Source organism: Saccostrea cucullata, unplaced genomic scaffold (assembly GCF_032062105.1).
Source record: "Saccostrea cucullata isolate Sc308-1 unplaced genomic scaffold, CSIRO_AGI_Scuc_v1 ctg366, whole genome shotgun sequence".
NCBI lineage: Eukaryota > Metazoa > Mollusca > Bivalvia > Ostreida > Ostreidae > Saccostrea > Saccostrea cuccullata.
Window position 1 is genome coordinate 259,770 of NW_026931480.1, and position 72,089 is coordinate 331,858.

The following is a 72,089-nucleotide window of genomic DNA, read 5'->3' on the forward strand; positions in this document are numbered from 1 at the left end:
ACACAGTGCCTTAAAACTATAAGAAATAAACAACTGATTTTTTATCATTACATATGTATTGCAATTAAATCTAATTATTCATGAAAGCGTTCACATGTTCTTAAATGCGTTTACAACATTTCAAAAATACAACGGTTGTTTTCAGCATTTTGTACTTTATTTCTGATTCAATTTCTGGAAAGCATAAACTCTAAGTTTGTAAAATTTGAAAGGAAAATCAACGGAAGCTCAATAGGAATATAAAGCAGGCCTGAATGATGTCTTTATTTGCATGCATTGAATTACATTATAATGTGTAAATTCATTGACAAGTAACTTTTCTGAAGAAGAATGTACATCAAAGTTTTTCCTCAATGAATTTTATGTCTGAAATTGATTGATTATTGTCACATTTGCTAAAGCCTGAAAAGACTTGCATTAATCCCGTCACCATAAAAAAGTACTGCCCTGCATTTCTGCAATTATACAGCAAAAGCTGAATCTGTAACTCACATGGTTAAAGTTTTTATGCAGTTTGATTGAAAAAATTTAAGAAAAACTTAGCCGTACCATTTGGTTTACAGTAAAGTTTTAGGGAAATGCACATGTATGCCGCATAACTTTGACATGTGATATCAGTTAGGACAGCATAGGCCAGACATATAGTTACTAGTACTTAAAAATGATTCTGTAACTCAAAGTAAAAGGAACTCCGTCTCTTAAGAAGTTTGAAAATATAGATGATTAACGAATGCTGTCTTCAAGTAAGGCAAAGTCATTTAACTTATAATCTGTGAACATCCAAAGGTACAACAAATATGCAATTTTGATTGCATTTACTTTGGGAATGACTTTATCAAAATACTACAAACTAGTCGTTCATCCAGAAAATGTAATTCAAATCCAGTATCTTAATCAACTTTGAGAGTGTTCATCACTTGATGCATCATCCTTGTAAATTTGGTTCATATATATATAGGCCTTACAGTTTCCTGGTAATGGACCTGCAACAAAAACTTTAACCTGGTCACCCATCTGGAAAGTGTAGATCATATTCAGTATCTGAAGCAAAGCCTTACACTGTAGATGTATCATACATGCAAATTTGGTCAACATAGGGCTTAACATTACATAAGAATGAACCTGTTCCAAAAACTTACCTGATCTCTTGTCTGGAAAATGTAGTTCATATCCAGCGTCTGAAGCAACCATGGTAATGTACATCCTTTGATGTAACATTCATGCAAGTTTATTCAACATACTAGTAGGTCTTATAGTTACTTTAGAATGAATCTGTTGTAAAACTTGACTCGTCCTGCATCAGAAAAATGAAGATCAGATCCAGCATCCGAAGCAAACCTGGTAGTGTGCATCCTTCACAATTTTGGTTAGCATAGGTCTTATAATATATGTAATTATTTTAGAATGAACGTGCACAAAAAAACTTGAGACTGTTCAATCAACAAAAAAAAAATGTAGGTGAGATCCAACATCCGGTTGCACACTACCAGGTTTGCTCCGAATGCTGGATTGGACTTACATTTTCCAGATGAGTAACCAGGTTAAGGTTTTCGGACTAGGTTCATTCTTAAGTATGTATTTGCCGTACCTTGACCAAACGTGCATATATGATAATCTAGGAATGCACACTGCCAGGCTGGATCCGACCTACATTTTCTAGATGAGTGACCAGTTTAAGGTTGTTGGAGCATGTTCATTCTAAATTAACTATTTGCCGTACTTTGACCAAACTTGCATGGCCGATACATCTAAAGATTTACACTGTTTGACTTGTTTTGGATGCTGAAATGTAGATTTTAATTTATTTTTCCAGATGAGTGAACAGGTTAAAGTTTTTGGCGCGGGTCCATGACCAAGAAACTAAAGGGCCTTCAAATGTGTGAAAACACAGATAAGCAACGAATGTGTTGTCTTAAAGTAAGACAAAGTCCCACATTTAACTAATGATGTAGAAGTGTACATCCCTAGGTGCAACAGATATACAATTTTGATCTAATTGTGCTTGTATTCACTTTGGGAATGGGGTTATCCAAATACTACAAACTCGTCACTCATCCAGAAAATGTTATTCAAATCCAGTATTTGAATCAATTTGGGAGTGTTCATCCCTTGATGCATCATCCGTGCTAGTTTGGTTCAGATAGCCCTTACAGTGTCTTGCACATTGTACACAATGACTTGTGCAACAAAAAAACTTGAACCTTGTCACTCAATGTATTTTTCACACTATGACCAGTATACACACAAAATATTAAACAAAGCCTTTAAATAATGAAATATTATAGCAATGTAGGTTTGGTCATATAAAGAAACATAGGGCATATAGTTAATTTAAAAATGTCATATTTAACCTGCAAAAAACCAAAAACTTATGGCCTCAGATTACATTTGATGCCCTCATATGGAAAATGTGGTTCAAATCCAGCATCCATATAGTAATGGTTTTTGTATATGTAACTTTATTCTTTCAATAATTTGTTTAGCTTTAACACAATAATATTTTCAAAATGATGTAAAAATACATTTATAGATTATTATTGAAAGAAATCAAAATTTTTGACAAAAATGAAAATTAAAAAAAAAATTACCTGGTCATTGACTTTTGTATATATCTTTAAATAATAAAATATTAAATACTTAAATTGATTTCGATTTAAAACTTGCTTATTTTATCCATTTAGAACAATTTTTTATTTAACATAACCTTTATAAAATTTCCTTTCTGTTATCTGAAACCTGAGTCAACGTCATCCTTAACATTCATACAATTTTAGTAAATATGGGTATTATATTTAATTTAGAATGGACCCGTTCAAAAACTTACCTGGTCCTACAGTTTGGTCAGCATGGAACTTATAAGTTTGTGATTATTTTAGAATGAAGGTGCACCAAAAACTAAAGCCTGTTTTATCATTTTAAAAAAATGTACTCGAGATGCAGCATCCAAAGCAAATATGGTAGTGTGCAACCTTTGATGCATCATCCATGCAAGTTTGGTCAACATACAATGAAGCTATGAAATTTGACATTCACCTGCTCCAGAATCTTTTGTTCCAAAAAACATTTACATTGTCATTACTTTTTGAATTGAAGCATCGTAAACATTGAATGATAGAATAAAAGACTTTAGAGGCATCTTTTATGTGCAGCTGTGGTTTATGAAGGGCAAAGAAGCTGAACCAAAAACTTTTATCCTGGACGCCGACGGTGTCACATAAGCTCCCCCAACTTCGCTGAGGTGAGCTTCTGTGATATACCCTTTGCGTCGGTGTCCCAGGTTACAGTTTTTGGAGCAGTTTCTTTCAAAGTACTTCTTTACCCCATACTAATCAAAGGTGCATGCAAGATGCTTCTAGTGTACTAGTCAATGTTTTAGATGCTGCAATTTCAGCTAAGAAATAAGAAGGTTAATGTTTTGGAGCAGGTTGAAGTTTCTGGATCATGTCTAATTTCAACGTAGATATGACCAATGTTGACCAAACTTATAAGGATAATACATCTAAGGATGCATACTATCAGCTTGCTTCGAATGCTGGATATCGGGCCTACACTTGCCAGATGAGTATCCAGATTAAGGTTTTCGTAGTAGGTTCATTCTAAAGTAAGTATGTGCCGTACCTTGACCAAACTTGCATAGATGATAATCTAGTAATGCACACTACCAGGATGGATCCGACCTACATTTTCTAGATGAGTGACCAGGTTAAAATTTTTGAGCAGGTTCATTCTAAAGTAGCCTTTTGCCATACCTTAAACTTGAATGGATGATACATCTAAAGATGTACACTGTTTGACTTGTTCTGGATACTAAACTGTATATTTACCAGATGAGGACCAGGGTTCAAGTTTCCATTCCCCCAAAAATCTATAGAGCCTATCTGATTCAGACTTGCGTTTATATGCATGAAATGATGAACATTCTCAAACTTATTTCAGATACTAGATTTGAATGACATTTTCTAGATGAGTGATTTATTTGATTTTTTTTTTGAGACGCTCACTCCCAAGTACTACAACTGCTGCAAGCCCCATTAAATTTAATTCCATATCTGTTGCATCTTGGGATGTACACTACTTAATCATTAGATTAATGTCGTAGTTTGTCTTCAAGACAACATTCGTTGAGATAAGCTCTGTAATCTTTAATAACTTGTTTTATATTAATGAAATCACACAAACGTACATACACACGTAAATACATAATTTTAAAATAATGAAATCACACAAACGTACATACACACGTATATACATAATTTAAAAATAATCTTATTGATATTTTACCTTCTTTTCCATCCCCTTTCCTTGGGAATTATTGATTCAATTAAGTAAAAAAATTGCAATGGCATACAATTTGAAAAAAAAAACGTCATCAAGACTGCACAAAAAAGGAGGTAAATATAAACATGTACAATGTATAATGGGAACAATAAATCGTCTCTTCTTGATATCCACTTTCTTTGTTTCATCAGGAAATTAAGAACCTTTTGTAATAGATTTAAAGGGTAAACCCTACAAATTATGTTTCATCAATTTATGAAAAAAAAATTTATCTAGTAAAGTGGTCATTTTTTTTAAATTTGTATTTAAAAATCAAAAGAAATTTCAAAAATTTAATTTGACCAAAAATCAATTTTGTTTTGTCGAAATCTTTACTTAGACTTGAAGCTTTCAAAATTTAACAAGATTGAAGTTAGTTTGGAAAATTATATTTATCATTTATATTTTTAAATCATTAGTCAATTATTACAAATTTAGGAAACAAAAAAAATTAAACTTCAGATTGTTTAAAATTTTCATTAATATTGTTCATCTGTAATTTTGAGAAGTAGAGGAGAAGATATTTTCATTATTTTTTCGCTGTACCACTAAAAACATTGTCCACGATAGATTTCAAACTCAGTTTACTATATCTGTTTAAAGTTGTAAATTTATATTAAGAGGAAGAGAAAATATGATCTTTATCTTTTAAATTCTAACATCTTAATACATAGGATGTATAACCAAATATACTTTGAAGATTTCATTTTTTCAGAAATCAGACAAAAACCCCTCCTTAAAGGCATTCAATTCTAAAATATTCGTTTTGATATAAAGAGTAGACAAATAAAAATACTACCAATCAGATGAAAGATACCTATGGCTAATTGTACAATCATATCTCAGACAGGACTAATGTACAATACCGCCTACGAAATACAAGTTAACTGCAAACAAAACTTGTCTGCTTTTTTTCAAAATTGATGTCTTTGCAATTTACTATGTAGCCCACACGCGGTTCACCTCACCAGACATGTCAATTCGCTATCTAAGTGACACACATAGCCATGAAATAAAAAGACGAGTAACAAACAGTTTAATTATATATACAAATTTATTTGAAGAATTTCTAGTAACCTGGGCAGCGATCCGTGCACAGGTCAGTCACACATATCGTCCGACATCTGCATAAATTCCTGTCTTTGACCACAGCTGACGTTGGTTGTGTGGCAGCCTGACATTGTTATAGATGTTTGTGGTTACAAAATCAGTTTTCACAATGATCTCAGAATCTAACACAATCTCAAATCATTATGAAAACCAGTTTTGTGTTTAGGTGATTTTCTTGCTGTCTTTCATACTGTAATGATACAAAGTATTGTTAGTTATCAGTGCATTGACAAAATAAAAAAAAAAATATGTTTGTTTGTTGACAAATGGCAAAATTCTTGATAAAATATGTCAACCAAGTTTACATTTACCTTAAATATAAAGACTAATCATTAGTGTAACAACAGTTTCCCCCTACAAAAGTTTGTTTTCTGCCGCTGGCAGCCATTTTGGATGATGTTGGGTGTCCACTGTAAATATAACACCTGTTATTTTCAGTCCGGGGATGTTACACCATTCATGAGCAAAAAAAAAAAAAAAAAAAAAAATTTCAGTGCTTGATTTTTTGAAAAAAACAAAATATTTTTTTTTAAGCCAGAGCCTTGATTTCAGGACGATGACTTTGTTGATGAAAAAATAATCTGATGACAAACTCTTAACATTTAGACTGGAATAATTCGAATGTAGATTTTGAAAAAAAAAAAATCAATAACCTGAATCAACAAACAGAAACTTGGATCTATTTAACAGATAAATATATCAATACAGTCAATGGCACTTGACAAATATTTGCACAGTACCTAAGATCTAACGTAATGGGCATCACATGCAGATAAAGTTTCATGGGCAGACATAAGTCTTGGAAAACCTCAATATCGATATCTAAGTTTGATATTTAAAAAAATTGCAGTTCATCGGAATGTTCATAAAAGAAGTTGGGAAACTATGTTGAAATTTCGATCAAATCGGATTTTTCATGACATAAATTGTGGGAAAATGTTACAAAACATTTCTCCAAGCTAGCGTTTGATAAGCAAAATAAACCATCTGTCTGGTACAAACAAACCAGTACGAAATCTATACAACCAATCACATATATACGTCTGACAAAAACATCTTTACCAGATATACCAACTGCTAGAATGGAGTTTAAAGATTTTTTTTCAAATTTCATTTTAATTCATTTTTAGGCCAAAAACTTTTTCTTCACATAAAAGTGAATCACACATACGTAGGATTGGGATAACAAATGCATCACGACACAAAATTATCTTTAAAAGTCAAGAGATTTAGCAGATTTTGTGTGAAATATTGAGGACTTTGAGCATGCTATCACGTCACGTCATAGGGACTGATGCCACGAAATGGCATTCCGCATCCCATGTCTCCCAGGAGCCAGCAGCCAAATCATGATAAATCTCCTCCTCTAATAAGTTCTGACAATGTCTGTTCTCCTGTCTTCACTTGTGGCTTTTTGAGATTAAATATTTTGTATGTAAAACATTACACCGTATCAAGGGCAGGTTAACTCGATACAAACTTAGATAGAAGTTAACGACTGATAGTTAACGACGGTTACCAACTATCCTACATTTACGTGGCTTTCCCTGACAGTACTATACGCGTTGCCATGAACTTCAAGCTATTTTCTCCACTTTTTTGTTCTTATTACCGACAAGACAATGTATTTTTCACTTTCTCATTGCAGAGGACAGCCGGTGCAATATTGACATTGTAATGAATGTCTACTCTACCATTTTAACGCTACTCACGACAGGTAACGAGCCTCTGACGTCACCCTCACACGTGTGGTCACCGAACACCTGGGCGTTTAGGGTCTTAAATCCCCCCAAAACATTTAATGTTCTTATTTCTTATTTAACCTTACCAGTGATAACTCATTCAAGTTACCCATACAATATATTTTCCCGTCTCGTTTATCTCTAGTGAGGGCTCTTACTGGCTGGGTGAAATGGATGGTCTAAGTTTGCTAATCCCATTAAAATTAAAAAGCGTAGCGTCGGGAGTCTATCATTACCTCTGGTGAACTGCAGCGAGGGGTCCATCAAGAGTAAGATGAGTACCCGGTATTATATCCTGGTCATCGTTTTTCAACAATGCCAGCTCCATTTAATTGATATCTTTTGTTGTCTTCCCAAATCTAATCCTCCCTAATCTATTGTACCCAAATTTTCCCTTTTGGTAACACTATACAAGTTTCATATGTTTACATGAAATTGATTCCCTCCCGAGATCTTTTGGGTAGATTTGGGTTAGCAAGGGGAGGTCAGGTGTTATTACACTTTTTTGATATTAATTTTGAACGGCATTTACTTTTCCCTTTGAAGAGAAAGAGTTAATGTATAGAATTTTTCCGTTACAGTTGCGTTGTACAGGAGCTGAATGGCTGCTCGTTTGGTTATTTAATTGGACTCTGTCACAAAATTGTCTAAAAATTCAATTTTAAATGTTTTGTGTCAGGTGTTTAATGATTGAAAAACTGGAGTTAAAAAATCGTTTAAAATCAGGTAATAAAAACACTAAAAGTCATCAATAGGATGGATTGTTATTAGAAAATGTTACAGAAATGAAGTTAATAACATTTCCCCACATAAAACAGGTGTCTTAACAAATCTCATTACAGTCAGTCAATCAATGACAACCCAATTAACATAATAATGAAGATGCACGTAAAACAAATTAAAAATTTCTAAAATGCATTTTGCATATTGAGAATTTGGTCTGCATACAAATATTAATCTTGCCCAATAATTGACATACATACCTAGAAACCAAGGTTACATTTGAGAGAAATTTATTGAACATTGAGGTGTTAAGTAACCTGATGGGTGAATAACTGAAATCTTTTTGCTTTTGTCAATTTGACAATAAAACCCTCCCAAAGAAAACATCTCTATTGCTAGGTATTAGGTCTCTGGCCCCTGATAGCTAGCCATTTGGAATCAGTATCGTCCTCAGTGCTGCTAATCTGTTACTAGAGCCCCCTCATCTGGATCTCAACGTGTTAATCACAGATCACCTGATACCCAGCAACCAATAGACATTCCTGTTACATGATACAGCACTTAACCAATTAGATTCTTCAACTTATCTCTTTCTCTATCATTATCTGGCCCTCAAAAACGCTATCATCTTCTATCTGATGTAACTTAAGAGATGGGTAATCTTTAATACTTTCTAATCTTTTTTTTTTTTGGATACATATAATAGGTAAGCACTTTTTAAAATCTGGACAGAAAAAAAATCCTACTTTTCTAGAGGGTCATGATTTCAATTGAAAAACAAAAAGTACAGCACATAAAATATCCCTCTTTATATTTTGTGAATTCATAATTTAATAGTACATGAAGTTGCATAGTAGAAGTACAGTGAACAAAAAGTCCGCTTTACCTATTTTATATGAATCTTATAATAGACTACCAGTCACGTGACAGGTGTAGTTCTTTGATGTCAATACACTACTGAATGGAAAAACAAAAAGATGACAGTTGAACAGTGATAATTCATTAGAGATGAAGCAATTTCACATGATGATGGTGCTCCTCCCAAATCATGTGATAGGAAAAAACTGACTTAACTCAGGCAAATTAAATATACTATAGAGAAAAAAAAATGGGTAAAATACAAAGCCTTTGCCTAAACTTGTTGGTAGATGCCTGCTATTTGATTCCGGCTTCATGTTATGTTTTACGACTGTCTATGGTTAGTAAAGCATTCATGGAAACAAATGTATGACTGAATGGTACCATCTGATACAGCTCTCGATTCCTTTAACAGGGTGAGCAGGGAGCAGTAAATCATAAGAGGGGAATATGACATGCATTGTGCTAATTTGACCTCCCTTCTTTTTAAAATGAAAAATGAAATGCTATACATCAAGAGCTGACTCAATTTTATAGACTGTGTTTCCATGTCCCCATTCTTGCAAACAAATTAATCAAAGTCTAAATTGTAGAAATTGTACTGAATTATACACACTAGGTTCAGAGGAATTTATATTGACACATGCTTTTTTCTTCTTTTTTCTGATAGCAGTACTTTGAATTTTTTGGTTTGTAAAACCTAAAATCTTCTTGAAAATATCATTTAATTTTGCAATAAAAAAGTTCTTTGCAGTAGACGTTAAATTTTATATAAATTTGAAACATTAATTTGCCACATTAGGTAAAATTTGCAGACAAACCAAACCAGTATATAATTTTTTCGCCACATTTTAGATCTAATTTACATGAATTAAAACATTTTATGATTTTTTAATCGTTCTTATAATTACACTTTAATGTGAAAAGAAATGACATTGTGGGGTCCTAAAATTGTTTATCTCAATTAAGTGAGAGATATTGGATTATGAGGGTCTCAATTGTAGGGGGCGGGAAATGGGCGGGTCCCCTATAGTGGGCCCTAGTACAGTCCTTCAGACTGACCATAAAGTTCCCAACCCCCATTGAGAACAACAAAACTGAATCAATAATATTTTAATTTGGATGAAAGTCAGCTTCACACTTCAGAACTCCTTATTCAACCCCATCAAAAAATTAATGTTGTGATGTTCATAAAAAAATCTTTTGGACCTGCCAAGGAACATTGTGAATAACAAATGAAAATGCTTCCAACTTGCTGAACCCAATTAGGTAGAACCCCTAGGTGGAAGGGTCTCATTGAGATTGCTAGTTCAACCTCCACTCCAAAAAAAGCCCCTTAATCAGGATACAATGCCTTCACAAGTCAATGGTCCATATGGAAAATCTGTTTCACCAAACCTCTCCCCCCTTCAATGAGATTATGCCAATCATTTGATTATTGGTATTAGCTCAACTAGTTGGGTTAAGCAGCCGGAAAATTGATCTATTTTTATAAACACTTGATTCATTTAATATATATTATCCCCATCAATGAAGAAGACATTTTAAAACCTTAACATTGCATCAGTAGTTTACAATGGAAATGTCTCGCTACTTGTGGTGCAGATTTTTTTTATCATTGTGATACAACTCAGCTGATCTTGCGTGGAGATAATGTTGTTGTTTTTTTAATCTTTCCCTCCCTGTTTTAGAGTTCCCTATCTTTGAGAGAAAAGTCAGAGCAATTTACTGCCACTGCTATTAACTTCATCGAGAAATGTAGAGTGCTGCAAGTGAAAGAAGGAGACAAACACAAGAGTTTCTTTTCAGTTTCTACCTATTAACTGTCAAAGATATATTTTTCGATTTTTCTTGATAGCTCAAACACAATCTTCAAGCACACAGATATTCAAGTAACTGTTTCTAAACAAGTCTCAATTACTGTGATGCTGTCATCTTTAAGTGGTTTTATACCCTGGGTTTGGAATTTTGTACACCTTCTTCGAGATAATTACAAAGACACTTGTAATTAATAATTTCCTCCGTGCTGAACCAAACATATCTTAAATGAAACATCACTGCACTTGTGTTTTCTTTTGATTCTAGTATTGTCTGTTACTTTGAAGATAAATATATATGTGCCATTTTAACATTTCCTTAATTTTATGACAGAAACAAACTCACACAATTTCATATTTTCTCAGAAAATTAAAGAAATTTCTCATGCTTCCACAAATCATCTTAAGCAATCCTTGAGATTTAAAAAAAATCTTTAAGAAACTGCTTGAACAGATGGAGTTGAAAACTTAAGCTTTGACATTCCTAAATTGGACCTTTAAAGGGGGTGCACTTGAGCCCTCAATAGACATACTAGGGGGGTAAAGTGCAAACCCAGATAAATACTCTCAGTACTGTTTCCTAAACATCTGAAAGTGGGTGGAGTGTTTCAAAAAGTGGATGTGGCATTTTTTTAATCTTATGTTGTATAACTAGGACGCAATACTATCTAAAATTTAATTTTACTCCACTTTTCAAAATGCAATTTTCAAAAAAATTTAAAACAATAAATCACAGGGAACCTTTAAAATTGTGCATCAGCTAAAAAGTGTCTCATTATCCAATAATGAAGATGTCCTAAGCTGTCAAAGACATTGGCATTTTGTTAACATGTGATGAGTAGATAATTAATCAAGATTTTTGTCAGATGTACATGCATTTACCTTCGGGGCTACTATACCTGGGTGATGGTCAACTCATGTTATGACTAACAAACCTTCACAGCTTAATTTTCTCTGTCAATCATATCACATAACAGCTCTCAACCTGCAAAAAATAAAATTACATCAAGTTGTGAAATCAATCAATGAAAAAAAATCTTAATCAATGAAAATGGAGGAAAATTTTGGCAATATTTATTACAGTACAAGATGAACATAATAGTGTTCAATTTATGCAGTTTCATGAAATTTGGTATGTAGATGTGGTTTCAGATAATTAGAAATCAATCATTAATCGAGAACAATATATCAAATTAGCAGGTTCCATCTGATTTAGACACCATCCAATATTAGGATAATTTGTTAACTAGACCTGATCCCAGAAAATCCATCATCATTGATCTTGTTGATCATACGTTAAAAAATATTAGCTTAAAGTGAAACCAGATTAACATGTGATAAGCATGCTGGTTTGAAACTACCATTTGTTCAATACAAAAAAGTCACCAAGTCCTTGTATCAAATTCAATTCCTATAGCAATTCAATACATATCAGGTGCATTACTAGTTGTAACCAACTGAAAACTTTCAGTCATGAAAAAGAATCATCACCCACAAGGTCTACATGTCTTAAATTGACACATCAAAGATTCCTTTACCAATCTCTGAAGCCATTGATAAAAAATCTACTGCTGACTATGTCAGGAAATACTTAGGACAGTTTCATTGGATGCCAAATTAGTTCCGAGTAATTATTCTCCAATAAACCCACCAGATACAGGGCTAGTCTGGAATTAGTCCACAACACTATCCACAATGTGTCTCTCTCCTCTGTCCACCATAAATTCTACAGCTCTGCCATAAGATGAGGGCTTCTATACTTGTTAAGCTTTTCTAATTACAAAAGAGGGTCTGAAGTTTTAGTGTTCTTTTCCTGCTTTTGAGAAAATGTAAAGATCACAGAAAGAGGACAAGCTATTGTCATACAAAGGAGGATGCATACACTGTGAGAACAGGGTGTTAACAATATTGTATTTCATAATGGCAGACACTTGTACTTCATATACCATGTAAGATGTAGATGTTTTTCAACCTCTGTTGTTGCTCATTTTAACAACTTCCAAAATATCGATTTTGGTGTTAGTTTTCCTCAGACAGAAAATTACTAAAGTATTCAAATTGGAGAAGAGCGTGCAAATCCAACTGCATTAAAAGTCTTATCAAATGTAAACAGAGGATAAAAATTTCTAAATTTCAGTTGACTTGTGTAGAAACAAGTGCAGAATGGAATTTTTTGTATTCCAAATATTTTGTCTCCAGAAATTAAAAAAGTTACAAACTTGCACGGCACCAAACCTGACTGGGGCTTTTCAAGAAAATCCTGTTATGTAATATGTTTAGTTCACCAATAAGGAGGTGCACTTATAAAGTGTTGGGACCAAAGTGAACCCTTTTTACATGAAGTGTAAAAAAAAAATACACATTCTCGAAAAGAAACCTAGTCAGAAAAAGTAGCCAAGCTCCTCTTTAATAGATCCATAGATTTGTTAAAAAACTCATTATCTGTCAACCAAATATTATTAAATGAAACCACATATTGAAAAATGTTGACAAGCAATTGCCCTGCCTATAAGAAAAGCCCTCCTGATCATCCACCTGTGAAATTTTACTGTTTCTTTTTTCAAAAATTTAATGCTATCCATTTATCAAGTTGGACAAAATTCAAATGCTCAAAATTGTATTTCATCATGCAATGTTCGGATGAATGTGCTCAATGAAATTCATGGAATTTAATTTGTCAAAGGAAGAAAAATCACCATGAAATCATTTCATGTCTAATCTATAATTTTCTCTTTTCATTTTTACCAGGATTTATGGCATATGTGACCCAAAAGCTCAAGTTACATCAATCTCCAAAACCAATAATATCTTGACTTCTCCCTGCAGAATGTCTTTACTCCTTTAGTCTTTAATTTGTCTGTAAAATACCACAGAGAAAGATACTGGTCAAATGACATGACATCATGGAGGAAAATGAGCATATGCCACTGATGTAATCGCTTGCCAAAAGAACATTTATTGCATGAAGAATAAGGGAGATACATAAATGTTCCAGGCTTTGACAACTTTCAAACTGCTGCAGCTCTTCGTTCAGCAAGCGATTCCCAAAAAACAAATCCTTGTTTGTTCCAGAGAGACAAAAATTCCACTGCCTGTGAACCTGTTACTTTTCACAAGTTCCTCCCAATTTTAATTTCAAAATTCTTTTGAAAATGATATTAAAATCAGATGCTAAATAAATATTTGGATTATTTTTTCAGCTTGAATATACAAAACTTTTTTAACAAATCACGCCAACCAGAAGATAATTTTTTTTCTCTGTTGCATTTTGAACATTTGCAAGCAATTATTCTCCGATCAGTAATAGACACTTTTACACAACTCAATGGCTTTCAATGGGCATAAACCATTTTTTACAACTAAATTAATGATTGCAGGTCAAAGACTAAAGAGAGATCAAGACACAGCCTCTAAGATTTGATCGCGACAATATATTGGGGAGGTTACTGGGCTGACCTTGTGCACAATTCAGTACCAAAAGTAATCTGTGGTCCATTTCCAATTGTTGTCATTAGGGAAAAAACTTAAAGACACCCAAACTGCCACACACAGAGTTTATTGCCCCAAAAAACACACAAGATTTAAAGATAACAAGCTGCATATCTAGCAAGCCTACAGATATTGGTGCGGCATCTTTCAGTCATCATTTCAAACTATGCCTTGCAAAGATCTTCCCCAAAAATCTTCCCCAAGAGTAATTCTTATTTACACCTCTGACAAATAATAAAGACGTCATGTAATTTACACTGTGGGATAAATTGATGGGTAGGTAAATAAAGGAAGGAATGAAATAAAGTCATCTTCAAACTGCATAAATCCATCTCTTTTTAAATTGCAATAAATTTTCAAAATGAGGTGTGTGCACATCTTATTGCCTTTCTTGCAACATGAAACTTGTGTCCCCTTAGAAAAATAACACTGTGCACCTGAAATGATACAAATAATGGACGAAGTTGGTAGAGGCTTTATCTGATACCATCAGGTTTTTCAACTTATTTACTACATTCTTCATAAACTATATCATAATGCATATCAGAGAGATTAGATGCACATATATTTCCCTGTCAACCTTTACAGTAATTGTTTTCAGAATACAGGGGTAGAATTTCAGGGGTATATCCTGGGTCACCTCCAAAAAACTGTGGTTATGAAATGCCTTTTTAATTTTCTAGGTGTCTGGGTCAAACCGTGTCAAGGATTTCATAATTGGCTGGCAAGCTATCATTTAATTTACAGCCTAAATAGTGGCTTATTATGGCAGTCAAGTTGCAAGTATCCATAACCAGGAATATATTTCAACATTTTCTTTTTATCAACCATTTCCTGTTGAGGTATATTCTCTAAGATAGGTACAATGTATCTGCAAAATCTGTCGATCAAACACTGAAAGAAGAAGTCACTCTATATGCGATGTGTCTGTCCCAAGTTAACATCGTATTGTAAGAAAGCGACCATTTGTGAAGACGCTGGCTACTCAATATTGTCTGCATGCACCGTTTATGAATTTTTTAATTTATGATTTATTTGCCCACTGCACAGCATATTGCATGACGAGAGCCTGACAATGGGAATTATGATATGGTACTCCCAGACCGTCTAGTGAGCAGCTATCAAAGTGGAACCTCATCCCAGTCACAAGCACGCTCCAACAGAAAACATGCAATTAGTGGGTTTCATTTTTTTTAAAAAAATTTTTTTTTTAAACTTACTTTTGCATTTTTGAGGTGCATTTTAAAAAGTTTTGCTTTGCATCATGTAAATATACACATTTTTGCTTGCAATCTATTGCATAAAAATAAAAAAAAAAAACATCAAAGCTAGGAGCTATCCTATACTGTTTATGCAACCTGGTTTAATGAATTGATCAAATACTTTTCAAACCATTTGCTGTCTTTGACTGCATGGAAATAACACTGCATTTGCAAATCATTGCCCAAAGCTAATATTCCCAAATATGGCAAAGAGTGCATCAGAAAAGTTAAGCAGCACTTTTCTGCAATTTATCCATTCATTCATCTTTTTTATTCACGAAAGTCAGGATGAAGAAACTACAAGATCACCCTCCCCTGATATCTTATTCAGCTCTGGGTCGTGCAAAGTAAACGATATCATCAATGAAAGTTTTCATATCATGGGAAAATGGGGAGTGGTGAGACACAGAGAGAATTGGATGTTGGATATCAACTTTGAGTAGAATAGAACACACCTCCTATATACACCTTCTATCTTCACAGGTTATCTTTGATCATGTGAACTCGCTCGGTTACATTTCATATTTCCGCTCATTTTTTGCAGGATTTGCAATTGTGCATATTGTCACCGGGTATTACGGCCGTTTCTGAGGAAATATGATTTTTTAACCTCATTTAGATCTGTGATAAGAAACATGCAATTATGAAATTAGACTGTATGAATGAAATGTACTACATCATTCATAAATTTACAAGTATGCTTAGCAATAATCTTAAAAGATAAAAATATTTCTAATAAATCATGTAATCATGACAAGTTTGCTAATTTTGAGAAAATTATGGACATTAGACAGAAAATAAATAAATGTACCTGGTATTTAACCAAATAGATCAATGTTCTCCTAGTGAAAATAAATGTGTCAAAACCCAACTTATCTTCACTTGGAACATTTTGGATAATGAATTCATCTAACAAGGTCAGCACAGTCAAAATAAGTAGAATTAGGGCAAATATAAAAGTTTTCCATTTTTTGATAAAAATTTTAAGGTCAATCAAAAAATTTTCTTGACATGTTTGTTTTGATATATTATACATTCTGAACATTTATCACTTGATTGAGGGCAAAATCCTGTATAAAGATTTATTGCTATTTCTTTTAAAATTATGCATCTCTGTATCTAATTAGGGATCATGGAGTTGACTGAACTTTTGGGTTTCTTTTCTTTCTTGCAACTTGAAGAAATTGTCAAGAAGCAGATCCAGCAGAGTTTAACAATCTATTACAAATGCACATTGAAAATCTCTTATGATTTAATTTTTAGTTCATATGCCAAAATAATAAATGTGTGTTTTTCCCTTAATTTTCTTTAATCAGATGTTTGAATGAAAAACTGATAAATAAATCTTTATATTTATTTTTTTCTGAATACAAAAAAAATTGCAAGTTTTGTGGCACCTCATTTCAAAATGAAGTGCAAATATATTTTGCATGAAAAAAATTACTCCAGGCCCCATGACAGCAATATCATTAAAATGATTAAAATTGCCTAATAAATTCAATCTAGCTGCCAAGGTGACATTCTTTTTTTATCACATGAGTATGGATCATAAAAAAGCCCCTCTGGATTAAAGTTCAAAATAGAACAATAAGTAATTCATCAAGATTTGGGGATTAATTAAAATCTGGCCATACAAGAGAGAACTAAAATTTTTAATATGGCATATTTGTTCCACTGATATTTTTTTTTCATGAAAAAATGAAAATCATATATTAATAAAAAAAAATTGTCTGAGAAATATTCATTACCGTACAGAAAAAAAATTGTCTGACAGTCTCAAAAAAAAGAAGAAGAAAAAATAAAAAAAAAATACATCTGTGCTTTTCATGAGGTGTTCAATCAATCAAGTTTGCTAACTCTATTTGAATACACAGAATATAAAACGTACCAACTCTTTTATCCTATTCAAACAAAGTTCACACCGAGAAGGATCAGCAAGACATTCGACTCTAACATTAATGTCTGTTTCTATGAAGTGGACCCTAGATCTAAAGTAGGTTTTCATCCCAATAGTTTTAGACTTCATATCCCCAAAGTACGCAATCGCTTGATTACACAAGACACCATGGGAAAGTACCGTGTTATACTTATTAGTGAGTATGGCAACCGTAATTAATCACAAGAACAAATCTCCGAAAAACATAGTGTGTGCATGTATGCCAATTATCAAAAATCAAGCTTAAACAAATTAATCTTATCAGAATAATGATTTTGGATGAAAAAAAGAAATTCTAAAAGTAGAAGTGAACTTTGACAGGTTTTCCTGATTGCAAATCAGGATTAATGTGTCAAATTTTTTGGCCAGACATATAGAGTTGCATATATTGTGTTCCGCAAAACTCGATCATTGATTGAAAAGCACTTAAAATTTTAGCGAAAATCTTAAACAAAGATCTTGGTAAACTAATTGATAACAATCAATCAAGAGTGGGCTGGTACAATTTTTTTTTACTACTTGTTTTTATTTCAGTGAAATGCAAACTATGACTTCATCTTGCCTGATTCAGAACCAATCGCTGGGTAATCTTATATCTGATATTAATACATATTAACCACTTTGTCTTCATGAGTGGACAAGCTTCAGCAGGTTTTTCACTGGGAAAATGTTCAATCTGAAAGTATGATTTTTCCCACCAAGTTTCAACCCCTCAACTTGGAAAGCCCAAACTTGTGTTTTTAGTGTCTTTGCTATAGTAACTGGTCATGTCTGAACAACCATTATAGTTTTGTCCTCAACCAGCAACAAAAGATGGCAACTTCCAGTGGGGGGAACCCAATATGGGGAGACCTTTGGCTGGGGACAATATCTGAAGGAATGCGTGTGATTGTCATCAATGTTTATGTTCACCAATTTGTTGTAACTGAATTAGATGTAAATAATACATGCTCTGATAAGAGGTGACAAATCATTTAACCCCCACTCACAAACATTTGTAATACTTCCCCAATATTGAATTCAATGAATTGTTTCTGTTGACCCCAAAGCCAAGTGCTGTTGCTAAAAGCTGACCCAAACTTTGAAAAGGAAAGAAAATTGAAATAGATCTGCCACAAGATATAAGAAGTTGTTTAAATTCCGGAGGCCATTTACGTGCATGTCAGATGCCCACCACATATACATTAGCACTTCTAATCTGATAATAATTTCCAAAGCATTGTGTTGTAAAAGTTAACATCCATGGCAATCAACTTCAAATCTTTGGAAAAGTGAAATTTCAGAATCTGGGAAACTTTACTCCTTCAAATTCTCTTTTAGACCCATACAATATCCTTGCCTTCCTTGGCAGAATTTTTTATTTATAATGAAATTTGTCTCGTTGTTGTATGTTTGTGAAAGCGAAACAAACAAGTGCAGGACTCGTGTTCTCCTTTGCCCTTTTTGTAGTTTTCTTCAAAGAGAGTTTAGAAAGACACCAATGACCCCAAATTTAGTACGTGTTGAAAATGAAGACACCAGTGCAAGTTACCATGTGTAAAAATAAGACAGAACAAAAACACAACAAAAGTTATTTTGAATTCAGAGCATGGATGGCATTTATACAGGTCTAAAATAATCTTTTGTGAATTTACACACCAACTATTGTCTCCTCATCCCAAATTTATCAATGGTTGCAAGTGAAAACCGCAAATTGTACTTAATTATACAGTAACCAATACATTAACATATAGAACAACAACAAAATTTGAATATTTATGATAGTATTTGCAAGGACATTCAACCATATATTTATGAGGTGTAATGAACCACCTATAGACCTGTTAAGTTAGAATTGGTAGTGGTATATACCCTATTTGTAAGATCTGACAATGTACAAATCTTCATACATACACCAACTTTAAGCAAAATATATTTCATTCCATCAGGTTTCCCTTTTCATATGAAGTTTTTTGTTTGGATTATGGATTATATACTTGACACTTAAAAAACAGTGACAAGATGTTGATGGATGATTCAATTACTCACAAATTTGCATAAACAGTTCATTTTGATAATGATAAGCATAACTTATTTAAAAAATAAGCTTTATCACCAATAGGGTAAATCAAGAACAAGAATATTAATCCTTTCCCTTTTTGGCTTTAAACATTTTTTTCCTTCATTTTCAGAAAATCAAGTTAATCTATTGACAACCAAAGATTTGGTTATTTTCATTAGGTGGCTATATAATTTTATTTATGTGGTCTCATAAAAGTCTGATGTCCATCTTCCAGGGTAATTACTATGAGCACAGGTCATAGCAAGCCTAAAGTTGGCAAGTTATTATTTTAATGTCAGTATTTCATCATTCTGTACAACTTGGTGGCAAAAGATAGGTCTTGCGAGAAGTTGTTGCAATACTGTGAACTTTCTGTGCATGAAAAACTGACCGAAGAAGTAATATTAGTAAAAAGTGCATCATGTCTAAACTGCTCATCAGAGCACTCAATGACCCATTTAACTAGTCTGTTGCGGCAATGTAGAGCAAATTAATTTGTAGTACATGGACCCATACTGTTCCAGAAGACAACCTCTTACTGCTGTTGATCCAGCTGGCGGGTACAACAGCCTGCCTAGCTGAATGAAACTCCTGGATTATTCCTTTTAGAAGCAAACAATTAACTCTCCTTATCAGGCAGCCAAATCTTGGTCTGATCCCGTCTCTTCCCTATCTAGAGGAGGTCATTAAATAAACAATAAAGCAGGTTTTTTTTTGTGAAAATTTATTCATTCTGTCTAAACTTGGAGTAAATGCTTTAATTATATGGTCCCACCTCAATGGGCATACATCCTTGTAAAGCCCCCGCTTGATGTCGTAAACTGTTTACAAGATATACCAATTAATTAGTTTAAAATCTAAATAAGGAAGAGCTCCCGAGTTCAATAGCCTGGAGATTAATGCACAGTCCCGCTTCATTTACTATCCGTTTCTTTTTTCTGAGGAGCATGCAGTCATTAGGTGCATAACTATCTATCAAATCAGCTGGAAAAGCAAGTTCTCCCGACACTGTCATTACTTCACACAAAGTACCCAATAATTTGGTCATCCAACGGAGAGGCACAACATTTAGCAAGCAAACAAGCATGTCCGATTCCAATCGCTGGATCTTTCTTTTTTTCTTACTTTTACACCTCTCTTTAGAAAAATTGACTGATAAATGTTTGAGAAGAACTTCAAAAGGAAGGAGTTTGTCTATGATATCTTTGACGATCTCCCGAATTACATTTATTTAATACCTTTTGAAAAGGAAATCCGATAGATGAATCTGATATTGAAATGGCTACATCAAATGTCATTGCAATTACTGTATTTTTCCTTAAAATCCTTATCTGCAATTAAAATCAATAGCAAAAAATACGGATTCGTTTTGGAGAACCTTGAGAATCTCAGAGAAGTATTTTATTGCATTTAAATAAAAGAAAGTAGGTCAAAAACTTTTTTTCTCTGTGGGCAAGACTGCAAGTTTCCTGACACTGGGTAGATCCCTTGGTATAAACTAGATAGGAACAGATTAAATATATCTTTACAATTTACTCTGGCTATCATAATGGGGTATCACTTGAAAAGAGTGTTTAAAAAAAAACCTCTCTGTCAGCAATTACCTATCAGCAGTAGGTACGTGAATGTTTGACACAGGAATAAGATGTTTTCATCCCGGGAAGCATATCCAATACTGGAGATTAAGTGGAACATAGAGTTTGAATTGAGGAGATTTACATTTAAATCAATAATTGGTGGTATTTCCTGATTTGGCCTGCTACTGGCTTGTTTAGTTTAACAGGTACGCGAAATTGGCCCCGCCAACAGGTATTACATGGAGCAAAGGGTTAAACCGTCAGTTTTACAACTGACAATATTTTTGAAGCCAGAAGATTTTTGAGAGAAATCTTTTTGCAAATAATATCAATATATTTTCCCTGACACAAAAGAAACAATTTCCACTGGAGAATCACTTTCATCCCTTTTTTAAGTCAAAAATCAACAAGTGGCCAAAACAGAGATAGAGAAACAAGAGGCATGACAGAACTCATTGCCGATAAGCTGAATTATGTGTTACCTTTATTTTTCCCCCCTAATACACGCAAATGTCTATACAGGCAACCAAAATGAATTAAAAGGGTGGGGCACACTTAGGTTATATATTTTTTTCCTCTATTTGTAACTTCTTAAGCCAAGCCTTAAAAATCTATACCTCTTCATCAATTGAAATGAAATATAATGAAATATATACATGCAACCTATTCGAGAAATGAAATTAAAATTAGCTTAGCTAAAAGTATAATTGAAATTGTATCATACATTTCTTTTTTTTTTAATTATCTTACTCCTTGATAATTTGCTTTAAAAACATGCAGTGTTTACTTTTAAGAAGGTCAACATATCATTTAAACAGATGGAAATTTTGTACCTAGATCAACTTGAACTTGTCTAAGCTAAGAAATATCTAATATTTATGAGGGCCAACACTTTAACACATGTCACCTATTTGTGTGAATGAAAGAGACATGCCTGTTTAGCCTAAACATGGTAACCTTTCAATGTAACACTTAAGACAAAACATTCTTTGTAAAATCTTTTAATTCATGGCATAATAACTTTGGAAATACAAAAACGTATTTGTAAGGTCTGCTAGTATAATTATTCTAATATTCTAAATCATGCAAAAGCTGTGGTTTGACTTCCTTAATTTCAAAATTGGAAAAACTTGATGTTGATGTTTTGGCGACTAGCTTAGGCCCAAGATTTTTATATTTTTCACCTTTCTAGACTGTGCAACTCAGGTGCAAACTACAAAATTAGACTCAATTTACATCACAGGTTTTTCTCCGATTCTTTAAACCCCCACGAGCCGTGTTTGTCTGTACACAAATGTAATGTTTCGTCAAATTGGTTTGCCCAGAGTTAAAATATGCGATTTACATTTCTCTGTGCAAATAATACAAAATAAGGAATTACGACAAAATTTCCGTTTAACGTATAATTGGACTTCTAAATGAAAATCATGTAATCTATGCATACAAAGTAAATTCCCTGGATGACGGAGAACATCAGTTTTCACAAATAGATGTAAGCTATATGGATTGTAATCTGCGAGTTTTCATGCCTTTTTCCAGCTTGCGCGCTTTGATTGCTGCACGTGTGAATACCTCTTGACCTATGTTACGGGACTCCGTCTCCGGAATGACAAACACACTATAAAGGGGTGTAAATATCCCGCTTAAATGTAGTATTACTGGTGATTATGAGGCGGTGTTTTGCTTCTCATAAATCTTTCATGTCCAATATATCATCTGAAAGGAACCTCTTCTTTATTTAATGTTATCTCTTATGTGTGACCTACTTCATACCCAGTTTAAAGCCAATTACAAACCCTCTGAAAAAGAGTATTTTGAAGGTATTTTCATCAAAAATTATCTTTTTCTTTATTTTTTGATTGGGGAAGGGTGAAAGCATCGATACAAAAGCATGCCATATTTGCTGGGACTCTTCAGACAAAAGCATTATCAACACTTCACAAGTCCTGGGTAGAGTTCCTCTCGATGCAAATATTGATTCGAATATTACCTTTTATTTGACGATCTTGTTGAGAGATAATGATTATTAATAACCAAGTTTGTGCTAAATGTTACTTAAACAGACAGTCAACATACAATTTGCAGCTTTTATTCAATTGCACAAATTTGATACGACATGATGTCTCCAGCGGGAAGAAATGTGGTCCAATTGAAGCCGTAAGTGGCATTGAGTTAGACCCGTCTGAAGATCTTCCGCCACCAAAAGTCAGGACACCCAACAATGGAGTGGGGCCGCCCATATTAACTCATCTAAAATTACATTATGTACTTGTTTGTAACAAGTTGAATATTTGAGGGATGTCTTCGATCTTTTTGTCATAATTATTGTGGCAGACTTTTTTACTACCATTCTTTGATGAGTTATCAAAAGGTATGGAATAAAGGCTCAGAAAACTTGAGCACACTTCTGCAAATTCTCAATTATTTGAGTAAACTGCAATCCAAAAATCAGTCAATGCACAAGCTGATTTTTTACCCTAGTTCTATCCTCAGAAAAAAAGTTTGAACATTGCATACAAAAAAACAGAGCACATTTTCTGCTTTTCTGCATACTGCACTATACACTCTTACCCAATCCAGCAAATAGAAGTTCTATCCATGTGGCAGGGAAGAAACCACAGTCAAACAAGATTATTTACGAAAGTAATTACTTACCACTTTATGATGACAAGTCCACAACCTTGGTCTCTTTCTCAGGTGTATCTCTGGTTGATGGGTAAACTGTATATGAGGCATCTCTTCATCTGATCTTCTTTATATTTTCAGTACACATCAAAATACTCGAGCAGTGACTGAAAAAAATAAATATTTCAGGGATTATACAATCAGATGTATGGTGTGCAAGACTTGAACAAGCTAAGTCTAGGTGACATACTGATGTTACAATTTGTAGGTAAATAATGACAGATTGGGGAATGCTTCGTTAGTGTGTTCATATACCTGTAGACATAGTGGAGATGGTTTCTCACTTAGTCACAGTGTATCATCTCACTCAGAGCTGTACACTCTACAGTGTATATGATCAAGGAACACCAAGTTAATGGACAGGAACAATTTACTTCAATTACTTTCTTATTGCCCAGACTGTCTATTTTTATTCAGGATGACTATAGTGTTCTGGACACCTTGGAGAAGAAAGAGAGAGAGGGGGGAAGAACTCCTTTTCTTTTCACAGACAGGGAGAGCTTACATTGCATTGACACATGTACATCAGAAGTAAGAGATGATAGATTTCCCCTACATACACGACATTCTTCAGCATCATGAAAAGTCAAAATGGTGGCGGAATGTGTAAATCAAATGTGACCGATTGCTCGCTGAAACTTGCGTCACTTGATGGAGCATGTGTGATTTGATGTTCCCCATACTTTGACTACCTGTTAGAAAAGCCAAGGGAGGAACACATACAAAACGGTGCCGAGCAGAAAATTCTTATGAGATTGGCCACAGATAATACAAATGGAATCTCAAACCTTACGTCACCACCCTTTTCAAAGATAGTTTTTCATGATGTGATTTGAGTTTTATGCAAGTTCTTTCCATTCAATCACAGAAATGCAATTTTGATGAGAAAATTCGACTTTCACATCATTTGAAACACTATAAAAAATTTAACCTACAAAAAGCATTTGAGTCCAAATTTTTAATGAATAGATTAAAAACATCCCAAAATCTATAAGCTGTCTGTATGAAAATACAAATAATAAAATATTTACCTTTTTTCAATTTACTCTTTTTTTAAATTTTTTTTTTTTACTATTTTGTTTATGAACTGGAAACTTTCACCAAATAATCAAATCAAAGGAAACAATCCATCATGTTTCTAAACTTAATAACCTTAATTTATATCTATAGAATAATTATAACTACCAAAATGAATTGCAAATCTCCTCATATAAAAACAGCATTCTAAAATCATTTAATTACATTAAAGGTTATTTCAGTTCCTGACATAACAGTTGCTGAGTCGAGGGTCAACAGAAAACATGATCTGCAACCCATTAATCAGCATTTAAATGTGAAGTGAAACTTTCTTCAAATGATTTACAAAAATGATTCAATTCGTGGTTTTTTAGTTTCCTGTATTAAATATAACTTTTTTCATATATCAAAGCCCAAATCTGGAAAGATGATGAGGCTGTATCATTCAGTTGCTGGTCATGGTTTTGTTTTTCTTAGTTCTCTACCTGAACCCCTGAACAGGTGCAATGGAATGGGCCTGCTCCGACAAGCTTTAAACATACACCTTTTGAGCCACCATGTGTTTTGACCTCCAACCACAAGCATGACATGCACTCTTGAGAAATTATGATAAATCAATGTTGTTGGTTGTGGTCAAAATAAAAAAGAATGGAAAAATGACTTTTCTATACCTGAACTAACAAACAAATTTTAACAGTGCAAATGTCCTAAAGTTTCTGTAAACAAAAAATTCCATGACATATCTACGTTAGTTTGTTGTTGCTTTTTTTTTTTGGGCGGGGGGTGGGGGTGGGGGGGTGGGGGGTTGGTTTGATTTTTTTAAAAGTTAAACCAACTTTTATTCGCGACGACTTTATTTCGCAATTTACCAGGGATAAACTAGTTCGCGACGATTAATTTTCGCGATCATGCCTTTTTGCATCTGTTTTTAATAGACAAATATACAATATAAAATCTGAATACTTGCTGTGTCTATAGTTTTGATTCATATAATGAAAAAAAAAAAAATGAAAAGTACCTCCAAAATTATTTTACTTGCCAAAATGGTTAAATATTACATAACTAAATCTGTCAAATTGTTTAGGCCACTGCTGCTAAATTAATGAGGTAGAGCTCTACAATAATGTAATGTTAACCGAGAAAATATACAAAAACTCATTTCACAGCAAATTTAAGCTTCAAAGGACAAAGATATAGTTTTAACAAAAACATATAAATGCTTCAGTAAAGAATTCACACAGACTGAAGAGTGCAAGGCTGTGATCAAAGAGGACTGAAAATTCAGCCACGAATTCATTAAAGAGAAATTTTAAAGTCAAATTTGTTTATCTGACAACATGAATAATGCCATAATTAATAACTGTGGTTTAATATGCAAGACATTTAATAGGTAGAAATTAACGAGAGAGAATTATCCTCAAATTAAGGTTCAATCCTCTACCTCCGACTTTTACAACTTCCCAGAAGTTACATCTGTTTACGTCCAATCAGATTTCTCTCCACATCAGAACAAAGGTCAATGAATGAAATTAACGAACTATAAACACTAAGTAGCATATAATGAAATACTGGTTTCATGTTTTTTTCTCCAATTATTGGGTTATAACAAAGTGGCAAAAACAAATCAAATTAATCTATATGTACTTGAATTTTTTTTCTATCAAATCAAAACAACATAAACTAGGTCTACAAACTTGTTTCACTGAAAAAATACCACACATCATTCACCAAGTAATTCAATGGACAAAATCGAGAAAAAAAGTTTAACATGAATCATAAGACAGATTATTAGTTTTTCTCATGTAGTACCACTTATTTTGAGGGTATTTGAGAGCAAGCAATATACCCACTGAGATTTTTTATGAACCAGTTGAAAAAGACCCTGATGAGTAATGCACACCTTTTGATTTATGATGTTCTCCACAAAAGAGAACTCAGGTATGTGGGTATTCATTTCTTTTCAAGCTTTTGTTACATATCATTTTTGATAAGAGGCATCTTAGCCCAGCACAGCGAGATGTTATCAGATTTTTAACACATGTGACCAATAAATAAGCCTGACACTTCGATTATCATCCATTTATTTGCTTTCATACCTCAACCAAGTAATAACTATATTCTCGGGCCTTTAGCGACCAAATTTTAAAAAATTACCTGTTTCGACTGAACTGGCAGGAGCCCTGCCCATATTTAATTAAATTATTGGAAATAAAGTGACAAAAGGCTATCATAACTTATCAGTAAGACAGCTCACACACAGCAAAAGATGTGAATGGATGATTTTCTTTCGAGTTAAGGGCAAAGAGAGATAACTCCTGACAAATACTAAACTGTCAATTAAAAATCACATTATTTCTCAAATGATCAGTGATTTAGTAAGATTCAATCTAGAAATTGTAATAAGATAAAATACTTTCACTTTGTTCCAACATATATAACAAAATCATATTTTAGTTTCTGTAATACTCTTTGTATGGAGATTTTACTGGTTACAGTAGCCTAATGTAATGAAGGGTGCCACTTTGTGTTTGGGGGTCCTTGTTCAATTCCCAGTCCTTGTGCTGTGTTAAATGTTAGAAACATAAATTAATATAGGTAGTGAATTTTCCTTCACTAAATACCAAGCATTAGTAGTGAAAGTCATGGGTCCTTTGGATACCATAATGAAAACTAAGATCCTGTGTCATATGATAGGCATTTGCATGAATTTGAACTCTTACTCTTCAGTGTTCATGGGTACCAATTTTACATCTAAATAAGGCTGAAGCCCTTTACCACTGGAATATGGTCATGTCTTACAAGGTGAAAAATTCTCAAAAGGGACATATTTAACAGCAAACAAACAATGCATTGATCTCAACTTTCATGTGATGTCATTTTATTAAAAAAAATTATACCCAAACAAAAAAAGATATTTTGTTGAAATGATTTTTTAAAGGTATAAGAAGGATAATGTGTCTATAAAAGAACAATTTTAGATTTATTTTTCATTTATCTATATATTATGTCATTTATCCTTTAAAAGATTGTGCAAAGGGCAATAACTCTTACTTGTGATTCTTCAATCATGTATTGGGTAACAATTTTTAAAAAAAAAAACTTTCTACTATTAAAATAACGATATTTAAACCATTTTCAACACAGTTTTAGTAATAACTGTATACACTGTATCAGAAATGTGCAAATATAGTTTTATTTGTGCATGACTCATGTCATGTTGATTAATCAATCAAAGTGTATAAGTTTGGAACTATATTAAGTAAAAACTAACACATTATTTTATGGCAATTACAAAATAATAATTATATAAGCCAAAAAAAAAAAAAAAAAAAAAAAAGATCCTCAGTTTCTCTTTTCAGAATTATTAAAATGTATATGAGGAATACTTACATATTCCTGTTTCTTGTTAAAAATGATGCTTACATGTGTACATGAGAAATTTACTTTATATGAAACTGACACACATCATTTGGTACTAAACAAACTTTAAATAATAATGGTTAACCAAGATTACTCAAAACTTGTTTTACATGTAAAATTATTGATAACATATTGCTATAATAAGAAATTCATTGTGTAGCCATTAGAAACTTTTTTCATTCTGAATATGGCTGAAAAGGGGAATAACTCAATTTTCTTTTTATAGATATTTATAAGCAAAAATACTTGTTAATGACAACAGCTACTATATTTTTTTTCTTCATACATGTATTATTTTTGCTGACCTAATGATACTAGGATTTTAATTCCCTAAAGCAGAACAAAGCAACACAAATAAAAAAGATTACATATTCATTGCAATACACACATTCATTGGGAAGGGGTTGGTTCTAATTTATCCTCTTGCGAGTTTCAGAGCCAAAATTTTCTTCTCCGAAATTTGTTGACAAGTTAAATATAGGTTAATTTATATGCATGTCTGTAAGAAATAATACTGTATATAAAAGCTAGGAGACACGATTTTTTTTTTTTGGGGGGGGGGGGGGGGTATATAAATAACATGTCACCTAATTCCAATGCATTAAATATTGATTTCTTCTTATTATTTAGTGATTGTTTCTTTGGCTGGTTAGTTAGTTTTTAGTTTTTGAGTACAAAACAAAAGCAAATACAATCAAAAATTCTTGAATTTAAAGCTGCATTTTATAGGACACAGATGGAAATTAATACATGTACATCTAAGTTAAAATAAATAATAAAGAAATAATCATAATAAATGAGGTGGTCCTATAAATATTTCTAATTTGAAATAATTAAAATGAATCAACTGCATCAACATATATTACAGTGACATATCTTTTTAAAAAGTTTTATAGTATCACTGGATAGGGTAGAGTTGTCTTGAACTTTTAATAGAAATTTAATTTGAGTTATCTCTCCTTGCACAGCAAGATTGTTTCTTAAATTGCTTTCAAAGTTGCAATATTCCTACTGTATTTAAAAAAGTTCATATTTCAGCACATCAAGCAATTTCAGATTAATAAAATGGTTGAGTAACACACGGTTGTAGAATCCAATTCACCATCACTGTTACACTCTGTGCATGTCACACGTCATACGGTAATTAAACTTTAATCTAAATCTCTTAGCATTAACGACAAAAAGAAAGTAGTCCTGGGCTCTAATTCTACTTAACTTTGAAGTACTGAGTAAATGTCTAGTTGGAAAATTGTGAAGGTTTGCATACATTGCTCAAAATGTCTCAGGAATAAGAAAGCATAATGTTTTAAGTTTTGAAGCTGATGGAGTTGCTCAACTTCAATGAAACTGTGTCACAGACCTCATATTCTTCCACATCAGAATATAAGTCTCTTGAGATTCATAACTTTGAAATGGTTGTTTAAAAGATAATATTTACATTCAGTGTAATTTTCTTTATGAAATCCATTAGAAATCCACGACGTTCAAATTTCCATAACACACATGAAACCTTGTCACAGCACGGTAGAATACACAGTAGGAACTACATGCATATTCAATATTTAGGAATACAAAAATGTATATTGTTTTGACTCAATTTCATTTAAAAAAAAACTACCCTTTTAAAATTAATATAAAATACAGCAAATGTGCATTAAAAACTAATTTGTCATTTTATTTCCTCGCAATGTTTATTTGCGTTATTTAATTTTCCAACGTCACAAACGGCTTTCCAACGTCACGGACGGCTATTACGTTTATTAAGCACACCAAAACCGACGGGCGCTAAATTCACATTAAACATGAAGGAAATAGGACCGAAGACATCCCAAAATATGAATTCAATACTTAATTGAAAATGTCATAGAAAAGACCTAGATTGAAATTTTGTTGTTGCTGTTGTTGTTGAAGAAATCCCATATGATTCACAATTGAAAATGATTCAACCAAATTCCCAATGGATGACTTCAATGTGACTGATCTAACCAAAATCCCACATCTGTAATATTTTTTACTGATTCATCCAAAAATCCCATAAATGTATGCAAGACCAATTACTAAAATTCCAAATTTATAACTGATTACTGATTCAACTTATATCTTTCATACAAGACTTATTTTTCTGTTTCAATTTATGATTCAAATATAGAATTTGAATGTTCACGGCAAATTGCAACTAATTCCACACAGGATTTTCATATTCTTGATTTTTTTTTACTACAAGTTCAGTTGGAACTCCCACACGACTTCATGCCTTACTGGATCTAAATCCATTAGCATTCTGGTCCAATATGATTTTTCCATATTACTGTAAATAGCCCCATCCTGATTATTTCTATTCTGAGTACTTTCTTTCTCCCGGTTGACTCTCCCTAATCTTTTTTCTACTCAACTTGCAGAAAAATACCCTCCTTTTCCCCAACTGTATTATTGCAAAAATTAAATATGTTGTATATTTATAATTCTTTGTTGTGTTTTTAATCCCTCCAAATTCTGAAAGCAGATTCCCCCATTAAATTAAATGAATTCACCTTCACATCTTAACTTTCACTTGAATTACAATCTATAGAAAAGATTTGTTCCTTCTTCCTGATCATATGCATTGTATCAAAGTGTAGTTCAACACCAAATAAGTACAGTCAAACCTGTCCTACCCAACTCCTGTATTTACTGACCTCCTGTCATGTGTAAAGTCAATTTCCTACCAATTTTTTGAACATTTTACCTTCATTCAGTGACTCTGTGTGAAATGCTACCATCATTTTTTTCATTTAAAAAAGCATTTTAACACTCCTTGTTTAAAAAGCAATTTTCAGCATTGTTTTTGATAATGAATTGATAATTTTTTTTTATCCCTTCCCACTAATTTTCAGAAATATGTTTGCAAAAACATACACATTTATGGAATATCTCACAGTGGTATCATCATATGAGACTAATATTCATAGTAAATGTAGATTAAATTGATTTGTATTTTGATAAGAATGGCACAGTGGTTAGAACATTTGCTCTAGGGTCAGGGAGTAAAGAGTTGATCCATAACAGGTTCAAATCCAATGTTAAATGTGGAAATCTATTCTTCGGGTGAAACTATAAACTGAGGTCCCTTGTCATAGTAGGTGCTTGCATGAAGATATCACTCTGCGACACTATTCAAATGCTGCAAGTGCCATCTTAGATGTATAGTCAAACCTGTATTAAGCAACATAGGGGAAAATCTAATTGATAGTCACATGTTGTTTAACATTCCTTAGAGAATACCTATTTTACAATAATGTAAATGAATAGTTAGATCAGTTATATGCTTCTATGGCAGCTATTATCAAGGAATTTAATCTAAACACAAAAGGGATTCTTGAAGATATAAATCGTCTTTTTAAGCATGCACCAAATCTTAATTTCGTTTTAATGATTTATCTTGTTTGTATAGATTATGGAATATCATAACTACAGACATGATAGAATTCTATTGGAATTATATAATCTCTACTATCAGATACCCTAGAAAAGTCTTTTGATTCAATAAGCATTTCATCTTTTTTTTTTGGACATACCTTGAAAGAAGCTTTCAGATCTTTATTTTTCATGTATCCAAAGACCCTGAAATAAACAGAAATACCCTTTAATGGACAAAGACAAAACAGTTTGTGTAAAAACTTGACACATTATTATTGCGTATATGATTGAAATTTCTGGTCTTCTTTTGTAAAGGAAGGGCATCAAATGTACGACAAAGAAAACCAATTCTTTCCTATGTCTGCCATAAAAAAAACTTTGTATGGATTCAGACGAAGAGAAACAAGAGAAAAACTGCCTACTCAACAGTACTGAAGATGGATTATTTAATAAAACCACCCACTGATCAGACAATATGTGAAGGTTGGAGAGATCTAAATAATGTATTGATTTAACAGTTTGTAGTATAGTATTTTTAACTTTACTCGCTTTTCATTGATCTTTATAGCAGTAGAATATTGCTACTGCAATAGAAAAACCCGGAATCCATTTCCTCATTAACTCCGTCAGTTGACATATGGGATGGGAAGCCAATGCTGCTACTATATGCCAAAGATGCCACTTTTGGTTGCAACTCTATTAAACAGTATGAAAAGCAACATAACTGTCATGGCTGCTTTACAAGTCCATGTTCCTTCATGCTTTAGAAAATAAGGCTGTAAGGCTGTTACAGGGATCAGCCCACTCATCATTGGTCATCAATATGTATCATCTTCCGAGTTCCCTCTCACTCTGATGTAATTTAAATGCATTGTCAAATAAAATATTTATAAATTTTTACTGTGTAAACCAATTAAAAGGGCTGCCATACAAGGAACTAAAGGGCATTTACAGCTTCCCTGACAATCAAAAATTTACTTTTTAAGGGTTTTTTCCTCAATGTAGTAGTCAGTTGTTTACATTTACCATAGTGACAAGGATGTAGAATGGGGAGGTGGACAAAGACCTCAATACTTTGTTTGTCCAACTTCTTTGTCCAAAGTTCCTCAAAATGTGGTTAAAATAAATTATTGTTAATTCTTTAAATGGAATGTAAAAATCTTCCACAAGTTTACAAATGATGAAGAAGGATATATGAGCAACTCAAAAGCAACTCAACTGACCAACAGAGAATTAAGACAAGATCACAATTTCTCCAAATTTTAGATTTTGACATTGGGGCAATTGTTCACCTAGTGAACATTGAGACTTAACTGTGCAGAAGAAATGTGGGCAGAAGAAAATTACTCTCTTCATCCTTGCAGGCAAATCCAATATTAATGCATTGTTTGAACAATACAGTGTACACTATCAAAATTATGATTTCTTGAAAGACACAGAGGAATTTAGAAATTCAAGAATTTTATCACAGGATTTTGAAGCCATTAAAATGAGCTTCTTCTTTCAATTCATCCTATTCCACTCATTATCTAAAAGTTTTGATAATGCATGTATATAATAAATTTCTTATCTAAAATATCTGTCCACCATAACAGAGCTTGCTGGAATCAAAACAAAATGGAAATCTTCTGTTTGTTCAAATATTTTCTGAAAAATTTCTGTTAAAATATTTTCTAAAAATCTCTGATCAAACCAGCCTAGCAGATTTCCAATACACATCCAAGAAATTTTGGAAATGTTAATGTAGATTTTCACTTTTCGTAGAATTTTGGGTGGTCACAAGCCTGTGGAATATATCTTGCTGTCTGTCAAAATGGGTTTGCCTCTCTGTAGAGAGTTCATTTTAGTGAGGTTCAACATAATAAATCTGTCTGGAATCTTGTCTGTATTGAAAGAGTAGTTGTCTGCAAAGGTAATCCGAATGGTACTCTGTGCTTTAGCATCTGTCACTACAGTGTATATCATTTTCATAAATATCCCACATTGTTTTCGGATTGAAAATGTAAACATAGACCAAAGAGAGACATCCAAGGAGTTCTCAAGTGACCTTTGGGGAGATGAAGTTCTCATGACTATTTTTTTTAAAAGGTCTTCTCTGTTCAATGAGGCACTCACAAATAATTTGTCAAGATACACGCTAGTCAGTCTTGTGCGAAAGATGTGCTGACAGCACACAGCAAACCAAGGAAATATTTCGTGAGCAACCACCATGCAGGGGCAACAACTGCTAATGTGACTGACCTGTAAAGCTTTCATTAATTGTATCATTTTGGATGAACTTTCTCTGCAAATAAATCAGATAAAAGTGTAAAAATCTTTCTTAGTATATAAGTCTATGATCTGTAATAATGGTATTCTTTTTAACGTTTTTCAGGTATTTTTAATATGGACAATTACCATATCCAACAGTCATGCGGTTTTGGATTTTAAGGAATATAGTCCTGCATGGTTACATTTTTACATATAACATTGTTTTTTTAAATTAAAACGCCATACAAGAAAACTAATTCAAGATATTTAGTTCATATGTACTCTCTTTCATTGAACATTGTCAGGAAGACTAGAAATAGAGTCAGTTGGGAAATCAGGTCAAAATGCCACTCCTCCAATAGTTTGGAATTATATGAGCAATATCTACCAAAGCATTTAATCTCAATACATCAAAATAAATCATTATTTTTATAGTGTATTTTGATGGTAGGTTATTTCATGGTTTCCTTTAAGTAATCTATGATTTTTTTCAATGGCACTGCTCCTACAGTAATAAAACAAGAAACTGGAAAAAATTCATAATTCTGTTATTAAGTACATTCTAGATTTTAATGGTAACCAAAGATGAATGATTTATTTCAAAATGGACCCCCCATTCCCTGATAATTTCAATTACTGGTGAATAGTGTAAATAGTGTGGAAGATATTTTTAACATTAAAATGTCACTGTCAGTATACAGTAGAACTTGGATATAAAGAATTCACAGGGACCTCAAAGTTTGCTTCCTTATAACCGATTTTTCTCTATATCCATACAAGAAATATAGTGAAAAGTCTTCTTTAGAATTTACAAAAAAAAAATCTTTATTAATGACTGAGATTTTTTTTATAACTGAGTTCTTTATGACCTTGCTTTATTGTAAATCTTTGACACCTCTTTTTATATTTAATTGATACCATTTCATCTTTAAGTAAATAAAGGTGGCTAAATGTTACTTTTAGAGTAAAAAGATAATTCATAAAAAGAAAATCCTTCATACCAATGTGAACACCCCCCCCCCACCCACACACACACCCCTTCCTCTGACCTTGGCTTGAAACCAGTGAAGCTACAGTCTCATCAGAGACTTCAGATTATGCAAGACTGAGAGGGATGTACATTAATTTCCCCCAGTACAAGGTGAAAATTTGGTATCACCTATAAGAAAGTGAAAGCTACAGTGTATCTGATTGGAGAACTAGATCCCCAGACATTTGGCAAAGTGCCCAGATAGAGGTGTTTTCTGAGGTGGATCTCAATTAGTAAATAAAATTAAAAGACAGAAGGAATCTGTCATTCCTAATGCTTAGACATTCTGTAATCAAACCCCCCAAAATTTGCGGAAACACACAGCACTTACAACATTTCTGCCCTAGTTACAGATGCATACACATGAGAGCTCTTTGGCTTTCTTCGGTGAATTCTCTCATATTTGCATAACTTTCCTTCCCATTACTCTGTTGTAACAATGTCTAGCTTTTAAATATGTGGTTTATGAGTGCAGTGTTGCTTCAAATATCCAGAACCATAAAATACATCAATATTTCTTGTTTGCCAGACCTAACCTCTCCATCTAAACAATGCAACATCAGCAATAAATCTTTGGAGGCTTTTTTTGCCTCTGTAGGACATCTCCATACTGGCTTTTTATATTAACTAAATGCCTAAAAAAAACTACATTAACCCAGGACCTTTAATCCATAACTTATCTTTAGATAGTTAAAAAGTCTTACTTATATAAGTACCTGAAGAGATAAATATTAAACAAAAAATCATAATTATACAAAATCCACTCCAGGACAGGCAGATCATTAAATAATCTACAAAAATAATCTTATCAAGCATACTTTAGAATTCTGTGCTTTACCTTAGTTACAAAAATTGTAAATGTCAAGAAATACCTTTAGTGATCAAAAATTTCCCTTCAAGTTGCAAACCAGGAAAATATATACACATCAACCAGCAAAAAAAAAAATCTGTGCGTGCGTAAAAAATAGGATTTTCTTCCCCTGATAATACACAGCCAACCTACCTTTTTAGCGATTGTTTGTTATACAATTAATACATTCCTGACATTGTATTCCAGCTCACTCAGTAAAACTGTGTCAGTCTCTGACATTCCACAGATTCACCAAAGCAAGTTAAATCCTCAATCAAAAACGCACTACAGGTGAACGGCAAATATTTGCCTTTCTGTCAATTTAACGTTGTATAAAATAATCATAAAGACCCTGCCCACTTACCTTTCTCTCAAGACCTGTCAACTTTGGCCATGTACGTACAAAATTAGTGGAGGAAAACAAGAAATAGCTCTAAACTGGACTAGGCTTTCGTCCACTGGTTGAGAAACAGCCATTGAACAAAAATATTTTTCTAACCTACAGCTGGTATGTGGGAGATAAAAGCTTGACTGGTCCTACAAAGGATATACAGGTAATATATAAAAGGGACTCCAAATATTTTACCTGGTCTATATAAAAATTCCATTATATACAAGGCAATGACCTAGCAATATCTTGCGGCCTGAGAACAGTTTTGTACTTGGGACAGAAATTGGGCCCACCTATATATATACATGCATATATAATACTAAAACACCTAGAACACTCTTGACTGACAAGACTTTACATTATAGACAGCTACAAAGTCTCTTCATTCGTTTGTTCATTTCATAAGCAGGCAAATTATGAAATTTTCAGTGTCAATTTTGCTCAGAAATTTTACCACGAACAACCATTTCTTGCCTGTGGGGATATACATAAATTTCTGAGCCCAAATAAGTGAAACCAAATTTTTTCCACATGAAAAACAGGACTTCAAACATTACCAATCAATTCACTTGTCACTTTGGTCTGTTTGTACTCATGCATATAACAAGATTGCGTAGATTAATCAAACACCCACTCTTGCATCTTAACCAAAAAAAAAGTAATGACACATTACTAAAAACTACAGGATGAATCTCTCATTTCATTATTATCAAACTAATCATATAATTACACACCCCCTCCCCCATACAACAAATTGATTTTATCCTCCTTTAAACTGCATAATAAATAATGAATTTTACATGGGAGGTATTTTACTGTCCCACACTATGCTGATCGAGATATCCTCCTGTGACAATCCGATGACAATATGTTTCCATGCTCAATTACCTCTCATTGCTGGCCACTCTTCCATGACGAGATCAGTATAGTTCTCAGCTATCGACTTTTTTCTCTCCCCCAGAATTCATGAATGAGGCTGAAGGAATACACATTTACAAATGATCAAGTGTAATAGTAATTAAGTACAGCACAGGCATATTACACATCTGAAACATCGTGGAGCAAAAAAATGGATTATATAATCTTGTTGCCCCCATTTTTCTGTTGTGTAGCACACATTACTGTTCCTCTTTTTTTTCTTCTTTTGGTATCAGGAACACATATCACAGACAGTGCATTAATGAAAAACACTAATTCCTTCCATAGATTTTTGTTGGACTCCAGCATTACAAACACAAAATATCAACTCTACACGATCTGATCTGGCTCCTTGCCTATGGATCAATTATCCCTTCTCCTGACTACTGTAATAATATGTGTGGAAATTCCCTTTTTATACTTATAGAATACACAGACAAGCCCTAAGCATACTTGTTCTGGTTTTACTACTGCAAGGCATTGACAAAGGAAATTCCTAGTTACCAAGTTAATTGGTGATAAATGAAATATAAGTGAGCATAAAGCTTTTTGCTATGATATTGGGAACCCCCATGAAGTTTTTTTTTTTACTTTCCATTTCTTAAAACCATTAGGAAGAAAAAACGTGGCCTCTTTATCATTGAAGGCCTCTACAATGCAACAAAACAAGTACCAGTATCAGTTTTCTACATCCAATAACAAACTTCCATTTTAGATTTGTTACCAGAGAACCAGTCATTCCAAAACCCAAGATTAAATCAAAACTACTGGTGTTAAATTGAAATTTGGCTGCTAAGCCCCCAACCCCTCCCCCACAAAAAAAATCATAATGAGCTTATTCATTCATTTAATATATTCCAAACGTCTAAAAGCAGTTAAAAATTAAAAGATAATTTATACTTTTTTAATAGCCTTTCTTTACATGCAAATATTTACACTCTCTGAATTCATCAAAAGTACCTTTTCCTATAAAAATAAGTATTATGGCACAAAAAAGCAGGAGTGACTGGGCTTGATATCCCATAGAACATTAGCAAAGCCCCTTTTTAATAAATGATTTTTGTCCTGTCTGTCTGTCTAGCTGTTTGTCTGCAAAACATTGTCATTTGTCAAAAGTGTATTGCTTGTGACAAGACCTTTCTTTGGGTACCATTAAATTAGACCTTGACCTTGAAATCTGCCCCACTTTTAACAAAAAATACCAAACTTTAACTTTGGCCATAACTTTTAAATAGTTGGTGCTAGGGCTATCATACTTCACATATGTATTCACTGTGACAAGACCTTTCAAGTGGTATAAATATTTTTCACCTTGACCTTAGAGTTTGACCCAGTTTGTAAAAAAAAATATTTACTTTTGCCATAACTTTTGAACAGTTAGTACTAGGGCTTTCATATTTCCCATGAGTATTCCTTGTGAAAAGACTTTCCTCCTTATAAAACAATTTTGACCCTTTGACCTTGAAGTTTGACTTGCATTTGAGCAACTTCAACCATCGCCATAAGCTGACATACGAGGGGCATCAGTGTTTTCACAAACCATTGTTTTTTTCCCTGATCTTGCTTGCCCTCATTATGAAATAGTTGTGCATTTGTTTTTGCTTTTCAAAAAATCAAACATTCCTGGAGATTTTTATTCATTCACCCAGAACACAGACTTTAAAGTAAGAGGTTAGCTGTACAACACCACACTATCTGTCCAAAAGCTGTTCAAATGTGTGTTAAGCCTAAAAGCTGGAAAGCCTGCCATGCACATTTGGTAATGAGAAATTACATAATAATTCCTTCTGTTCGAGAGGCAGGAAAAAACCTCTCATAAAAACTATGCATTATGTAGCTAAATATGAAACATTAATTTCTATTGTATAATTTTCATTGCTACTCTACTAGCCTAAAATATAATTTAATGTGACACCTCCAACATAATTTAACAATGCGACATATCTCCAAAATTTTGCCCTAGTCTAAAACCTTGCTTAAAGCTTTTCTTTAATAATTAATGTCTTAATGGTAATTTTAACTTTTAAAATTGAAATAGAATCTGTTTTTCCTTGCTCTTCATTAAGGAAAGGGCTATCTCTTTGACCCCCATCACATACCGAAGGCCAAACATGGCTTACCTAACCTCAGATTGGGACTATGCCCTAACTCCGGAAAAAAAATTCCAGAAACTTTTTGTTATTAATTTTTATGTGTAAGCACTTCGTGTGGGGTTGAGATTTTGTTCACACTTTTGACAGTTATAGTCATTGTTTTCAGCAGTGCCAGATTTGTCTTCATCTGACAGAACCTTCAGACAGTGACGTCAGTCAGTGCGGGGCAAGCCTCAAAAAGTGCAAGTTGATGCACACTGGATGACTGGATGCTGGTGGCCTTTATCAACTAGGTGAATAATATCTTAAAATAAGTATGGAAAAACTGAACAATTCAGCTCCTACAAGGCAAATTGCTTCATTTTGTGTCTGTTTTTATACATGTATATGCTTATCTCAATGTTAATTTACCTCACTATGGTCAAGTTCAGATATATAATCATTCTTGATAAAAAATTCACTTCTTTTACAACCATAGGATATATTTTAAAAGATGTCTGAATATACAATGTCTATATACATGTATGTGAATAATTACACGACACGCAACCTCTCTGCCATGACATGTTCTTGGCAATCGAGCTCTCAGGGCATGATAGAGGAATATAAATTAACTTTAGAGACGGCCAGTCACAGACTATACCACTTCTTCTCATATTTCTTTTATAAATTTTGTTTATCCAACTCCCTACATTAAAAAGAAATTTCTCATATATTGGGACTTTACCCTTATTCTCTATGAACAATTTTTTTCTCTCCATCACTTTCACATTTAGTATCTATTTAATCCAGCCTTCATAGACTACGAGACATAATGTTACATATTTTTAACCTGAAGATTAAAATTCTACTTACAAGCTAGGTGAAAATCTTTTCCCTTACTTTTTTTGAGGAAAACAATAAATTATGTTCACACAGGTAACATTAAACTTTGTTTACAAAGGTAAAGATCACATAAAACAAGGATACTATCTAATCTGATAAAGACATCTTCATTTTCATTTGTTTCCTGGACAGTAATCAGTGCATGCATATAAAAATTCAAAAATGTGTCTTAGTATTGATTTTGTTATAAAATCATTATTTTCCATGCATAAATTTTATAGTAGAAAAAAATCCCCCTAAATTAACATACAGAATGATGACCCATGCAACATTTACCAAAATGAGTAAGAACTGTTTAAATATCTCTGAAGACCACTTCGACATTGTTTTAAACAAAAGTAAGGATAAAAAAAAACAAATTTAAGTCTGAAACATTGAAAAATCCTCCTACCTCCATTTAAGTCAGAAAGCCAATAGAGAAGCAGTTCATCCTGATCAAGACGACATAAACGGACCCCTCGAAAATGGAAATCTATAAAACGGCACAAATAATATGATACAATATTTTTAAATCTGCATACACAGTCAATATTATGTACGTCTCTTTAGATTTCCTACCGATCAAGGCATTTCTTCCTTCTCCAAGCAAATCCCATTAGCTCACGAAAATAAAGCCAATCTCTAGAGTAATGTGGCACTAAAGAAGGAATACAGCAGAAAAAATTCACTTTGTCCAAATTTCCACTTCTATAAACCTGAATAAATTTATCCAAGATCCCATATACTTGGTCTTAAAAGATTAAAAAACATCATAGAAGCCACCTCTAGAACTTAATTTGGTTAAGTCCGAGTTTTGATCCAAAGTCCCACATTAACTATTCAACAACCAGAATTTTTACCCCAATTTGTTTCATTTGTAACTGAATATCTGCAGCAGCTTTGGGTCCTGATCCTACATTGATGTTGTCCAAGCTGGTGGTATAATTGGGGATGGATAAGTGTGTATGTGCCTGGTGGTCGTATGCCCTGCTCTTGGTTGGTGAGAGATTAGGCTGATCGTGTAAGGCAAAAGGTCAGCTGATTCTCAACACCAATTAATTGGTGCAGCAAAGCTCAGCTGGGCATTCTTATTAAAAATCAACAAGTCCTATGACTTGAACCTCATGTTGCTATTTACATACAGTCATGCTCATACCATAGTCCTCCTTAAAAGCATAGGAATATTTTCCTTTTCTCAATAGAAGAACTTTCCACTTAATAACTTTTTCTGTATTAATTTTTTTTTAATATGACACAATTTACAAACTTTTTTTGGACTAAAAAATCTCCCTCATTCCAAGAAAGTGAAAATTTAGAAATATCTTTTAAAATTTTTTTTGTATCATTTTTCCCTGCCGTAGAAAATTGCATGAACATTTACCTTAAACAATTTTCCTAATTACAAAAATGCTGTGTGTATATGTAATACATGTGAAACACAAAATGGCTGTATAGAGATAGTAATCTGATAAATAAATCATTGCCCATTAATCAATACAACAGTTCACACAACTGACACACTTCTGCTCCGATTCAATGAAATGTTGTTTTAACCCTTGTATCAATTGCTCTTTTCTTCCCTTTCCACCAGCAGCAGATTTAATGAGCCAGTTCACTTCTGCAGCCAAAGAGACAATCCTCTTTTCTGAACTAAGCCAGCTACAAAAAGCTGTGAGATGGAATTGTGTGGGGGGATGAAATCTCACAGAAAAAAAACGTTACATGTATAGAAATAATAATAATAATAATGATAAAAATAACACACGTATGAATATACGCATATAATATCTGTGTCCTAAAAATAATACCTCAATCAATATGTCAAAGACTTATAGGTAGAGCAAATCATTAAGTGATGGGCATATATGTATGTGTATAGTTAGTATAAAGCTTTTAGAGAGGAGTGGTCGTACTTCAGCATTTAATCGGTTATCACCATTGACACCATTGCAAATCAGGCGAATGTTTAAATTCTGGTTTAAATTATTACAGTCTGAAAATTGTATATTTTTTTTTCTTATTGTAGTTGTGAAAATGACACATTATCATACCAGGGGATCACACAAGGATTATTTCTTTACAAAGAAACTTAAAATACAATGACAAGTTGCTTCATGTGTTTTCAGGAAAGCAGACATTTCAAAAAATCAAACATCTGCCATCAAAGCATGCACAGAATATTTAAAGTCACTGACATATTTATAAATTCAGTGTTGTGAAAGCCCAAGTCATTTTACCGAATGGGAGTTTTCATTCATAAACAGTCATGAATATGGCATTGTCTGAATAATTGATCATTGCAATTAACTGCACCAACAGGGAGTTCCTAATAAAACAGTAAGCACATGCTCTCCAAAGTTCTCAATCATTATCATTTTTTTCTGCAATTTTTATGAAAATCAAAAGAAGGGGTCAAAGGTTACCTAACTTACTTAAGTATTAAGTTTTTTATTATTTAAAGTAAGTTTTTATTATTTGAGTAAATGTTTTAGATGCTTAACTTATGACATGAACACCTGTATCACTTAATTACTATAATTCCACAAAATTAAATATTCATACCATATTAAAAGGAATATGATTCTTCAAAATGACTTGAATGTCATACATAGAACACGACCATGATTTAGGCTATGCCCATTTTATACACATGAATTACTGTTAACTATTTCTGAAATAGGTCACTAAGGCATCAGTTCTAAACACTTCACATGATGTATTTTGTTTAAACTACGCCCTAGACAGCTCATATCTATTGTATTTTCCTCATCACAAATCTTACAGCATATTTCAAAAACTTTCTTCTCTGTATTTTTTGTCAAATAAAATTTTATCCAAAATTCATCAGTGTATTGCATGAAATACATGTGATGATCACTTTCACTATCTGAGACTGCAGACACCAAACTCATTAAAATGTCTGCTAAAAGCGGTGGTTTTATAGCATTTTTACCCCTCTTTTATCCACTTTAAAGTTCATCAAACTTAACTTTACATGTGCATGCAATGTACTTCGTTTACTTTTATCCCTTTGACCTTGAAACTTCTGAGGAAATATGAACTTATGATAATTCAACATTATAACCAATATGATGATTTTTGAATCAACTTTCTTGCCACGACTAATCCATACACGCATATCTATGAATATGTACAATATGACAAAATATCCCCCCCCCCCCCCAAAAAAAAAAACATTCAGAATGAAATTCTCCCCCTTCCCTCTTTACTTTTAAATTTCTATATTCAGACCTTAGAAATCTTCAGAGAAAAAGAGTAACCCCCAAACAAACAAAAGGAAATTCCAGAACTGAGTATCATATTCATTTCATTTTCCACACATCTACACACACACACACACTCTGAACTCTAACATGTCGGGAATGCTGGAGATATAAGCCACTTCCGCCTCGGGGTTAAGGAGAAGGAAGATTTACACCTGATGTTTCCCGATCAAGTCTGGAGAAATATTATTATCTGTTTTCAAATCTTCTTCCATTAAAACTAACAGGTTGTTTTTTTAAGTCACTGAGGAAAAAAATTAGCTCTTTTCTTTCTTTTTTTTTAATTTTGCAATTGATTGACAGATTAATTGATGCTTTAAACATTTGGAACATTCTTTTGGCAAACTTTTTTTAAATTATACACAATGGAGGCATTTTACATCCTAATGTCAAACTAATTAATTTTGATATTTTGGGGGTTTAACAATCTCTGAATTAAGAATTTTTGCTTTGTAATATTGTTTTATTTCACACATATACAACAGAAATTAATTAAATTTCTACATAGGGCTGAATCTATGAACCATTTCTTTGATCTTAAACAAAAGTATATGTAATTAAGAATGTGATAATTTTTTAATACATGCACCTTAATAAGAACAGGGTGATAGTGTTACAAAAAAAAAAAATCTGTTATCCTTTTCAATTACACAAAAAATGTACATCAAAATACTTCCCACTAAAAAAGCTAGGTGTATATGTTAATGGCCACCAACAGTTCTTTTTTTACAGGACGACTGCTTTCTCACATTATTGTGAGGTCATACTGATAAAACCCGAGGTGAGAGGTGATATAAAACATGTAGGAACACTTATAGCAGAATGGCAATTTCTTGTAACCTGTTATCTACTTGTAATAAAAAACTTCCATTCTGGCAAGACAACACAAAATGCAGTGCACTCAACCCTGCAAGGTAGTTGAGTCAAGCTAAAAAAAAATTACAAATTGGTATTCAAATACACACTTATGGAGTGATTCAAATGAAGAACTTGCATGTAACCTACACCCCACCCCTGAGTTAAGGACGTTGTGTTCTATGTGGGTAATTCTTGCCTAAGATATTTTACGCCAGCTCTGAAAAAAGCCTCATTATATTTCTTCACATAATCAGTACTGCCATACACCCACATGTATTTCTCCTTACATCTCTGCTTTAGACTTACTCAGAACACTTACTCTCTTTCATATGGTAACTAAAATTCACTTATTCCTTTATCATTACTAGTATATACATAAATACAATTTACCATCTCATTGTAATGCATTATTATGTACATCTATATACCAATGAAATGATTATGGTAAATACAAGAGAATAGATAGCTTAATGACTATGAGATTTTATCCAATGAAAACAGAGGTCATGAACAAATATATATTAAAATTATACACAGATTAAAGCTATAGAAAACAGCTGTAAATTAAAGTTAGTAATGTGTTACCTGTCACGGCAGCTGCCTGTAAACTGAAAGGCTAGATCGTCCACAAATTTCCTGGTAATCGCAATCAAGTGTTTCTGATTCAAGACCATGTGGAAGTCACATTTTACATATCAATCTGAAAGAGACAGAAGCGAAAAAAAAGTGAGTGTTAATGGTAATAGCAAAATCACAAAAGGAAGTAAACAGCAGTTAAATATGTATTCTTGTCGTTTGTCTCCGTACAGCCTTACTAGAGCTTCCTCAATCCCACCCCACTGAATCTTATAGGCAGTATCTGAGATATAGCTCTGTAATTGGCCAGTCAATAGACCAGAAATACCAAATAAAGACCTGTGTGTGATAATTACCGTATTAGCTCTATCTCTACTATTTCCGAGTAAATCAAATAAGCGGGAAAAAAAGTAATGATGTATGGAGATTATCTCTTCATGAACTAGATGGAACTTTTCTTTACCAATTTTAAAATTTTATCGTTGAAAACTTACCGAATAAGGAAGACTTGTTTTAAAATAAGATAATCAGATGATCAAATGTTAAGCTAATCCATAAAGACGCAAGATTATGTTTCCAAATAAAAATAAACTTTTTAATCCTTGGTGCACCTTATTTTTGATAAATCTTAAGCAATTTTAAGAGCACATTGATAGTTTTAAGCACATCAGACCCTAACACCCAGACTAAAGATTCTTAAAGTTTAATGACTTGTTTGAGGGATTAAACACTTAAACTGACTTCTGATCAGTTTATGGGGTGCAGGCCACAAACTGCCGACAAATCAAAGGGTTTTATCTTCTTGTGGTCACTGATCTTGGCCGGAGGAAAAACCACAAGTAAACGGGCTCTTAACCTGTCCCCCCCCCCTCCAATTAGCTTTACCCCAAAAGTCTATTACCAGCATATGCCATCAGCAAAATTGGTGGATAATCATTAAGCAACCTTTAAAAGTTTATTCATATCCAATAAAATTTCCATGATATGGTAATTTTTTTTACATTAGAATAAGGCTTAAGAAAACCACAGCAATTCTGAAGGGGAGAAAGAAAAAAAATGGAGGGTGGATAACAGTTTCTGCTGATATTCCTGAATTTACACTAATTTTCTAAACTTTGACCGATTTTCTGAACTTACACAGATTTTTCCAACTTACTGAAATGGCACTGATTTTCTGAACTTACATTGATTCAAAATGTGATCGCATACAATGATTCACTTAAAGGTCTCATAAAATACAAATAAAACAATTGAAACCAGTTAAATTAAGAATTTTGATTATAAATATAAATGTATCTGAATATTGATTTTTTTTCCTTATCTTTACTTAAGGAATGTGCAAATCAAAAGCAAACTGTTTATTCAAAGATCAGAAATCCAATACTATGCAATTCAAAGTCGCTAAGATATTAAAAAGGTTTTCTGATGTTAATAGAAGGTTAATTCAAACATTCTAAGCACAATGATATACAAACTATAGGTTGAAACTAAGATATATTACAAATATTTTCTCAACGATCGCTGATACCAGAGATAATCTTGGCTTACCTATACAGCAATTTATCAAAGACATACTAAGCAGATTAACAGCTCAAACATGCTGGACAATCAAATCTGGGGGTGCTATTCTTCCATTTTATCTTTGTGAGCTCTGCAAATTCAATTAAATAAATTTAATACATTCATTCAATCTAGGCAGTGTTTCCTTGTTAATTTAAATAACTCTTTAGCATAGAAATGAATCTCCATGATTATAAAAAAAAAATTCAAGCAAAACTAACCCAGTCCACCAAATAAAATAGTATACATTAATTAGATACAAAAAAGCATAAATAAATATTTAAACAAGAAATTCTCAAGCACTTTTCAAAATCATTCATCCATTAAGTTTTTAATCAATACCTACCTATAGAACGTTGTGAACATAAAATCAAACAAAATTGAATTTCCCACGTATTTCAAGTTGAGATGTGTAAAAAAAAAAAAAAAAGTTAACGTTGTTTTCCCAGTGAGAGAGGAGATTACTGTAAAATGCCATTCATAAGGAGAGCGGATGTGGTCTAGTTCAGCATTAGTGTTGCTTATCAGATTGTCAATCTATATACATAACATCTACGCTATACTCCCCGACAAAAGGGGCCCACATGGGGGAGAGGATCACACATGTTATCCTCAGTGCTTCTTTTAACTTTAAAATCCACTTTCCAGTTGAATTAACACTGAAACTTATTCATACCTACTTTAGAAATAACCTGTTTCTATCACTTGTGAGACCAGATGAAAAAACTTTTTTTGATAAAAAAATGTAACTCCCCTTGTCTGCCTGCCGAAGTACAATTATAATCCCACATTCCAGAGGGAAACAGTTTCATTCATAACATGCATGAAAAACCTGCTGAAATATTTCAATGCAGCCAGTCATTCACAAAAACCTGCCCGAAACTAGGTCAACATCTCAGCTCTCTTTTTTTGTTGTTGCAAGGAACATTTACAATGCGCCTTTTTTTTCCTTTTTTTTTTTAAATCTCTTGAGGTCAACTCCTTAAATATTCTCAAATCCTCTTCAACCAAAAAAAAAAATTTTTTTACAAAAATAAATTGTGCTCTTACATTCTGTGTGTTAACATCCAAGCATGGAAAACAATGTATAAGATGGCATTAATTGTCTGAGGTGAGGTTGTAGAACACCGGGGCTATACACACTACTGATTGGTTCTGGCTCTAATTAGTGCTGTTAGAGATTGGATCTCACTTTGTCCCGAGAAGCCAAGAGCCTGTAAATAGACACCCCTTTTGGGAGTTGTCTTACACAAGTAACTAACCCATTTCTCTTCTTCTTATCAATGTTTCCAGCTAAAAATAAATCTTCTCAGTCTTTCCTATCAAATATTCTTGTAAAATCTCAATTATTTCAATATATTTCAGATATAATGGGGAACATCTCAGTACTACCAGTTGACACCAGTATGAGCTAACATCCTGTGTTGTCAACAATGGAGAATTACAATCAATGAATATGAAATTCTAATTATGTTATTTCCTTTTCTGTACCTTGTGGTGTCAATTTTAGGGTTGACATTTACATTCAATGACCTTGACCTTTCTCTTTAATGAAAATAGAGGATTTGCTATAGAATGTCGGATCCATAGACAGTTTTGACCCCCCCCCTTTTTTTTTTAATTTCAAAAATTTTCTTTTAATTTTATCATTTTTCTGTTTCCACAAACATAAAAAATATATTCAAGTGTAAGAATCTCAATGTATTCTGTAACTTTGACCTATGAACCCCAAACTTAAAATAAAATGCATCCAAAACCCAGCATAGACTAAATAAAGTTTATGATTTATTTTCGCTTAACTCATGTAATTATGTAATTCTCACTTTATAATTATATAATTCTCACTCTATAACTCAAGTTTTTAAAGTGTCAAGTTGTGCTTGAGAGACACCATTCTAATGACATTGACGAACATCTACTTAAACCTTTGACTTACATGTGACCTTGACCAATTATAACCTTGTAGACTTGATAGAGTTAAAAAGTAAAGCCTATAACTTCTTTGTGAACATACATATGGGAAAATGCAAGTAAAATGTCACCCAGCTTGCTCAAACTTTGTTGGTGAGGTAATTATGTTTCTAAAAGATCAAAGTACACTAAAACGGATGATGACACTTTCCCCTTTCCATTTACACAAGCAATTGCCTTTCCATCAATATTCCCCCACACTTCCTCCAGTCGGTGCTGTGCTACTTGTAACACTTACAATCACTTTTGATTCACATGGTCAGCAAAAATCTCCTGACGCTTATAAATATAAAATGTCAAATTCACTGCCATAATTTTACCCCCCAAACTTCCAAGAAAAAATTCTACCTCATACAAAAATAATTGCACATCTTTCCATTCCCTTGAGGTCCCCCAAAGATATAGAACTAAAAAAAAAAGTATACCACTCTTGTAATTATAATATTATTTTACATTGAAACTTGGGACTTTAATTTATCAATGAATGTCTTAACATTGAACAGTTCAAAAACCCAGTCTATTGAATGACATTCCATTTTTTCTCATCTCCTTAAAGACCTTTCTATTCCTTGTGAACAAAACCAAATCCAAAATGAAACCTAAGTCATAAAATACACTTTTTTTATGGATAAACAATTAGTAATAACAATGAAGGATGACTGATTTTTCTCTGAATCATTGAGAAAACTGCAAGTCAGTGTGAGCTTTTTGCATGCTTTTTTTTTTTTTTTTTTTTTTTTTTGCAAAGTGACAAGACTTTTCCATACATTATGGCATTTCAATTTCTATTTTCCCATCCGTTTGGAAAACTATCTTATAATCTGATCTGTTATTATACAAGGATTGAATGATCTTGTGTCATACATAATTTATGATTTCATGGTGTTCACTGGAAATAAACTAGGTCATTTAACATTTCACAAGACTTGTGCTCATTCTTAAACTTTTCAGCTATATTTGGGGGGGAAGGAGGGGGGGGGAAATTTCAATCTCATGTAATTTCCATCTGTTTAAGCCTACAGTACAGATATACAGTACTATAACTTCTTTGTATAATGAAAGTGGTCCAAAATTTAATTTTCAAATGACTAGGTACACATAGGGAATTTATTTATAGATGCATGTGAACCTTTTCATCCAAGGTAAATTCAATGAGATAGATTAACAAAGTGACACTAATCATGAGCAATAAAAGCACAAATGCATTCTAAAGATTTCTTTCATTACTTTAGTTCAAAAGCTGCAGTATTACTATATTTAGCTGCAGTATTACTATATTTCTACCCCAATTCCTTTCTGTTTTACCATAACTGAATCAATTTTTTTACTGTAATTGCATAACAATGAATACTATCCCCCGATTTCTTACCTTTGTCCCCACAGTCAGGTATGTCCCCTCTTTTTCCCTCATTATCGAGTCAACATTACATTTTACATGGACTCTCCAAATTCATCCCCAGGAAAAGTGAAAGTGAATGAATTCAACTTTTTTTTCATTCAGACTTGACCGAGTATTTCCCTTCTATGTACACTCCAGTCATTAAGCCAAGGAAGCTCGCCTAAGTGCCTCATTATGACAATTTTCTAAGTCACAGTTAAGGAAACATTTGTAGGTCAAACACAATTGAAAATCCCGTTACAAGCCAGTAAAAAATCTGACTTTTCTATATATAACTTGCTCTGCCTACGTCCATACAAGGCTAACTATATTTACATCCTTTTTTAAAATGCTATGATTCTTGTTTAATTCTACTAAAAAAGAATAAGTATCTTTCAGTTTCTTTGCTTTATAATTTCAGAACAAGTTCAAAAAGCATGAAAGACAGATTTCTACAAAACTATGCATTAAACAGAAAAAAGAAACAATAGAATGGTTGTTTCTTAGATCTTTTCCCCACAAATCCAAGACTAATGACCAAAGCAAGATGACAAATTCCTTAAAGAATCAACAATTTTTTTTATGAATTAACACTTACCCCACCTGAGACCATCAACAAATAAAGAAATCACAGACAAACTGTCTTGACAAATGGAACGACCAACCAGGTGAAATACAAAGACAGGTCTAGTGTTAGGACAACTTCAGACTTGATGACTATATATTTTTAATTACACATCATATGACTGGAAAACAATGTGACCATGATTTTCCTCCAAGTCATAATAAAAGGATTGATTATTTCAGGATCTTATAAAAATTGTGTGTTTTTTTATATAAAAAACACTATATCCTGTTGAAGTAATAAAGTATGGAGTACTGTTAATGTTTTTTAATTGGAATTTAATAAGTACCCTGTTATAATACTGCTGGTGATGTCATGACTATTTACCTCCTCGTGGTGGCGTACTTCAGATGTGTGAAGAAAGTCCTTTATCTGGGCCCTCTGAATCACTCCTCTGACAAATCAACTTCCCGGTTACCAGGTCTACAAAAAGCCATCATGTGTTCATTGTTAAATGTGAGATTTCATCATTTATGCCTGGTTAACTGGAGGGTTAAATTTCAACATACAGTTAAGGTTCAAAATTCCTTTTTTTTTTTTTTTTTTTTTTTAATATTTTTTCTTTTTCTGAGAGGGGGGTGTCATTTCAAACCAGGTTATAAAGTTTCAATCCTTCATCAAAATTTAAAATAGCATAAGAAGTTATAATTTTCAATTTTTCTGTCCTTGCAAGGGGTGGGGGATAGGTTTCTTTCCCACCATGAAGGCAATTAATTTTTTAATTATTCAAATCTTAATAAATAAATCTTTTTTGGCAAGATTATTTTAAAATTTGTAATCGTTCTACAAAGATCTATACCTTTTGAGAACGAATGAGCCCTGGTACTATTTAATACTTCAGACTGCATGTCATGGATAACGGGTATGTCCTACAAGAATATACACACATAAAAATAAAGATACTCACAGTGCTATTATCAAATTTTGCATAGTAATTCCCTGGAACTTTAAAATGGCAAAAGTAACTTAATTAATAGGCATATCATGTATCCACTAGATTTAAATTAACAGATTTAATTTCCAGCACTATTCATCCTTTGCTATCAATATCCACCTTGAAGTATGCACCGTTTAACTTTTAAATGTATAAAGAAAAAGAAATATTTATGAATTTAAGGACCAAAGATGTGCATTAGTAAAGCTCGAAAATCATAAAGAAAAAATATCCTGTTCACTTGTCATCAACATTCAACTCAAAATGAAAGTCATTTGATCACACAAACTTATGACTTCAAATTTTCAAACACCTGACCGTTAGTGAACAAATTTCAGATATATAATCAGCGGTCTTTTTTTATTTGCATATTCTTCACAAGATCAATTGAAATATAATTTAGTCGAGTGTCACATAAAAGCACGAATACGACCTAGCTGAATCAGCGTTAATTTCAAAGCACTCCGGGAGACACCATCATTTATTAATTAAACCAACTAAATACAATATAAATAAAATTTGCAACTTCATTAATCCTTGGATACATGGAATCTAAAATGTTCTGCAAGCCAAACATAAAATGCAAAAAGCGGATTCAAATTGCCCGAAATAAATCGAAGTAGTCGCTAGTTCGGATTGCACGTTGTCTTATATACATGTTACACAGGGTCCGACATTTTTCTGGGGCTTTTTTCCATAATGTTATACCTACCTTTGAAATATGTACTTCATTTCACAGTGACTTGTGTCATAATCCACTTAGAACTCCCCAGTTATGGGTTAAAGTATTCCAAATATTACTAATAACAATAGATTTGCTTTATAATATTTCATACTTGGCACTGTCCTCCATTTAAAAAGAGAGAGAGAGAAAAAAGTATCTATAGACACAGTTAGTGATTTGATCCTTGGTGTACACAAAATCTAGAACTTGTTGTAAAGTATTCTCCTTTTTTTTTGTATGCAACTCCCTTATCACTCTGGACTCTGGAAGACATCCAAGTCACAACCCACTGAAGAAATAAATAATGCAAAAATATGCATATCTGGCATATTTTTAGATGCCTCCAGAGAAAATTGTAACTCTGTCTTATTCAAATTTCTGAAACAAGTTTTTAAACATGATTTTGAATGTAAAATCTTTCTTGTAAATAAAAAATCAGGCTCCATAAATCAGTCGATTAATGATGCATTTTTGACTGATCCCTACAGTATGTCTTCCCTTCTATATCTTCTCTGTCTATAACAAATCAATATATTCTCAGTCCCTGAATGTATTAATTCTTTTTAAGTGGATAGCTAAAAATATACTGGATAATAAAAAAAATAATTGAAAACATTTTTTTTTCACAACCGATGGATTTCCCTTTTTGATTTTCATACAAATGTATTAAATATAAAATTAAAAAATTAAAAAAATAATTGTACTTTCATTATGAATGAGAAGTGCAAGCTCTTGACGTTTCTTTTTTTTTATTCTTGTCGTAATCTGCCTAATAATTTATAGAAAATTTCCCTGATCTACCTAACAGAAATTTCTGGCACACCTTTAGTCAGATAATTTATGTACATAAACACATTTTTCGCATTCTTATTTTCTTTTTTTTAATGACAAGAGTTACATATTGGAGATGTAATAAAGAGATATACTTTCTGGTTCACTAGAACGCAGGAAAGGTTATTAAATTCATAATTCCCTTTCAAGACACTGTGGGATTTAAACATCATATGATCAGCTAAAACTGACCACAATTTATTTACCTGATGGCAGGCTTCCAAACCCTCTGAAATATGTTGATGTCTACCATTTTTACTTTAAAGAGAGCTCCAAATTTCCATCTTATGTTTGACAAATAATGAGAAAAAGTCCCCATTTTTTGCATTTTAATTATGACAGTTATTTTTGGCCTTTGTAACTGAAAATTTCTTTGAAATACACCTTGAAAAAGACTTAAAATAATTTATCTTAAAATGTCAACTTCACAATCAAATAAACCTTCTACATTTTAAATAATGATTTGTTAGATTCCTTCTTTTATTTCAAAAATATTTTTTTCCTACATTCCTGTACAATATGGTACTTAAATTTACCATTAAAACGTTTTAATTTTATTATAAATACAAAGCATTTAAAGAATTCAAAATTAAGAAAAAAAGAAAACCACCAAAAGATAAAAATGAACAACAGTTTGCCTTGAGGAGAGATTTAGACTAACTGTCAGAGCTCGTACATTCATCTTCTGACAATCTAAGTCACTACCTGACTACCTGTAATCCAGCAGGACAAGATTATACTTTCTACAGAGCCCCACTCCACATGCTTTCGTGACAGTCTTGATGATAGCAGTTTGATAAAAACTCGGGAAACATTAAAATTATGCAGCTTTTTAATCCTAAGGAGCAAAATGTTGATCTTGTCAGAATAAAAAAACCCATACTGCACCAACTTTGTGCTACCACAGAAACCATAAAAAGGAATACCTTGTACACATACAAATATCAGTTAGGTAATGATGGAATGTCACATATAAATGACACAAATCACAAGCAATTAGCCCTGTTTTTGGCAAGATATTAATAAATTATTTTTTTTCTTCTTAAAATAATGCTAAGAAAAATCTAAACCCCTGAGAAAAAAATATAAATTAAGACTTTTTTCTTTAAGGGAAAAAAGGGGTTTCTCAATTTTTTTCCCAAAATAAAAAATTTGGTTGCTAGATTTTTTTCTCCTAATATAATAATTACTGGCTAACTTGTTATTCAACTGAAGTAGGTTGATAGGAATGCAGGTGTATTAGGTACATCAGGTGTTAAAAACTCCTGATACGTGATACTTTTATCTATTATATTCATCTTGGGAATAATTAAATTCTATACACCTGAGGTCTTGAAACAATACACCAAAGGTGAAATTTCATAAATCATTTTTATAACACAATAAAAATTTTAAAAATTTATCTAATTTTTTTTTCAGGAAATCTAATTAATTTAATTTTAAAAAACACATTAGAAATTAAAGAAATTATCTATAACTATGAAGAAATTCTTCATTCACAAAAAGTAACCATATAGTTTAAAAAACTTGAAAAAAAAAAGATTCTCAAAGATAAAAAATAATTACCTGCTGAAAATTCTCTTTTTTCACCCAACTCAAAAACCTTTTGCAAATTGTGCCGGTAGGTTAAAAAATACATTTTCACTTGGGAAAAAAGGAAGAAATTTTGTTTTGTGGCTGTGTGAACACGGCCGACACAGCACGACTTTACCTGCCCATATCGGCGACCAGGTAACACCTAGGTATGTGGTCCAATAAAGTATGTCAATGTATAGTTCTTAGCATTCCTTCAACGCTCGAACGAACAACTTCATAGCCCGCTTTTATCTACATTGGAGGGGGAGACACTTGCAATATGACTAAATGTATCACAGGAGATAAGTTTCTTTACCTTCATGGTCCTGATCATTGTTTAGCCTGAGTACAGTCCTGTACATTATAACTGTCCAAAAGACTTTTAAAAGATCTTCAGTGCAGCTTTTCCACTTGACTTGTGTATCTCATCTGTACGCAGAAAAAAAAAATGTTAATAAAGAATGTCAACATTTTTTCCTAGTATAATGACATATAAATAGGTGGGGCCATTAAATTACGATGGAAAAACTGTGGGAATGCAGATTTTGTGGTCAAAAGACTATGAATGCATAAAGTTTCTACATTTGTTTCAAAGCGATATTGGATTCTTGTATAACGACAATGCAAAATCAATACACTTCATTGGAATTTCATTCATAGTTATTCATTCTATTTTTGACATCTTGTTTATCAATGTCACTTCAAGTTTGAGCATGCAGACATAGTTTTTATATCCAGTAGATAAAAGGTGAATTTTCTCTACTGCTTTGCATTCTGAATTCATATGCCAAAAACAGCTAGGACAAGAGAATCGATTAAAATGTACATTGGAAATATGACCTTTAAACCTTTTAAGATCTGAATACTTTTAATATGAATATTACCTGGCCTTCTCATGTTACACAGCTACATTACCTGATAATAGATGGCACTTCAAACTTCGCATTTCACTACTCATGTTCACTTTCTTTGCAGTCTAAAAATAAAAGGTAAAAAAAAAATTAACATGAAAATGGAAAACTACAGACACATCTGATGGGACTAAACCAGTTTCTTCATTTGAACATTTTATTCAATAAATTTTTTTTTTCACCTTTCCATTTTCAACAGCTGTAATTAAGATATAGAAAAAAATCTAAATAGCACTCTTTATTGAATGAAAGACTTTAACATTTGATGCATGTCAGAAAAAATGAATAGGAAATTAAATATCTTCATCAATGAACTGAAGGACATATTAAGTTAATGAATTTTTTCTCTTTGAAATTTCATGTCACAAATGTGACTACATTGACAATCATCGTCTAAAGTTAGGCTCATATATGATTATATCCTTGTTAATGACTTCAGGACAGATTTAGGTTCAGACTAAATGAATCTATATATAAATATTTCCAAAAATAACCATTTAGCCCTCATTATATTATCTATATCAAATAACCTATTATATAATTTACATGTATTGAATGCAATATTAGGTATGTTACCATTTTATTTGTTTGTTCATAATTCATAAGAACCTTTAGGGAATGTCAGAACTTGTGTTTAAAATCTATTGTATGATATATACCGGTAAATGTATAACAAATTAACAAGAGATGTTTGTAAAACTTCTAATGCCCCTTTCCCTCAAATAATTGGAATTTTTGTAAGTCCAAGGGGCATAACTCTGTCAAAAATGACTCCATTGTATACAAAACAGAGCATTCTAATGATAAATCTGTATACCAAATTTCATTTAAATATGTGCAACCTCTGCAATGAAAATTAACAGAAACAGCAAATTGGAATTTTTTTAAGTCCAATGGGTATAATTCGATCTGTCCGAAATGGTTGACTGTACCCAAAACAGAACTTGACCTAGATATTCGTATGAAAAATTTGTATACCAAATTTCATTTCAATATGTGCAACATTTGCAAAGAAAATGAATGGAAACTTGGTGAACCAACAGACTGACAGACAGCAGCAAAGCAATATGCCCTCCCTTCTTGGAAGGGGGGCATAAAAATTTCAAAATTCAATTTTGTTTGACAAAGAAATTATGCAGATATATATATATATATATACTGTTTTGATATGAACACAGTATAAGTGGCAAATCTTCACTTCTGCATTGTAGGTAACATGCGTATATTAATTACCTTCAAAATCAGATAATAATTTCAAATTTTCTGCATTTTTAAAAAATATATCTGATCTACTGTAAATCACTTTCTATCCATGAGAACTTAATTTTCGTCTCATTATGTGAGACAATTTCCTTGCAAAGATATCATTCATGTGTATACTAGTATTCCTAAACATTATATAGAGCAGTTACCACAATTCTAAAAATTTTGTCTTCCTAATAAAGAGTAAATGTCTTCCTTACAAAAATAAGGTGTCACAAAAATTGGTGATCTACAGTATACAAGCCCTAGATGGAATTCCAATTTACCTATGTTTTACCGTATCAGTGGAAATTTTAGCGAGATGCAAATTTAGCAATTTCTACCTAAAATATGGTATTTTATTTTTACAGTTAAAGTGCACAAAATGCTATTACAAATAATAAGCAATTAATTTTTAGCGATATTCAATTTTAGCGATGTCAGCACCCTCGCTAATAATGCCAAAATTAAATCCTCGCTAAAAATTCTACTTAATATACAGTACTTTACAGTTAGCACAAAACTGTAGTGCAGGAACCAGGATTTTTTTTATTGGGGGGATCCTTCTGGGGCCTTTCAAAGCTCTTAGATTCTTCTGTTTTTAAAAAAATGCTTTCAAATTTTTTTTAGCTACACCTTATGCATTAAAGCAATACATTTGTATAAGAGAGTTGCCTGATAAAATCATATAGACAAGTAATTCAGAGTAAAAAATAATCACCACTGCTTTCTTAAGTTTTCCCTATTATTTAGCATGTACGTTTTACATCAATTAATATGTATACATAGCAAATTTTATAAGTTTTATGCTCAAATAAACAAAATATGAGATGTTAAGCTATGTGTGGTATTGGATTATGATGCAGGGATGGTATCCTAGCTTGCTTTAAAGGTTGGATAAGCCCATGCTCTTGGATTATTGCTCACTCACTGTCACACTGTGGAGTTCCCTAGTTCTTATTAACAGTCAAGACTCAAGGGCCAAATATCAAACAAGGATGGGACCTAGTGAAAACTTGCAATTTGTCAAATTGTGGAGAGTACTTACTTTCATTGATCTAAATGGACAGCGTTTTAAAATTAATAGACGAAATTAAAAACTAGACAAAATCTTTCTCTGACTCTGGTATTTCAATATAATTTTATAAAAACGAAATAAAAACGTATTTTTAAAATTCAAATTCCCGTGTATAGTGAACAAAAATGATATGACAACTCACTTATTATAGACTTTCTTGATACTTCTATTAAGACTATTCATACATGGATGACCTTTACATTACGTCATGGTCAAGAAAATAACAATGAATCACGATCGACTATAGACACTTTCGTCTGTGCGTAGAAGAAGCGCTTAGAACGTCTGCAGAACCATTTATATTTGTTCAAATAATGCATACCTTTCTATAATATAATAGAATATCATGAAAATACTACGTGTTATTTACGTTTTTCTTCCAACTGTGTTCCCCGCCATCCATCATTTCTCTTTTTGGTGAAAGTCACGTGACCCGTTTGATGCTGAGGTCAACCGAGCCCGACCAAAATTCCGGTCAAATCCAAGGCATTTTTGCCAGAAACGATTTTACACAGTTTCTTTAATACAATATTAACATAAGTGTCAATTTTTATTATTGATAAATTTGTTAAAGCCATAGACTACAATGGACTAGAATGCTTATTAAATATTTGGAAAAAGAAATCCATTCCCATAGATATCAAATTTTCCTCACAATTTGAGGCTTCAAAGCACTGAGGACCATATTGTTTTGATTAAAAAAAAAAAACATATGTACTTCCCTGAGATTCGTGCATTGGAGTCATAAATTTTTAATTTGTTTATAATTTTTTTAAAAAATAAAAATACTTAATTTTTATTCCCCTTTAATCAAAGATTTGGGGTATATAGTTTTGCACTGTCTGTCTGTCTGTCTATCTGTTTGCAAAAACTTTAAACTTGCTCATTGCTTTTGAATGGGTGGGACTATATGGCTTTCAAATTTCACAGGTATATTCCTTGTACTAGCTGTGACAAGACAATTTTCCATGTACCGCCTCTTGACCTGGGAGTTTGACCCATGTATTTTACAAAAGAATATCAAACTTGACCATAACTTTAGAGCAATTGGTGCTACGGTTTTCATACTTCACAAGAGTACTCATTGTGACATGTCCTTTCAATGGTTATAAGTATTTGTCCTTTTGACCGTGATCTTAGAGTTTGACTTACTTTTAAAAAGTTTAACCTTGCATGGCCATAACTTTTGAACAGTTAATTAGTTCTAGGGCTTTCATATTTCACAGGTTTATTTCCTTGTGATACGACCTAATTCTTTGGATACCAAAAATTTTAACCTTGGACCTTGACCTTGGATTTTTGACTTGCATTTGAAAAACTTCAATCTTCACAATAAGCTAGCTGCCATATGGGGACATCAGTGTTTCACAAACACATATTGTTTGTTTAATATTTCCTTTGTATACAATCACACATTTCTCTTCAGCCAGGATTTTAATATTATCAAGTTGCAATTATATAATTAAATGCATGATCATGTCTGCTATATATTGGTTTATTACTGGGGCTGAATTTATATATGGTAGTGATTTATCAATGAATATTGTTTCACTAGTCATATTGTGTCAGCTTGTCTGTAAATCTATCTATAAGCACCAGTGTAACATCTTGCTTGTATAGTGCCCACACATAAGTTTTATCAGAACTAAACTATAATTGCATGGCTGAAAACTGTAAATATATAAATTAATAAATATGAGGAAAAATTATCAATTTCTTTCATCTTTCTCATTTAATTACTTGTTTATATGCTTCTTGAATCTTCATGATCCTCTAAGAGTTTCTTTTCTAGAAATTTGCATTATACATTTCCACCATTTGTTTAAAAGGGCAACTAAACATCGATTTTTTTTTATACTTCCACAATTCATTTTTCTATGGGCTTGAAATGAACCATGACATTTCTGAACAAATAAATTCAATATCAAGATTCTGACCAAATTAAGTCAATTTGTTATTTTTGTTACAGCAAAAAGTAGGCTTTCCTCTCATTAATTCAGATGCTGTAACCTTATACCTTTGGTGTGATCACTCAATTAATCCTAATAATTAAGCTTATTCTGCCCACATCCTACTTTTTTATTTTTTAAATAAGTGAATGATTGTTGGCTACATTTTTATGACCTATTAGCTTATTTTGATGACCTAAACTCTTCATAGATGTGAAAATGTTGATTGTAAACATTTTATAAAACTGGAGCAAATGCTTTTTTGTGTTTCCCCAATTTTTTTTTTTTTTTGAACTTTACATAACATACTTAATCTGACCTTGACCTTTAAGAGAGCAACAGGCTTTTTCAGTATGCCTAATTAAATATGCATTTATTGTCTGACGTACAAAAATATACAACAGGTATGTTTTAATTTTTAATTCTATTCGATCATCTTGGCCCCAATCAAATATTATAACCCCATAGTTAATAACTTAGGCAATAACCTTTTCATCTAAATTTATGAATGAAATTCCATACTACTTCATTTATGGCTTTCTTCCTGGAGATGTGGACCAGTTTCTTTAATAAAAAAAAAAGCATCCATATCTACATTGTTCCCATTTCTCAAAAAAAGGGGGAAAAAAGCACAGCTGAAACAACGAGTGATATTTTGGATGACTCTTCAGTTATTCTCAAAGTACCTGATAATCTTCTACCATCAATGAATAGCTAGGATGGAGATCTTAACGAGGGTCATTCAAAAAGTTTTGTTCTCCACAGCCCTCCATAGAAAATTGAATGTTTATCACTTCAAACACACTTTTTATAGTTCATTGAATTCTTTCTCAATCACACCATCTTTGCAGAAAAAGAATTGCTTGAGTTTTTGAAAATTGATCTACCCTTCACATGACACTACGAATTTATTTTGGGAAAGAAAGTACAACAGCAGAAATAAGAAGCTAAATAAAAGCCTATGCTTATAACTTTAAAAATCTGTAAAAGAAACATTCAAAGAAGTTCACAATATTTATAGAAACCAACAACCGTCATTATATAGAACTGTTCCCAGGTGGTTGAAGAAATTCAAAGATGGATTGATTGATTGTATGTTGTTTTACGTCCCATTTGAGAATTTTCACTCATATATAAAGACGTCACTATATAGTGGTGAAGGGCTTCAAATTTTTACCTTTACTCAGCACTCAGGATCATTGAGCAGTAAGGGATCTTTATCCTATCAACACACAGGGCCTAGGTTTTAAACGTCTCATCTGAAGGACCCGCAACTTTCACTCCACAGAGCTGAGCATATGGGGAAGGAACAGTTACTTAACCCATTTTTTATGGGCTTGTGTCAGTCGTAGTTGAGATTCGAACTTGTGACCTCCCAATCATGAAACATGCGCTCTACCAACTGAGCTATTGTGAACAATATTTAAAGATGGAAGAGGAAGTTCACTCTGGAAGACCAAAATTTGACTATTTTCAGAATAGCAACAGGAGACGAAACATGGGTGCTTACTTTCAGACCCATGGAAAGTTTATAATAATTATAAGTATGGATGACAAAACATGGAAAGCATCCAGTTATTGCTAAATGCTGTCAGAGCACAAAAAAGATTCTCTATGCCATTTTTTCTATAGTGGGAGGTTATGTTGTGATTTTCTACTCCCAAGAATTGAAATGTCTCTGGAAAGATGTATAAATTGACCATCATATTTGCTGCCAAAAATAAACAAAACTTCTCACCTGGCCACAGAAACATAAACACACATACTTATAGCCAAGTTTTGAAACTGCCTTGGATGCAATTTCAGTCTGCTTTGAAAGGTGCTGCTGATATATTTTGTATAATCTTAATCTCTTAATATGATAATTTGATTTTTGTAACCTGAACTCCAAATCTAGTTAGCTGATGCCATATTTCATACAGCACTGGCTACAGGAAATGGTAGCAGGTCTAATGTTAGTGGGCATTGGGCATTCAAGCCAAAATCCCCAAGCATAACTGCAGCTAGGACTTAGTTATTATGCTGGATTTTAATAATAATAAAAAAAGTAATGGCAGTTTTTTTACCAATAAGGAAACTTCTATAGTCTTTTTGTTCCCTTCATTATGTTCTGATTTATGAAAAAAAGGATATAAAATTTCAAACAAGAAAATACCACAAACTTCATAAAAAATATTTATTTAACAATAAAATTTACATACTGATAAAAATAAAGTTTATCATTAACATAACATTGATTGATTAACCCACATTTCAAAATCTTGTACAATATAATTCAATGGTAACAGTATTTCTTTTAAATCTTGCATTCCAGTTGGAAATTGTGTCAATATATGCACAACAAGGCTTGGCATTTTTATGTATCTCTGAAAACACAATTTTCTTCAAAGAGCCTTCAGGTTTTTCTTTGGTTTAAATAAAATTGATCATTGGAGAAATCAAATAAAAAAAAACACACCATATGCTAATTCAGAAAATGACCCTCATCCAGCAAATCCTTAAGTATGTTTGTATGAGGGTTCCATTCACTTAAAAAATAGGCCAATTCCCAGGCCTGTTGGTTTAAACAAAAAATGCTCAATGACCATCACCCGTATTTCAAAAACATTAAGTGGTAAGACTGTCTGCTATTTATCTGATTTTAACATCATCAGGTTCAGAAATATATTCAAAATTGATAATCATTGTCTGTCAAATTGGCAGTAAGATTATAACAATGAGGTCATCCTAAACCCACATCCAGGGACATCATTACCACAAATAATGACTGCTCCCTATAAGGTCATCCTAAACCCACGTCCAGGGACATCATTACCACAAATCCAATGACTGCTCCCCATGAGGAAATCTTCCCATTACCACTGAAAAATAAGAAATCTAATTACTACAGTACATCTTAGCAAACAAGAGGCCCATGGGCCACAATGCTCACCTAAGTAATTAGCCCTGCTGGTAGATTTCTCCCTATCTATTCCTATGTAAAATAATCACATATTGTAGTCCAAACCCATCCCTGAAGATCCTGATTTGAACAAACTCGAATCTACACTACCTCAGGAGGTTTCCACATAAGTATGATTAGTGATCATGGCTTTTCTTTTCTTGACAAAATGATGTTCTTAGCAAAACTTGAATCTACACTTATAATGCAATGAAGCTTTCATATGTTTTGCCTTTTCTGGCCCTGTGGTTCTTGTGAAATTTTTTTTCAGTGATGCCATAATTTCCATTAATCTCCCTTTGAGAGAGGACAAAAGCAAGAAGAACTCTAAAAATTATGATCCAAAACTAAAATGAACCATTTCATACTACACACTGAATTTATTTTCTTGTCCCTCTATCTTTTGCCTCAAAATCAAAATCTGCATGGGTCTTTCTCAAGATGTAGAGAGTCATCACCTTAAGATCTATTGCTCAAAACTATTGAAAATATTTTATGCAAAAATGGCTTTATACCTGTCTTTGCCCTTTGACTTTTTAAAACTTAAAAGCAATAGGTCTTTAAGTCATACAAATCATCGTGTGAAATTTCATTGCAAAACTTTTAAGTACTTTTTGAACATCATGAATGTTTGACATTGCCCTTTGACTTTTTAATCTAAAAATTAACAGGGGTCCTCTTTATTCCATTAAATATGAGAGTACAATGTTACAAAATGATAGAATGACAGACAGAGAAGAAGAAAACATTTGCTATGGACTTCAACTTGACATTTAGATATACTGACCACATAATATCAATTAACAATAGTTACTTCCATTCATAAGTTGACTTGGTATACTCCAGTGAGCTTGAAATAAAATATATCACAGAATCTAACACACCTGTTTTATATTTGACTATTTTACAAGAAAAAGACATTAACGGTTACCTAACAACAAAGCTTTATGAAGACTACAGTTTTTCAATTACCAACTTCCCTTACTTATGTACAATTAAAATACCTTTTTCAACTGCATATAGGGTTTACATGTATATCTCTCAGTTAACTGAAAATATGCAAGAGCATATTCTTGAGCAATTTCTCAAACTAGGCAACTACTGACAAACAAGTTGATAAGACAAGGAAGTCAACAATCTCATTTGACGACATCATTTCAAGTTTTATGGTCAATACAATGACTTTGTCAGAAAATACAATTTAGCTATCATTGAGTAAAATGCTGACTCATGTTTTACATACAAATTGTAAAGCCATTTTTTACACACTGAAAGTCTATGGGTTTTTCTGTTTTTCCCAGTCACACAGGGGTGTGATTGGTTGGCAGGGGATGCTCACTCCTCCATGGCATGTGATCCCACTTCTTATGTTTTAGAAGTCTGTGTTTGCCCTGCTCCTGATTTGTATTGTTTATATGGACTTTGTTACCTCCAAGGATGGAAAGACAGACCCAAATATATCTGACTCTTAGGAATACTGGGAACAAAAAGCATGATCATAAGATCTAAAATTTTGAATACAGCTGTAGTTAAGCCCCTTAAGGAAGTTAATCTTTATCAAATTTAAGTTTTTTTCTGATTATATAAAATGACAAAGTTCAGGTTACGCCTTGCACTGACGGTTTACACAATCCTATCCACCTACTCTTCTCATGCTTCCATCCCTTCCAATTTAATGAATCAATATATTTTCTAAAAATATACATTTTTTTGCTGTTAAAAAAATCTGAAACAATCAAGTTTAAATCTAAGAACAATTACGTGGTAGGCATCTTATTCTCATCTCCAATTACAATGTGTAAAATTATCTATAAAGGGGAGGGGGGAAAATTATATACTCTACTTATTTTGCACTAAAACAATGAAAGAACATGTATGATTCCACTAAAAAAAATAGCTTTTTTATCATGAATTGATGGAAACCATCCTTCTTTAACTCCATTGTTAGAGAGTTGAGGAAGGGCCAGATACATATCATGGTGTACAGAAAATATTGTTATGATCAGTAAAATGGCTGAAACAGTCAAAATCTCTATAACTGTTTTTCTCTTCTAGTGTAAGAAAAATCATTTTGCAATTTATTATTGATATAGGAGCACAAGTTTGTATTGTGACACGGTGGGTACAATGAGAAACATTTATATTTTACATGTAACATAATTGCTCTACTGGGTACCCGAATGGAGAAAAATATTGCATATTACACCTGTTCAAAAGTAGGTGTCAGTGACCTTCAACTTGCCAAAATGACTTAAGGTGGCAAACAAGTACCTTCATATCATACAAAAGTTTTGTTTTAACTACGACTTTTCAAAGTTTCCCCATTTCAAAAATATGACTTTTAAAGACATGATTGCAGACAGGAAAACTAATAGAAAAACTTGTCTGCAAAGGGTGTTGGAGGAGGGAATTATAAAAAGAGATTTCTTGCCAGACAAATAAAACTTTTTATCTAAATGATATGTTTGATATGTCTAAATGATATGTTTGAATTTTTTAGTCATATACCAGAGAGACCTAATATTCCAAGCTTAAAAATGACAAGGAGCGAAACAATTAAATGAAAACAAATCTAGTACCCAATGACAGACAAGAGGCCCATAGGCCACAATACTCATCTGAGTCAATACTTCATCAGCAGATTTTTTAACCATTATATTCTTATGTAAAACTTTGATCACCCATCCCCCATGGGTCCTTTTCTCAACAAACTTGTATCTAGTAGATCACTACCTGAGGATGAGAAAAGCTCAATTCAACTTTCAGGTGAGCTAATAACGTGAAAATTTGACGAGTTTGCACTATGAGGACCAAACAAGGAATAATAAATACCGGCATGAATTTAGCAAAGTGCTTTAGAATTAATTTATCAACAGCTCATTCTGTCAATGTGCTTGATATAAATATACTGGAATATATACATGTACAAATCATTTTTAAAAATATTACAGAATACACAACATCTGGATTAGAAAAGTTTCACAGTATAGCAGTATACTTGATTTACCAGAGGCTTCTCTTCCCACCCCCACCCCCATGTTTCTAGTGCTAAATAGAATAAACCAACAAACATATTGTGTTTACAATAAAGTTTTAGCCATAATTTGTCAAAAAATGGTTTTAATTAAACTACTTTATTGCTTAAAACTATATATTTACAAAATACACCAGACAAAGAATTAACTTTGAAGCCATCTTTAACCCGGCAAGCAAAATATGAGCTATAATATTCTAAAAGAGCTATAGATCTTCTTACGACTTCTTCCTTTGAAGTGAAGGACTGCTGCTGTATCATTTTCTCACTTTGAGATGCATGCAACATGCAATGAACAGCTCAAATAAAATATGAATAAGTCATTTTTCATTGCAATTCTTCATTGTCTGTGTACTTTGTGCATCATTCACTGATGAGAAAAGTGCTGACAGGTTGTGTGAACTTGAAATTAGCCTATGACATATTGTAAAGCTATGCATTTATATGAATGGGAGTTCCATGCACGATCTTCATGGCAAAGCACAATTAGTGATGTGAATAATTAATTACTCTCAGTCATGCAAAGTGGAGAAGAATTACTGTATAGTACTTCAAGCTGTATTTTGTATTTTGCCACTTAATGTAGCTCACATCAGAGTCAGGGAATAATTAAGTCAAGGGCCCGTAACTCTATCTGGCAATGGCCTCACATGTGCATTCCACATACTTTTTTCTATACTTAGACTCATCAATCAAACCCCACAGGAAATACCTGTTTGTTATGTGGGTCACTGGGTTATCAAACACCTACACTGAATGACTTTAAATAACCTCTCTTCAGCCAACACTCATGAGTGCTTAAAAAAATCCAGGCAATTATTGAACACAATTTTTTTTTCTATAAATGATGTAAAAAGCATCTTTTTCCTCCCTAATCTCTCATAATTAAATAACAAATTCCCCTGCCATAATTTGTGTTCAGCATGTGAGCAATTCAGTGGGTGATCTGCTTGTAGAAAAGGGCTTGGTGTAAAATGCGGAGGATGGAGTCTCCACAAAACTCCAAAATGGAGGGTCAGAGAGTGCAAGGGGTGGAGCCTCTTGTGTTAGATGATGCAGGAGGTGGAGCATAATGCTTGTCGTAATTTTAGCACGTGCTTATTAGATCTGTCATCTCATTTTCTGATACTCCGAGAGAACGTGTTAGAGTGTTACATTACCAACAATTAAAAAAAATAATTTCATTGAAGTTGAGTGAATGAAACTCAGTTATATCTCCCAACCTGATTTTGTGATGACCATTTGACAGTATCTGATGACATTTGTTTATAAAGTCCATAAAATACAAAATGAGAAACAAAGAAACAGGAAACAGTAAAAAAAAAAATAATGAACACCACATTTCAACGAGGGGAACAGCTTTGCTGATTATTTAATTTTTAAAGATAACAGAGACTGACTGAAACAGAATAGCATCAAAATTATTACCTGTTGGTGATATTTTATAAAGATATATATATAAATAGACTGATATGTATATAAAGGTGTCAATATGTCGGCCTCATTACAAAACACCTATTACCATCTGAAATCTGATTGCTGTCGAAGACACTGTCCAATGTTTGAAATGTGCCGTGATGTCATTATTCACTCAGAAATATTATCCCATTTTAGAAAAATTAAAAATAATTAAATAATAGATTCAGTGAATTAACTGATTGTTTTACACAGAACTCTGACCATTAACTGTTTTTATTTTATTTTATTTTTTTGCTTTAAAAAGAATGAGAAACAAGCATCATGATAAAGAGACAACAAAATGAGAATCGAAATGACCTACAGATATGAGAAACAAATGAGGGGCATGCAGCCCGTGCTTGTGATTTAAATTTTGTTTTGCGATATCACAGATGCTAAGTGCAATGGAAACTGTCTGATTCACACTGCTACCTCGCAGTAACCCATGAGGTCTTGACAGATTTTATTAGTATAGGTATCAGATATCTGAAGGGCCAAATGTTAAAATTGCTAAGGGCTAGATTACCTAAACTTCTAGGGAAAGATGACAAAAAAATTTTCCCCTCATTTGTTGTTCATATAATTGAAAGTCATGTTATCTTTTTTTGTGCTAAATTTCATTTTCAGTTGTAATTTAATTGTATCTTCTTTTTGTGGTTTACGCATACAGAAGCTTTTGTAGCTTTTACAGCAATTATGAAATATACTTTTTAATTGTTGATAATTTAAAGACAAAGTGATCTGCGATATGTTATGCATGACATAATTATCTGCAATAAAATTTTTGGGACATACCGGTATCTAGACTCAGTAATTAATTCTGACAGGCACTTTTTATCACTGATGGAGAGCATTATTTTACAAGCAACCCAGTTTATCCAGCTTCTAAAATGATTGAAACATAAAACGGGCTTTGTATAAAAATTGACACAAGAGGCTCCACCCCTTGCACTCTCTGACCCTCCATTTTGGAGTTTTGTGGAGACTCCATCCTCCGCATTTTACACCAAGCCGTAGAAAAGTGGTTCAGAATCTGAGAGCATCTGAGAGACGTACAGTGTATGCCAGGCAGCTGCTCCAGAATGTGCAAACGAACAGAGTGGGAACTGACAGGAATGAGGTTCAATATCCTCCCCAGTACCATAATAATCACAGTAAATCTGTTGCTACCCTCCCAGGAATCCCCCAGTCAAAATGGCCCACTGATCTACTACAGCAAAAATGGTTTGTTCTTCCATCATTTATCTTATAAACCCCCTTTTTTTTGTTCCTGGGTCAGATGATTACAGACGTACAAGGAGGCACATTCGTGGGCTCAAAAGAATGAACATAAAAATAACTATCTTGTCTGAACTCTTTGAGTACATACTTGTGTGTGCATAAGCAAAATAGTTTGGATCTTAAAACAGGTTTTCTGAAACTATCCAATCTCCGATTGCAACAAAGGAAAATATGTCAAAATTATTTGAGAGCTAAAAGGTGACCTTGCTTTGCACGCTTTTTGCATGATGGGAAATATTTCGGGTCTCTACAGGTTACGACTTTGCAGCACTGAACACAATAAGTCTGATGATAGACATTTTATGTGTTTTGATTTAAATGGCTGTCTGCATGTGACAGTAGAGTTCATCCTCCTGGAGTCACGACTCAGGGGTAGGGCAATCCTAACATCCTGTCTACACATGCTCACTGTGCTGACATTCCACACAAAAATCAGATAACCTGCAATACACTATGTAGGTCACTAGTACCCAAAGGAGACCCATACTGTTTTCATTATCTACTTCACATTGAAATGTCAGGAATTTTTTAAAAGGAAAAAAAAAATAATGATATTTTTATTTCTTCTTTTATATCTACAGGGCCAGTATTTAAATATCCCTAAAATAATATAAATTACTTTAGTGTTATATTGATTGAAAATAAATATATAGGCACAAAACCTGCATGCATTCCTGAAAAATTGTGCTTTGTTCATTACCACAATGAAAGATCAATTAAATCATCACATTTTTCCAGGGATTAGAACATAACCAGAGTTACTTTTTCTTGATTTTTTAATGTTTCTACATTCTGGAAATAGTTATCCAAACATTGAACTCTCACACCAGAGAAGAATTAGCTTTCCAATTTACTCTGTTATGCATGACTTAATTTTTTTATCCCCTTACATTTTTGTCTTTGAATGGAATTTTTTTTATTAGACAGAATGCCCTTTCCCTGTGTTTATTTAAAATTCACCATTTATATCTGAAATCTAAACATTATTTTTAAAGATCTAAATTTATGTCAGTCAGTACTTTTTTTACACCCTGAATATTTTATGCTTTTTATATATCGAAGTGATATTCTACAAGGTCATGAAATCATTGCTCTCATACCCGTTTTCTACAGATTGTGGAATATTTTATGCACCCTGCCATATTACAGTAAAGCCTTGCTAAATACAAACACAGATATTGTGAATTCATAAATATAGCAAAGTAATTTCATACGTCCTAGTGACTTCATTATAACTGAGTTTTACTGTCATCAGTTATGAATATGATGTTTCTTCTGGTGAACCCTTAAAACTTAGTTGCCTTGAAAAACAATAAAATCCAAAGTAAAGTGTTGTTTTGTTTTTTTTTTTTGAAATATTGTATACAATTGTATAGATAACGAACAGTACTACAGCTCAAAAGTCCATAAAACATTACAAAATAGGAGGGGAGCAAACATGAATCTCCAAAACATCAGAGGTGGGATCTGGTGCCATGGAGGAGTGAGCATCCAGATTAATGCAGATTTATCAGTATAACCAAAAGCTGATCTGAATGATTGATTCAGCACATACTAGTACACAACAAAGGATTCCAAGTGGAATGGCTAAGTAAATATTAGCTGCAGATCTGTAGCTCTCCGAAAAAAATTATTGATAGACCGGAGAGCTACAGTGCCACCCATTGAAAAAACTGTATATTTATTGCGCACAGAAAAGTTTCGATTCTATATTAATTTTTCCAAATTCTTACCTCAATTGCAAAAAAATGGCAAAGATTTCAAAAAATTACTCTCTCCTCTATCAAGTTCTCTCGTAGTTGACATCTGAACGAAGCATATTGGACCGAATTATCTTTGAAACCAAAATGGCAGTATAATTAAGGGAAATGTCCGATGATTGCAATATCAGGGCCAGGAAGACTATTAACAACAATTATGAGGAATGTTTTGTTGTGGAAAGAGTCAAAGAATATGTTAGGAACACACGGTTAGTAATATTTTGAGATTTTGAGCTTTAAAAACATGGAGAAATAAATCGAGAACCGTGACATTTTTTTGTGCGCAATAAAATACAGGTTTTTCAATGGGATAGCTCTCCGGTCTATCAATATATATTTTTTCGGAGAGCTACAGATCTGCAGCTAAGTAAATATCAATTAATATGTCATACAGTTCGAAAAAAATGCTTAAGAATCTGCATGCTAGTATATAGGCATTTGATGTGCAAAAATATGAGGCACAAAAAGAAACTTTAAAAAGTGCTAAGGTAACAGACCATGAAAGATTGCAAGACAACTTCTTATTCTATAAATACTCTTAAAATGCACAAAATGTATGTGATAAAAATTTTTGCAAATTCAGATGAGGGAAAAAATAAACTTACAATAGGAAAGAGAGATAAGTCTTGTCTATTTAAAAAGTAGTGCATTTTTCTAACTTGAAAACAATGTGAAAGAGGGACATATTTCTTGCCAATTTAGCAATTAGTGTTTTTTTCCTAATTTGAAGAAAGAGGAATTAAGTAAATTATATTGTTGTGTACAATGATATTTATAGATACGGTAAAACCTTTTATACTCAAGGATTTTTTTTTATGTGTTTATATAATCTAACTTATTAAATTAAAATTACAGGGCAGAGGTTATTAGAACATAGGTCAAGTTTTGTCTTTAAACCATTAAAAATATGCAGGTTTTTAAAAATAATGTGTAGTATTTATGCACTAAATAAAATGGTGGATTTACAGATTTACACAGAGTTGTGTCCCTTTCAATGGCAATTCCCCTTGCTAATAACTCATGCCAAAATTATGCCTTCTTATTGCTAGATTATCTTAGAGTTTTAACTGCAAATGTTATATACATATAAAATCCAATTTATGAAAAAAAATGATGTTACAATTAATTTGACACTTGGGCCCAGGCTTGGGGAGAATTACTTGGAATATAAAGTAATGCATTACATTACCATTACTTCAACAATTTGGGCATTAAATTACCATTACCATTATATGTTTACTCTATTTTCTTAAAGTAATGCATTACATTACCATTACTTTAGTAAAGTGGGGCCATATTTTCACTAAATTGACAGAACCATAATGTCTTGTTTATAATCTTTTATATTTTCAAACTAAAATAATAAATGAATGAATTGCACATAATATGAAAGCCAAAGTATGTCATTCTATTTTAGATTCATTTCTTACAGGACAAATAGGTATAACGTGTCAATGCTTATATTTTAGTGACAAATGTGCTACATACTCATCATTTAACATACCCCTGAAATTGTGCAAAAATTTCAGATGCCAGCAGCTGCACAAAAATATTTTAATTGGAAATGTACATGATTTCTCAGAAATGGATCCAAATGCCTGACATATGCCCACATACACTTATTTCTTAAATAAATTTTAGCTCTTACTATAACTGAGTAATCACAGAAGTACGAGTACATGGAGTACCTCATTTCCTGGAATCACAGTCATTTACACTTTCAGAGAAAATGCAATGGCAAACTGCTAACCATTCTCTTCTGAGATAATTGAAAAATTTTATCCTATACATGTATATAAATGTATGTAAAACCTATGTAAAACTCTGATCTCCCATTGTGGCTCTAACCTACCTCCTAGAGGCATGACTGGAACAAATTTGAATACATACTACTTTGGGATGCTTCTATCACAATATGACAAATCATGGCTTTACTGTTCTTCAAAAGAAAATTTTTAAAGATTTTTCCTCATAATATATTCCTGGGTAAAACTTTGATCCCTTGTTGTGGTACCATCCTACCTTTTGGAGTCATGGATTTTTCCTAGTAATATATTCCTACGTAAAACTTTGATTCCCAATTTTGGTCCCACCCTACCTCTTAGGGTCATGATTAAATGAATTTAAATCTACACTTATGTAATGAAGATTTTGCAAAAGATTCTTTTTTTTGGCCAAGTTGTTCAAGAGAAGAAAATTTTAAATCTCCCCCTTAATTTAATTATTGATAATCTCCCCTACAGAAAGAAGGTACAGCACTTCATTTAACCAAACTTGTATCCTCAACATCTTAGGATGCTTTCTGGCAAATTTGGTTGATATTTACCCAATGG

At 32.7% G+C, this 72,089-nt stretch overlaps 1 protein-coding gene and 1 long non-coding RNA gene across 2 annotated transcripts in view; both read right to left on the reverse strand.

The window, feature by feature from the left end:
- Positions 1 to 9,615: 9,615 nt before the first annotated feature.
- LOC134232738 (uncharacterized) lies at positions 9,616 to 50,535 on the reverse strand. Its single transcript, XR_009984840.1, has 6 exons — positions 50,366 to 50,535; positions 46,053 to 46,155; positions 44,514 to 44,628; positions 31,549 to 31,594; positions 23,528 to 23,664; positions 9,616 to 11,552 (listed from the first exon to the last, which is right to left on the reverse strand). It is a non-coding gene; the product is annotated as an uncharacterized LOC134232738 (long non-coding RNA).
- A 10,909-nt stretch (positions 50,536 to 61,444) lies between these two features.
- LOC134232739 (zinc transporter ZIP11-like) overlaps positions 61,445 to 72,089 on the reverse strand; it is a 19,662-nt gene continuing 9,017 nt past the window's right edge. The window contains exon 9 of the mRNA XM_062714723.1: positions 61,445 to 62,143. Coding sequence (XP_062570707.1) covers positions 62,065 to 62,143 — 79 coding nt within the window. The 3' untranslated portion in view covers positions 61,445 to 62,064. The remainder of the gene's footprint in view (positions 62,144 to 72,089) is intronic.